The sequence below is a fragment of the Eurytemora carolleeae genome, unplaced genomic scaffold, assembly GCF_000591075.1.
Source record: "Eurytemora carolleeae unplaced genomic scaffold, Eaff_2.0 scaffold250, whole genome shotgun sequence".
NCBI lineage: Eukaryota > Metazoa > Arthropoda > Copepoda > Calanoida > Temoridae > Eurytemora > Eurytemora carolleeae.
In genome coordinates, this window is record NW_019396156.1 from 239,052 (window position 1) to 311,140 (window position 72,089).

The 72,089-nt window shown below is 32.4% G+C and overlaps 3 protein-coding genes across 12 annotated transcripts in view; all 3 read left to right on the forward strand.

Moving 5' to 3' along the window:
* LOC111696680 (zinc finger and BTB domain-containing protein 24) overlaps window positions 1-1,638 on the forward strand; it is an 18,258-nt gene extending 16,620 nt beyond the window's left edge. For all 3 annotated transcript variants that reach the window (XM_023466370.1, XM_023466369.1, XM_023466371.1), the window contains exons 15-17: window positions 410-804; window positions 932-1,129; window positions 1,496-1,638. In XM_023466370.1, coding sequence (XP_023322138.1) covers window positions 410-804; window positions 932-1,129; window positions 1,496-1,600 — 698 coding nt within the window. In that variant the 3' untranslated portion in view covers window positions 1,601-1,638. The remainder of the gene's footprint in view (window positions 1-409; window positions 805-931; window positions 1,130-1,495) is intronic.
* Window positions 1,639-3,622: 1,984 nt separating this feature from the next.
* LOC111696683 (charged multivesicular body protein 3) lies at window positions 3,623-18,854 on the forward strand. 6 transcript variants are annotated; one of them, XR_002764138.1, is made up of 8 exons: window positions 3,623-3,728; window positions 5,071-5,160; window positions 5,405-5,518; window positions 5,806-5,859; window positions 6,554-6,651; window positions 9,718-9,875; window positions 17,146-17,350; window positions 17,663-18,854. XR_002764138.1 is itself a non-coding variant. In XM_023466373.1 (7 exons), exons 1-7 carry the CDS (start codon window positions 3,687-3,689, stop codon window positions 17,247-17,249), a joined length of 660 nt encoding a protein of 219 aa, XP_023322141.1. In that variant the 5' UTR covers window positions 3,623-3,686; the 3' UTR covers window positions 17,250-17,408. The 6 variants fall into 6 exon arrangements, 2 of the variants coding, with proteins under 2 accessions (XP_023322141.1, XP_023322143.1); XR_002764139.1 differs by having other exon boundaries at window positions 17,670-18,854; XR_002764140.1 differs by having other exon boundaries at window positions 17,689-18,854.
* Window positions 18,855-25,919: 7,065 nt separating this feature from the next.
* LOC111696684 (protein eva-1) lies at window positions 25,920-56,467 on the forward strand. 3 transcript variants are annotated; one of them, XM_023466377.1, is made up of 9 exons: window positions 25,920-26,208; window positions 39,900-40,094; window positions 43,751-43,864; window positions 48,913-48,958; window positions 49,020-49,080; window positions 50,898-51,043; window positions 51,785-52,083; window positions 53,082-53,832; window positions 56,401-56,467. In XM_023466377.1, the coding sequence occupies exons 2-9, from the start codon at window positions 39,915-39,917 to the stop codon at window positions 56,457-56,459; spliced, it is 1,656 nt and encodes a 551-aa protein (XP_023322145.1). In that variant the 5' UTR covers window positions 25,920-26,208; window positions 39,900-39,914; the 3' UTR covers window positions 56,460-56,467. The 3 variants fall into 3 exon arrangements, with proteins under 3 accessions (XP_023322145.1, XP_023322144.1, XP_023322146.1); XM_023466376.1 differs by lacking the exon at window positions 49,020-49,080 and having other exon boundaries at window positions 48,913-49,019; XM_023466378.1 differs by lacking the exons at window positions 49,020-49,080; window positions 56,401-56,467 and adding an exon at window positions 55,452-55,706 and having other exon boundaries at window positions 48,913-49,019.
* The last annotated feature ends 15,622 nt before the right edge of the window (window positions 56,468-72,089 follow it).

Sequence of the window (72,089 nt, forward strand, 5' to 3'; positions counted from 1 at the left end):
TTAAGTTTTGGAATTAATCACTTAACTTTTGAATTCCCTGAAATCAATTCTGGTTTTCTCCCTTGAAGGGACTACAGCCTTAATTTAAAACGAACCTTTATTGATGGAGAGTTATTTTCGTTCAAGAATGTGTATCTTTAAACCTTGTGATCATTGATCACAATTTTCTAACTACGTGAACAGGGCTGGGATACTGACCTCACATGGTTCTATGCACTTTTTTTACTTCTTTCAGCTGGAACAACAAGAATATTTCCGTCATCCTTATAAATGTAAAGGTTTAGATGGTACCATAGTTATTCGGACATGCCACTTTTTCAATGGATGGTCACTTGATATTTCGTATACACTCCCTTTAAAGTCGACAGTATTTTTAAAACCGTTATGATTATATTAGGTTTGCTTCCAGGTTGTTCGAAAGAGTTCTCTGATCCATCTGTGCTCCGCAGACATCATAGAAACGTTCACGCTGAGATCAAACATGTTTGCAACAAGTGCGGAGCCGTCTTTGGTGATCGGAACAATTGGAAACGACATCAATCAGAACACTCACCTTCCATCTTGTTTTCCTGTGCTTCTTGCGGGAAGAAGTTTAAGCGTAAAAGTCAATTAAAAAGACACAAGATGAATGTACACAAGAAGTCTGCAGAGGCGAGACTTGATGATATAAAGGCTGAAGAAAGTGTTGATGACCCTAAACCAAAGTCCTCAGCATCAACTTGTAATCAATGCAACGCAGTATTTAGAAAACCATACGATCTAAAGATACACATGAGGGTTCATACGGGAGAGAAACCTTTTCAGGTATTTCACTTTAAGCAAATATATCGTTTTTATTTGACTGCTCTCAATAACAGTAAATAAATCAAATATAACACCTTTTATTTTTATATAAGCTCCTGTTTGATTTATAGTTATACCAATATTTCAGTGTACTATGTGCAGTAAAGCCTTCTCAAGATCATACAATCTACAACTACACATACGTACTCACACGGGTGAAAAACCACACGCCTGTGCCCGCTGCGGACGCTGTTTCTCCGACGTTGCGGCATTCAGGCGACATTGTCGCACTCACAGTGGGGAGCGACCCTATCCCTGCACCCTCTGTGGGGCTTGGTTTACTCAGGGAGGATTTTTTCATTTAAATATAATTCTTGCCATATTTAAATTCAAGGGAATTTATTTCCGTTTAAATCTGTGAGAACCCTACTCGGTTCCCAGCCGTATTTCTTGGAAATAAACATTTCCAGATTTAAAAGACTTTAATACTTGAGAATATACTTGAGAATATATTTTTGCATTTGTAATCTTAAAGGCCCCTCTCTATCTATTTCAAGTTAGAGCAATAAAACTGCCAATTACTGAGAAATGTTTTCATTCTTTAAGATATATTTATACCTCAACTTCCTTACTTTAGAACCAAAATTTTCCCTGGTTCAATCTTTTAAACTTGTTTTGTAAAGTTTAAAACTTAAAGATCTGTTGAACCTAGGCAAGTACAGCATCAAACCACATGGGAACCTGTCGGAAGAAAAGATTAAGTTTGGAAACATTAAAATCTGATCCTGATTCTACACTACAAATTGTACTCGTCTAATACTACATTAATTGATTGATTAATAGATTGATTGATTGGTTGATTGATTTGTTTGTTTTAAGGGGGGGGGGGGAATTAAAAAAAATTTAGAATTTAAATTAATATTTTAGTGAAAATTAACTCCCAGAGGTGAATATTTTTAAGAATTACTTTTGAAAATCCGGGTAAAAATTCAAAAACTGGACATGTATAAACCACATTTTTATCAAATAAATAAACTCTGCGGAGGTGTGTACCGTAATCTTTAAGTGCTTTTGAACCGCCCTCTTTATTTATCCCCTAGTATCCTTGCTTTTCTGGCATACACTCTGAATCCTAAAAAAATTCAGGCCAGATCTGAACCACTAGATCCCATACAGACCAGGGCAAGTGGAGGAACTCAGCCCTGTTTTCATTTTGTCTATAGGTTGATTGGTAATAATAATAATAATAATAATAATAATCCTTGTAAAGACATGTTTTTTCATCCATTTTCATACTTTTTACCACTGTCCGAAAATGTATTTTTTTTTACCAATTCAGCGCATAAAACCCTTAAAAAACTTAAACAAACCTTTCTTCTGGGGGAAAAATTATTTTCAAAAAGGGTAGTGAATGATTTTTAAAAAGGGTTGTGAATGATTTTTCAAGAAAATATACACCCCTGAAGTGCTGATTCCCCCTGTAGTTCAAAAGGAAGATTAGGTCACATGATCTAGTATGTTCTTATCTTTACCTTTACTATGATTAATTTGGGCACAAACAAGGAACTCAACTATAAATATCTTCACAATATTTCACAGATAAAAAAGATTTTTAGGAAAAATTACTTAAAAGTTTTTTTTTACATTCGTACTTTATTTTTAATATATAGATTTGTCAGTCGATGAATTTAATAGTGTTCAGAATTCAGTCATGAATATGTTCAAGAACGTTTATGTGAATTATGAAAGATTAAAACAATAGATTTTAAATTTCTATACAAAATAATGATTCGAAAAAATACTAAAATTTTGAAGAAAAAAAAAATCTTTTTAGTCATGTAATGTAAAATTATCTTGCTCTTCTGTGATATCCAATAGTAATTTAACCTACGTAAATAATGAGTCAATTTTAGAAAATATCAAAGTAGAGTATTTAAATTTGGATCAAGGGTTTGAAAAAATGAAACAAATTCATGATCAATTCTTAATCAAGACTCGAATATCACGCCGTCAATGCTTGCATTTATTAAAGTCTATTGAGGGATAGGTTAAAAAAAAATGTCGACAAAATACTGGTGCATTGTTTTGATATATTTATTATTAGTAAAATATGAAATAAGTAATGGAAATACTCAAAAACCTCGGAATTTTAGAATGGGATATCCTTAATCCCGATCGGTTAATTAATCTGGAGATTAATAAAAAGAGGAAAACAAGCAGTATGAAATCTGGAGATTAAGACAAAGAGTGGATCAAGCATTAATACCATAGAGAATAGAATATATAGAGAGGAATTTACTGGAAAAAAGTGTAAAACGGCCATTTTGTTGTACTGTTTCCATACTGCAGGTGTACTTCACATATTTATGCTATATAACCTGTTGGGCCCTGGAATATCATTTTATAGAAAATCTAAAATTATTGTTAAAAGAAACCCAAATTATGAAATAGGCTGGCTTCATAATTGACCAATGATCATTTCACATAGACTCTATGCCTTTTACTTTACAAACGATGATTTTCCGTTCTAACTATAAATCAAATGATGATTTTTATTCACCTAATTCATTTTATAAAGTTTATTTAACAGTTCAAAGAATTCGAAATTGAAATGGATAGTCTCGGGAAGATACTGTATTAATGTACTCTACTGCATATAATTTGTGAACATTTACATGATTTGTACACTTTGAACTCCCTTTCAGGCTGAAAGGGACTGAAAAAATTCATACCGAGAGATTCTTTTAATTCCTCTCTATATATTCTATTCTCTATGATTAATACCGATATCCACCATTTAAAAGTTCGCAGCCTTGATTTATTAGGATTAAATTATTGAAGCTTGAAATTTCCTAAATATTTATTTCAGATTAAGGTTAGAAATATGTTTGTCTAGTAGTGTTATGATGGGTATATTCGGGAAATCTAAACCTGTAGATCCTAAGGTAAGTGGTTTAGCTTCAATTTCACTGATTATTTAATAATTTTGTTTATACCAAGGACCAGATTTATTAAATAGTGAGGTTTAGCTTCAATTTTACTGGTTATTTAATACTTTATGTTTATACCAAGGACCAGATTTATTAAATAGTGAGACCTAATTGAACTACATACGACTGGTTCATCCAGTTCTCTTGTGCTCAGGAACAATCTGAAGAGAAGGGGTTCAATTAAGCTTACGCAGCTTAGCTGCTTCTGCTATTCATCAAATATAGACCAAGACATTTTTTGACCTACAAAATACTGAATTGATTTTATGTTTTTAGAACATTTAAAACTTCTATTTGATCTTTAGAATACTTCAAGAAAAAAAAATTTTTTTTATAGCTTTTTTATAATAATTCCTGAACAGTCCCTTTAATAAATGTTATCCTAAACTCCTTCTTTCTTTCTGTCTTGCTGAGCTGTTAGCTGTCCCCCAGAAATTGTAAGAAATATTATATTTAATGGAAACTGCAATGTTTTCTATTTCCAATATAAAACTGGAATTTGCTATTAATAACAGCTTTCAGAATCTCAGAGGGTACAATTTCCAGAATCGGAAAATTATTAATATTGGTAAAAAATAGATTTAACATGAGACGTAAATCTTTAAAAACCATTAGATAAATTCTACAAGCGTTTTTAGATTTTTCAAAGATTTTATAGAATTGGTGTCCCATATGTCAAAGTTCACCAAAAATCAGTTTCAAGTCACTGCAAGGAGATTCTAGATCTAAAAAGTAGAAACCTAATATCTTCTAGAATGATTTATCCACAGTTTGTAAACTTGCAACTATTATTCCTAATTTTTACGAGAGATTAACATATTTTTTGATAAAATGTAAATTAAAAAATTTAAATTTATTAAGTGTATTTTTAAACAAGAGTTTTTTTCATTTCTTGCAGGTTCTTCAGTGAAAATATTTAAATTTAATAAGCATTATATTAAATATTTATTTGATAAATGTTTTGAAGAAAAAAGAAATTTTTAAATCTCTTCACTGACGTTGTTTTGAAAAGTATAGAACATAATAACGGTTTTCAACAAGAAAAGTTCTTAATTTACAAGATTTTTCCAAAATGTATTTCTTTGAAATAAACATGTCATTAGCTCTTATGTTTAAGTGGGGCCACGTTGATACAATTTTTCTGCACATTATTTAGGTTTTCACACATTTTAGAGAATGGATTTTTAATCACTCATTTTACTTTTTGGAGAGAAAAAGAAAAAGTTACTTAAGAAAAAAAGCAATTAAAACTTGCAAGTATTTTTCTCCGAATCTTTGAAAATACTGGTTTCTCTAGGAGCAGGTGAATGAATGGACCAAGAAAATACGAAAGGAAGGATACAATATAGATCGACAGATTAATGGGATCAAACGTGAGGAATTAAAGGTAAGGTTTCCAATTAAAAAAAAATCTGTTTTCACCCCTTTTACATTCTTTATCAACCGTCGAAGTGATTTCAAGTAATCCTCCATTTAAAAAGTTACATGTCTGATTCTATTCTTAACGGTACCCTTTAAACCTTTTTTCTGAGTAAATTTGTTTGTTTAAAGGGTACAGTTGTGTACCAGGGACATCCCTTTTTAATAGAAGGTCATTTGAATAAGAATTAACTTACCCTTTATATACTAAGGTAACCAGATCCCTGAAAGAGGCAGCTAAGAAGGGAGATAAAGATGTTTGTCTCATCTTAGCTAAGGAGGTTGTTCATGCGAGGAAATCTGTTAATAAACTCTATACTGCTAAGGAACAAACTTCTAATATTATTCTATTGTAGGATTGGTTATAAACGTGACAAATTGGACATCAATGGGCAACTTTCTTCATACATTTCATACTTTTTACCCAAACATTCATTAATTTCCCCCAAAAATCATTTATATTCCCCATTCAGCGAATAAAACACTTTAACATTGTGTTGCTCTTTACGCTAGCATAAATAATTTCTTGGGCAAAAAAAAGGGAGAAGGGGAGAAAAATCATTTTACTAGAAAAAAACTCTTGATCCTATTCTTATTAGATGTGTTGAACTAGGCGAACCTTAATTCAATACAGCTACAGATGAAGGGTCAGCTTGCTACACTCAAGGTATACTTAAACACAATACAGCTACAGATAAAGGGTTAGCATGCTACACTCAAGTTATACTTTAACCCAATATAGCTACAGATGAAGGGTCAGCTTGCTACACTCAAGGTATACTTAAACACAATACAGCTACAGATAAAGAGTTAGCATGCTACACTCAAGTTATACTTTAACATAATATAGCTACAGATGAAGGGTCAGCTTGCTAAACTCAAGGTATACTTTAACCCAATATAGCTACAGATGAAGGGTCAGCTTGCTACAATCAAGGTATACTTAAACACAATACAGCTACAGATGAAGGGTCAGCTTGCTACACTCAAGGTATACTTAATCACAATACAGCTACAGATGAAGGGTGAGCTTGCTACACTCAAGGTATACTTTAACCCAATACAGCTACAGATGAAGGGTCAGCTTGCTACACTCAAGGTATGCTTAATCACGATACAGCTACAGATGAAGGGTCAGCTTGCTACACTGAAGGTATACTTAAACACAATACAGCTACAGATGAAGGGTCAGCTTGCTACACTCAAGGTATACTTAAAATCAATACAGCTACAGATGAAGGGTCAGCTCCACTAAAAGTAAACCTTAGATAAAAAGAACTGTAAACCAAATTTAATCAAAAAAGGTGATTTTATATTGTAAAATGAGATTGAAATTGTAATAAAATAAAAAAATTGCCAAGGTGACTGGAGCCCTTCAAACCTCTACGGAAGTGATGAAATCTATGCAGTCCTTAGTTAGGCTACCAGAGATACAGAAAACTATGCAGGAACTATCTAGGTAAGGATGAAGGAACTAGCTAGGTAAGGATAAAGGATTTATCTAGGTAAGGATGAAGGAACTATTTTAGGTAAGGATGAAGGAACTATCTAGGTAAGGATGAAGGAACTATCTAGGTAAGGATAATGGAACTATCTAGGTAAGGATAATGGAACTATCTAGGTAAGGATGAAGGAACTATCTAGGTAAGGATAAAGGAACTATCTAGGTAAGGATGAAGAAACTAGCTAGGTAAGGATAAAGGAACTATCTAGGTAATGATAATGGAACTATCTAGGTAAGGATAAAGGAACTATCTAGGTAAGGATGAAGGAACTATCTAGGTAAGGATAAAGGAACTATCTAGGTAAGGATAAAGGAAGTGAGGATAGAATAACATCAGGACAAAATTAAGTTTATTATTTTTTAAACTTTTCTGAAAAGTTTGTTCTTCAGTTGTGGTCTTGGAAGAAAGTTTTCTTGTTATTTTATCAAAACCAAAGTCTGAAAACACATTTGTACAAAAACTTTTGTTTTCCCAGAATATGCTTTTCTCTCTGCCATGTTTGACGAAAGATATTATTTATTTAACATGTTTGTTTGTTATCAATTTTGCTGCCATTGTATTTGGTTTGTTTATTTTTTTCCAACAAGAGTTAAAACGGCTAAACCAAAATATTTTATTTGTGGTGTGGGNATAATCTTTAATGGAAAATAGAAAAGTATATATTGGGAAATCTTTAATAATAATCTTTAATGGAAAATAGAAAAGTATATATTGGGAAATCTTTAATAATAATCTTTAATGGAAAATAGAAAAGTATATATTGGGAAATCTTTAATAATAATCTTTAATGGAAAATAGAAAAGTATATATTGGGAAATCTTTAATAATAATCTTTAATGGAAAATAGAAAAGTATATATTGGGAAATTTAATATTATGATAAATGTTTAATAGACATATTTATTGCTGTCGTTTGTTAACGTTATCAAAGGACGTATACAGAAATAAATCTAGGGGTGGGCAAAATTTGAACTGTAAATTCAAAACTTTTGGCTTCTTGGTTATCAAGCTTTAGTATAAGGTACTTAAAAGGTTCACATAGTCCAATACCTTTCATGTACAATACTTCATCTCTCCTTCAAACAAAACTAGCAGAAAAAAGCATTGTTTCTGAAAAATCGAGATAGTAAAAGACATTTTTAAAAATGAAAAACTCAACTTAAACTTAAATTCTATGAGATGAAAAAAGGACAAAGTACTTGTAAAAGTTTCTGTTTTGAAAAAAAGTAAGAGTACAATTGTAGTCTTCGTTTATTTGTATGTTTGCTATGGCTGGCTAAACGGCTGAATCAAATGGACTGAATGAGGAAACTCATGGATACCCTTGGGGATGACATAAGCTAAATAAATTACAAGTTTTTGTTTAAATTGGATTTTTAAAATCCCGCGGGAAACGCCTGGCACTTCAGCTAGTTTGTAATAAAAAGAAAGATCACAAAACGGCGTTGCAATGAATAAAGTAAATTAAATCCAAATTTAAAAAAAAACGGTCTTTTACTACCTCCAAACTCAAGCCTTCGTGGCTTGGCATTTAAAAATTGTTTTACTCCCTATCCCTGATAGCGCCCATCCGATTAGAATGAATGTGCATTCTAAATAGATTTTTTATTCAGAGTTCTGTCATGGTGTCTCTGGTCCACGTATACAATCTGAGCGCACTGAATGAACAGCAAACTATTTTTTTTTATGTTCTTCACTCTTGAGTTTAAGATTTAAAAAGTGTGAAAGCTCTCAGTTCTGGGGGGGGGGATACGCCTCCCCTTTCACAGGTCTAGGGGGGCACTGCCCCCTTGCCTACCCTGTATCCATTTTTGAAATTAAATTTAAATTTAAAAAAATTTTAAATCCTCTCCGCCCATAACAATCTATATAATAAAACAGACATTTGTATATATGTTCCCTAAAGTCGGCCAAATGGCTGGACTGAATGGACTGAAATTTTTTGTGGACACTCATAGGTAGCCGGGGGGTGACAAATGATAAAAAATAGATTTTTATCCACGGGCAACGCCGGGCACTTCAGCTAGTTTATCATAAAAAAGATAGGAAAGATAAAGATTGACCTTAAATAGTTATTTGTCTGTTTTTCCTCTAAATTCAACACGGGTTTAACAAGGGTACATTCACATTCATTGTTTTAAGTTTTCTTAGCATTTAAACAATCTAAAATACCTTTTACTCCAAGTCTATAACCTCAAAAATAGGGGTCCGGTAAAGCTATCTTTAAAGGGACTGTACGAGTAATTTCAATTTTCATGGAGGGTCACTTGAAATCACCTTTTTTTATTAGTAAATGATGGTTAAAGGAAATTCTATCTATAGGTTGAATTTATTGGTTTAAACCGATTTAACTTTGAGTTTAATCCTCTTCTAAACTATAAACCAATAATCCTTGAAATGTTTAAACTTCAGCTGTCCCCCGTACACTTGTTTAATGCCGCAGTGTCTTGTATTACTTATTTAATGAATTTTTACTGCAGTGACTATACAGTACTCAATCTAGATTAAATTGGATTAAATTTGTTTTCAATTAAACGTGACAACTGCTGAAAGGTTGGTCAACAAAAAAGTTGACAAAAGTGATAAAATCGAAGTGGTTGATTATAACCAGAACTCTAAAGGATGTTTTAGAACAAAAATATCAGCTACAATTTAATGCCAAAAATTTCCAGAGTATTTTAAAGTTACAATTTTTGGGGGGATTTCATCCCAAATACTCAATTTAAAATATTAAAATGAAATAATTAATAGTACAGATTAAATCATAGTCTTGACAATTCATGCCAGTAAAATTAATGATAATGAAAATAATGCCAGTAAAATTGATGATAATGATGATAATGATGACGATGATGACAATAATGACAATGATGACAATGATGACAATGATGACAATGATGATAATGATGATAATGATGATAATGTTGATAATGATGATAATGATGATAATGATGATAATGATGATAATGATGATAATGATGATAATGATAATAATGATGATAATGATGATAATGTATCTAGAGAGATGATGAAGGCAGGTATATTGGAGGAGATGGTTGAGGATACTATGGAAGGTTTAGAGGGGGAGGAAGAGGAGGATGCTGCCCAGGAGGAGATAGATAAGATCCTCCTAGAGTTGACTGCTGGAGCTCTTGGTACTGCTCCAGATGCTTTGAAAGGTAAACCAGGAGAAGATCAGATCACAAGTCTCCGTGGTAATATTGATCCCGGAAAAATAAACAACGTTATAACAGTCAAACTCCATCCCTCCGCCCCCCCTCTTTATTTTACTAGGTTTAAAAATCTTCCGTGAGTACATAATTTCATTCTTTTTCAGTTGTTTTAGTGATAGTAAAAGTAATTCTACAGAAAATGCATGGGTTTTTGTCATGCTATAAGAAGGCAGAATAACCTACAAAACAGCCCCAAGTTTTTAGTTTAACAAATCTAGGTGTTTTGTTTATTTGTGTAATTCGAAATTTAGTTGATAACGGAGGTGTGACATTCTACTGTTAAGGATAAAAAAAATATTTGTCCAATAAATTTTAAAAATTCAACAAGATAAACAAGAAAATCTGCGTAAATATTTATTGTTTACTTCAAAGATTCATGATAAAAATTCAAGACAATTTTACATATTTATTTATAAATTATACATTTATCCCACCACACCACTGGTAAAAGATTCGAGAAAATGTTTTTCTTTTACAAGAAAATGTCGTCTAAATTGTTTTTCTATTTATAATAAAATATTGTGAGATATTAGTTGGCAAGACCCTGCGGCCTGGTTTTCCATAAAAGATATATATTTGAGATATTCCGTGGGTTTTACTAAACCTAAATCGAGTGTGCACCATGTGGAGCAAATGTCCTTGTATTGTCAGAACAATATACAAACATGTTGCAGCTCTACATTATCTTCTATAGTTTTAGATGGTGAAAAGTTTTTTTTGGAAGTTATATTATGCTCGATTTTCTAAGACATGATATGGGGGGGGACTCTTTCATATATTTCCTTTCGTCTTTCTCCGTTTTTAGGAAATGAATACTTTTTTCTAATACGTACTTTGCTAAGTAGTTAAAAAAAATTTCATATGAATGTAAGGATTTGGTACTTAAATTTGTCCTTGTAAGTTTTGCAAAAATATTTGTTCTTTTTATGAAAATTGCACAGATTTTATTTTGAATATAATAGCAAAATAGTAGAGTCGCATAATGTATAATTTTAAAACTTTAAAATAAAATGTCTTCATATTTGGTCTTCATATGACTGATAAGTGCGTTTAAACAAGAGGTATGAGTTCTTTACGAAAGGGGGGGGGGGCATGAAACGTATTACTCTCCGGAAAATTTAAACAGTGTTTAAACGTAACTTAGAATTGTCGTAGGAGGCTGATTTTTTGCATGCAAACTCAGAATTATGTATATTACATGCATTTTTTGGTTTTGAAGGAATCTGAGCAAAAGTGCGCGCGCGCTTTTTTGTGAAAAAATGCGACTTTTTTGACAGTAAATCAATGTTAACTTCATTAATTGCAATTGAACATTTTTCCTGACACTCTTGAAACAAATATGCGCTAAAAAAAATTTACCTCCAAAGGCTTAAATGTCTTTGAATACTTGTGTGCTAAGTTTGGCCTAAGTTAGAAGAACAGTTGCATGAGATACATCAAAATATAGCAAAATTGGGACAAGGAATTTATTGCTGAGGTCAAATTTATTATTGGACCATTCTGACCGGCGCGCTAGTAGCCAACCATTACATTATGGGTAACCTTTGTACATTTTTACATGTTGTATGTTGATTTTATAGGTAATTTGGCATGAGAAATTCATTTCTGATGTCAAAATAAATATTCGAGCATTCTGACCGGCGCGCTAGTAGCCGGCAGTTACATAATAGGTCATTTTCCCTCATATTTACATGTTGTATGTCGATTTATAGGTTATTGGGCACAAGGAATTGATTTCTGAGGTCAAATTAAATATTGGAGCATTCTGACTGGCGCGCTAGTAGCCAACCATTACATTATGGGTCATCTTAGTACATTTTTTACATGTTGTATGTCGATTTATAGGAAATTTGGCATGAGGAATTCATTTCCGAGGTCAAAATAGACATTGGAGCATTCCGACCGGCGTGCTAGTAGCCAACCATTACATTATGGATGCTAGCTTCCCGCAGTCACCTTCTGGGTCATCCTTTCATATGTTTTGCATGTAGTATGTCGGTTCTTGGGTACTAGCAACAACGATTCTCTTTCTTAAGTAAAAAAACTAAGTTTCAGGACTCTGATCGGCGCGTTGCTGACCATAGGGTAATTATGGGTTCAACCTATCATAAAAAAAAATGATTCATTTCTAATATCATTCTTCTTCTTACAATTGTTCTTAAAAATTAGTTTTGTGCACAGGAATGGATTGCTCTGATCTAAATACCTATAAAATTACACACAACATGAAAAACTATGATAGGTTGAACCCAAAATTACCCTATGGCCAGCAGCGCGCCGATCAGAGTCCTGAAACTTAATTTTTTTTACCTAAGAAAGAGAATCGTTGTTGCTAGTTCCCAAGAATCGACATACTACATGCAAAACATATGAAAGGATGACCCAGAAGGTGACTGCAGGAAGCTGGCACGTCGATGCTCCAATATTAAATTTGACCTCGGAAATGAATTTCTTGTTCCCAATAACCTATAAATCGACATACAACATGTAAATATGTGGGAAGATGATGCATAATGTAACTGCCGGATACTAGCGCGCCGGTCAGAATGCTCAAATATTTATTTTGACATCAGAAATGAATTCCTCGTGCCAAATTACCTATAAATCGACATATAACATGTAAAAAATGTACTAAGATGACCCATAATGTAATGGTTGGCTAATAGCGCGCCGGTCAGAATGCTCCAATGTCTATTTTGACCTCGGAAATGAATTCCTTGTCCCAATTTTTTTTTGATGTATCGCATGCAACTGTTATTCTAACATAGGCCAAACTTAGCACATAAGTATTCGAAGATATTTTCTTTTATTGCGCGCGCGCGCGGACATTTAAGCCTTTGGAGGTGAATTTTTTTAGCGCATATTTGTTTCAAGAGTGTCAGAAAAATGTTCAATTGCAATTATTGAAGTTAACATTGATTTACTGTCAAAAAAGTCGCATTTTTTCACAAAAAGCGTGCACGCGCACTTTTGCTGAGATTCCTTCAAAACCAAAAAATGCATGTAATATACATAATTCTGAGTTTTCATGCAAAAAATCAGCCTCCTACGACAATTCTAAGTTATGTTTAAACACTGTTTAAATTTTCCGGAGAGTAATAAGTTTCATGCCCCCCCGGGGGGTTATGGCCAGTAAGAATTAGAAAATATCCTGGAAACGAAATGGATTTCTTATAATGTCGTTTTAATGATTGGCAATAAAAACAAACTTATGTTTTTTTTGTTATTGTTAAATAATAAACCAAAATGAGTTGTAATTACAAATATGAAAAGGACGGGTCAAGCGCACAGAAATCCTAGTTCTTGATTAAGATTACGAACATTTCTGCAGAATCAATTAAAACATCGATAATTTAAATTCAAGTATTTATTCTCTTGACTGACTTCTCTTTTAGTATTATCAATTATTATTATTTTAAAAATTGAATAACACAATATTTTCAAATAAAAACAACATCTATATATAAATTTGGCTTGTCTGTCTGGGTGTCTGTCTGTTTGTTTGTATCCAATAAAGGTTTATGGTATTAAGGTTTATGAATGATAAAAAAATTTTAAAAATGAGTTTTAAAGGTTTTAATTTTGTAAAAAAAAATTAAATTCTTGAAAATAAGCGAATTTTTTTTAAATCCGCAAAATTTCTTTCTTCTTTGTTTTAAATTGTAAAACAAAAAGAACATGTTCACAATTTAAATAGAAGATGGGCGCGAAGCACCCTAAAAGCCTAGTTACATTTAAAATGAAGAAAATAATCAATAACTCAGAAAGTAAGCAATGCATATTGTATAATTTTCTTTTTACCGGGAGAAAGAAAAAAAAGCTTATTAAAAATTAACAGGGTTTTAAAAAAATTGAAGCCATGACACAGTAATGTTAAAGTTCAAAGTTATTATTATCTCTTTGCAAGTTTACTCTATAACTTTTGGCTTAATTGTTGGCTTTAAAAAAAACATAATTTGGCAAGTGAAGCTTAAAAATGGTTTTGTCAAATGACAGAGAATGTTCTTTCTTGATACTTTAAATATTTCCTATTTACTGTTTATAGATATTGGAAAATCTTTAATAAATCGACATACAACATGTAAATATGTGGGAAGATGATGCATAATGTAACTGCCGGATACTAGCGCGCCGGTCAGAATGCTCAAATATTTATTTTGACATCAGAAATGAATTCCTCGTGCCAAATTACCTATAAATCGACATATAACATGTAAAAAATGTACTAAGATGACCCATAATGTAATGGTTGGCTAATAGCGCGCCGGTCAGAATGCTCCAATGTCTATTTTGACCTCGGAAATGAATTCCTTGTCCCAATTTTTTTTTGATGTATCGCATGCAACTGTTATTCTAACATAGGCCAAACTTAGCACATAAGTATTCGAAGATATTTTCTTTTATTGCGCGCGCGCGCGGACATTTAAGCCTTTGGAGGTGAATTTTTTTAGCGCATATTTGTTTCAAGAGTGTCAGAAAAATGTTCAATTGCAATTATTGAAGTTAACATTGATTTACTGTCAAAAAAGTCGCATTTTTTCACAAAAAGCGTGCACGCGCACTTTTGCTGAGATTCCTTCAAAACCAAAAAATGCATGTAATATACATAATTCTGAGTTTTCATGCAAAAAATCAGCCTCCTACGACAATTCTAAGTTATGTTTAAACACTGTTTAAATTTTCCGGAGAGTAATAAGTTTCATGCCCCCCCCCCCTTTTCTGAGCTCAAAAGCTAAGAATTGCATTTCATGAGCTAAGGTCTCAAGGCTTAGAGAAACAAGCAAAAATCCTTTTGTCTTCTGAAAATCTAAGTTTACATCTAGATAATCCGGATTAGCTAAAAAAAATTGTGGTTAAAACAGTTATGTGTTTCTAAATAGACAAACAAAATGAAGTATGAAAATTGATGTTTATGCGGATATAAAAATAACTATGGGCGCTTACATATTAATATTTAAAAAGGGCACATTTTATGCGATAACATCTGTTAGCAGTTCTGGAAGCAGTCTTGAGGTTTCTGGTAGCAGTCTTGAGGTTTCTGGTAGCAGCCTTGTGGTTTCTGGTAGCGGTTTCTGGTTGCAGTCTTGAGCTTGAGGGTTCTGGTGAAAATCCTGGTGGCAGTCCTGGTGGTAGTCCTGGTGGGTGTCCTGGTGGGCGTCCTGGTGGCAGTCCTGGTGGCAGTCCTGGTGGCAGTCCAGGTGGTAGTCCAGATGGCAGTCCAGGTGCTTCTGATGTTAGATTGAATATTCAAAGAAACCTGGCATTATTCGAACTACAATATTTGGATCTCCATCAAATTGAAAAATTTCACGAGGCATTCATCAAAGGAAAAACTGTGGGTAACTACTTATTTCATGCTTGGTTAGCAATGAAATTGGTTAGTAGTAAACCAAACGAAAAAGAAAGTTTTGAGCTTGTCCTTCACCAGTATCGACAGAAGAAAAGGGAAAACAACCTTCCTGAAGGTTCCAATGGAAAATGTGTAGTCAAAAGTGGGAAGTCATCCTAATTTGGATATTATTGTCTTTTAGTTTGCATTGGACAAATGTTGATAAGTGCATAGTTTTTCTTTATTCGGTGTTAAAAAGATATATTGTTATGTACGTGCACAGATTATTACAGTCGCTTGCACTACTGACATAATTGTGCACATAGCACCCCTTGTTGAAAACTTGGATAAATCCTTTACCTCAAATTGAAAAATACACTTGTTCTTGATTACTATCTGTCATTAAATTAGTTAACTAAATTCAACCAAGTTGTTTTATTAAGTTCATCTAGAATAAAAAATTATTAAGCCGAAAATTATTATAAAAATGCACTTCACTCTGTATTGAATATATAAAATACACACATTTTTGCTGAAAATATAAATGAGATTTTAAAAAGGCTGTTGTTGTAGAAGGCCCAACATCTAGTGAAAACTAAACCGTTCATAAAGGAAACAAATGCGGCTAGGATAGTCCCCTTGACAGATTTTTATTATAAAAACAAGGGGGCCAAAGACAGATTTTTATTAAAAAATAAGGGGGCCAAGGACAGATTTTTATTAAAAAACAAGGGCGCCAAGGACAGATTTTTATTTAAAAAAACAAGGGGGCCAAGGACAGATTTTTATTAAAAAACAAGGGCGCCAAGGACAGATTTTTATTAAAAAACAAGGGCGCCAAGGACATTTTTTTATTAAAAAAAACAAGGGGGCCAAGGACAGATTTTTATTAAAAAACAAGGGCATCAAGGACAGATTTTTTATTAAAAAAAAAAACAAGGGGGCCAAGGACAGATTTTTATTATGAAAACAAGGGCGCCAAGAACAGATTTTTATTAAAAAAACAAGGGGGCCAAGGACAGATTTTTATTAAAAAACAAGGGCGCCAAGGACAGATTTTTATTAAAAAACAAGGGCGCCAAGGACAGATTTTTATTAAAAAAAACAAGGGGGCCAAGGACAGATTTTTATTAAAAAACAAGGGCGTCAAGGACAGATTTTTATTAAAAAAACAAGGGGGCCAAGGACAGATTTTTATTAAAAAAACATCTCGCTAGGTTGCATACAAGTTTTAGTGAAGATGGAATATCTAACTCTCAAAAAATATTAACTTTTTTATTTTATCTAATAGTTAATTCAAGATACCGGAAACTCTACAGTTAGTTTAACAAGTTTCGTATTGAACATCCCTGTTTTGAAAACTACTAAATCCAATTTTCCAAATAAAAGAAAACATGGAAGCTATAAATCAGAAACTTCTCTATAAACAAATATATAGACTTCGTATTCAGCCAAATCCTCTGTTAACAAGTTATCCAAACACAAATTGTATATTTTACACAGAATTTGTTGCGCATCACGCCTCCGCATCAAAGCTATTGCAAATTCCAAAAAATAATTTACAGGGTCAAGTTTTCTTAATTATTTTAGTTTCGAGTTTCTTAAGTTATCTTTCATAATTGAGTTTCTTAAGTTCTATTTAGTCATTTAATTTGTAATTAATGAAAGTCTAAACTATTGAATCGATCGAGCCCTAGCCTCTAAGGGGTGTCATAGAAGGTTTGAGGCAGTCGAAATTTTGTTAAGCCCCTCCACAATATTTCGACAATTATTTCTGAAATTAGGTAAAATCATTATTAAAACGGGAAAATCTGCGAAAAATTTAACTCTTTGTTTATTTATTTTCTTTAAATGATTAATTACGTATAAACTAAAAGTTTTGTTTAGATACCCTACCTGCGAGCCGGGACGAGGTTCCTGAACCCGAGGAGGATGATGTTGAAGACGACCTAGAGGAGATGAAGAGTAGACTAGAGGCTCTCAGAAGTTAATTTATCTTTCCAAAGTTGATGAGCTAGATATTTACTGGAACCCATACCAAGGATTCACACAAATCCTCAATAATTTGTCCCGAGCTGGGAACTTTAGAATGGTGGATATCGAGATTAATGCTTGATCCTCTCTTTTTCTTAATCTCGAGACTGACCAAATCTTGTACTTGTATCCTGAAAAGTGTATAAAATTCAACCAATCAGAGTCGCGTACCAAAAGCCGGGAAATTTGAAATTTTGTGAGCCATTTAGGATTAATGTACAGAAATGGAAGGAACTTTCTAATTTTGAAATATCGGTTCTTAATTTTTTTGTACATTATCCAAAAGAGGGTGGATTAAGTAAGAAATTAAAAGTGTCCACATTGGATATTCGGATTAAGCATTTGGGATTTAAGGTATTCCTTTCTAAAGTTCCCAGCTCTGCTTTGTTCAAATAGGACATCTTAAAATAAGGTGGTTGCCTAGTAAAAGAAAATTATCTTGATTCTATTTTGAATATTCAATATTTGTTAAATAATATTGTTCTGCTGTATGTTGCAAACAGGTGAACTCTACTAAACCAATACCATAATCTGTATGCATATATGACCTGCTTTATATAACATTATTATACTAACATCACATAATTGATAGTTTAAAGTTTTATGTATCACGCGCTATATTATTAACGTGACGATTTAAATCTGAAAAGAAAGAAAATTATCAGCTTATAGAGAATATTTAGAAAGGAAGAAGTTCAAACAGAATTGTTCAAGGCAATGCTTTTGGAATCTTATTAGTTAAAAAGTCACTTATTCTATGTAAATTCTACTTTTTTGGATATTAGTTCCATTGAATACGTTGAGGGATATTTTTACAGTTTTTTTATTGCAAATTACCAAATCCCAAGCGATGTTTGTAATAAAGAGAATTTTTCCTTTGTCAATATTTTCCTAAATTTTTCTCTGGACATTTTCCTTTTATCTTGAGTATTCTCTTAGGTTTATATAAACATCTTTTTTTCAATTTTTGGAATATTTTTAATTGTAAAATTTGCCTTGCACCTGTTTCTTTCAGAAATTAATCGTTAAACATTTTCTCAAATGAAAATGAAAGATTTTATTTTAGTCTCTGACAGTAGTAGTAAAGTATAAGTTAATGCGCCCTAAATAAATGTGTTAAACAAAAATGTTAAGGTCCGTATGTATTGAATCGAGAATTTAGGAAAGAATTTATATATTTAACTAGTTCTGGTATAATACGATACTTTTAAACTTTGAGTAATAATAACACCAATTTTAAATTCATGTCAAATTGTATTAATTGAAAATTAAAATTTCCATTTTGCTGTATTTATTGTAGTATTCTTCAAACGTTATTGTGATATTATATTTGGCAAATTGAATTAAACTCTACAATTCCAAATTTGTATTGTTCATGGAGGGAGGGAACCCCCGGACGCTATGAGCCTCCACTATGCAGACATGAGTCTCTCAGATTTGCCAGGCAGACCGAACCTCCGCTATGCAGAAATGAGCATGCGCAATACATCAAAGTATGCCTTTGTAATACAGAAAGTTTTTTAAAACTTGTGTTGCAAGTTTAAATAAAAGATTTTTTTCAACTTTTTCGAAATAGTTGCATGAGAGGTTTCTCAAAGATGAGAAGTACTTATCAATTATCATTAATAGTGCCTAATCATGACCAATAAAGTGGTATTTAAAACTTTAAACATTTTTTACACGAGAAGAAAAATATTTAGAGAAAAAATTTGAATTGAATTGAATTTCATCTTTTATAATCTTTGATTCAAGCGATACCTTTTTTCATAGTTCAAATTAAATCTAGAAAATTTGTATTTATTTAAATCTTAACAGTTTTCTTAAAAACAGATTACAACAAAACAAAATAAAGGGGGGGGGGCATAAAACGTATTACTCTCCGGAAAACTTAAACCGTGTTTAAACATAACTTAGAATTGTCGTAGGAGGCTAATTTTTTGCATGCAAACTCAGAATTATGTATATTACATGCATTTTTTGGTTTTAAAGGAATCTGAGCAAAAGTGCGCGCGCGCTTTTTATGAAAAATGCGGCTTTTTTGACAGTACATCAATGTTAACTACATTAATTGCACTGGAACATTTTTCCTGGCACTCTTGAAACAAATATGCGCTAAAAAAATTCACCTCAAGGCTTAAATGTCCGCGCGCGCGCGCAATGAAAGAAAATATCTTTGAATACATCTTGAGGAGCATTTTAAAAGTATAAAAACTTAAATGTTTAAAAACACACCTCAAATCTACACGGCTCCAGTATAGCGTTACCATAGGTGTGAATTTGGTTGTACCTATGGTAACAGGAGAAATAAACTTGGCTCATAAAAGCAGTGAAATTAAAGACATTTTTACTTTTGAGTAAATCATGTTTTCTAGTTCGTGTGAAACTTATTGAACGAGGAATGAGGAAAGATTATTGTCCACCTTGATTATTCTGTAAATTTTGATAATTAAACAATTTTTAAACACAATCTTTTGTTTAAATTGAATGACTAGAATATGCACTTTATAGGGATGATGCATCTTTTACCCCACGAATATCCACTAATATTATAATCATCACAATCTTGTTGCATCGTGCTCCGGCTGAAATCGTACGAAATATACTTTTTTGAATATAGGATTTTTTATTGGAATTTATTTTATTCAAAATTTCCTATTCTAAATTTTTAGTTATATTTACATTGGTATTTTGTACTAGTATTTTAATCCGATATTTAATGACCTCATCAAGAAATCCCACGATTGTCCTTTCTTCAAGGAAGGTTTGGAATACATTTATAACATTTCTGGGAATTCGTACTATGTGATGCAATTAGATAAATACATGAAATTTATATTATTAATAAATATTAATAACTAGAAAATAGGAAAAATAAAATTGGATAAACTAAAGCATAATAATGATATGGACGCTTATACATGTGACATGTATACATCATGCAGTGCATTTATTTTTAATAAAAAGGTGTGAATGATTTGTGCAATGAATGCTGGATCTACTCAAGGATGTTCACCTGTTTGTAGAGCAAAGGTTCCATGTAATTAATAATTTGCTTTGAACATTGAATATAAACATTAGTGATAAATCTTGAAAAGGTTTTTTTTCTGATATCTCATGCTCTGAATACAGTTTAAGATTGGAATATGGAATAATATTTGTTCATCATTTTCATCACGGTTCTTAACAAAAAAATATTAAATAACTACTTGAAATCTGTTAAGTATATTTGTTGCACGAGTTGGACATGCTGTTGTAAACCCAATTATCAAGAAAAGAAATAAACGACAACTGATATAAAGTTTCCCTTTTAAAGAGACTGTACGCCTAATTTCAAGTGAACCTCTATACAAAGGTGGTAATTCCCGAATCACAAGGGAACTCTTCAAGAAAAGAAATAAACGACAAGTGATATAAAGTCTGCCTTTTAAAGAGACTGTCGCCTAATTTCAAGTGAACCTCTATTCAAAGATGGTAATGCCCGAATCACAAGGGAACTCTTCAAAGCTTTGTATGATCAAATACGAATTAGATATCAATGTTTATAATTTTAAAAACTTATTATTTTCTATTGAGGTTTCTTAAAAGGACTTGCGCATTTCTACTGTAGGAAAACATATAGAAAATATCCAAATTAAACCATTTTAACCTATAAAAATGTCTTCCACATTATCGACATTATTGATCAGATAAAGGTATCAAGGGTGAATCGGGCATTGCGATCCTTGCTGGGAGTATAACTTGAAATTCCTTAACTCATATTGCAATGTTGCAATATAATCCAGGAGGGAGACAGAATTACCAAGTTTTACGTCAAAGACTACGTGGAAGAACACAATGCATTATAGAGGTACAGGGTGTCCTAATTAACATGGGTATTCAGTGACGATTTAAATATCGTCTTTGTGAATGATTTTTTGATTTAGTATGGTGATGCCTATTAGGAAAACTTTATCTTAACCATTGAAAATAGCGAAAACAACGCTAACTCTTTACAAAGATGATTCAAATTCAAAATAATAGAGAATGTGGTTTTGTTTAAAAATTTAAAAGGTCGGAAACACTAGGTATTATATAATCAGAAATTAATGCGAGTGTTTAATTACTTTGTGCACAATTTACAAATAAACTGACTAAAATAACGATTTGATGACTACAGAGGGAAATCATGGAACGCCCAAAGGGAGAGTGAAGAGGACGATCAATGGTTACAGATTACAGAGGACTTTACATGGAATGGACATTGGACAAGGACTTTATATTGTAAGCTTGGTAACCCAGATTTTACTTTTAAACCAAGTTTTCTTTATAAGATTCGACCTATTCAACTGAAAACTTTTGAACCTATGTAGCTACAAAGTTCCCCAATCAAAATTTGAGGAAAATCGGTTGAGTGGTTCCTGAGTTCTGACCGGATATACAAAAAAAACAGAAACTACTACAATTTTTTTTTAATTTAGATATATTATATACGGGCTTGGGAACCCAGCGTTGCCCAAGTTACTCATGGTTACTTCTGTCGTTTACATGCCTTTGGTCGATTTTACAGGGAAACTAAATTTTCAAAATAAAGGTTGACAAACTCAACTTAGAATCTCAAAACTAAGAACATTACCGTAGCTCTCCTTTAACTATTATATTAAATATAAACAACCCTTGGTTTTATCCCCCCATAACTATTCTATTGTCATTGGATACATGTTCGCTCTTTAAGAATGTTCAGTATTTAACATTGTTAAATACTGAAGCTTCTTAAAGAGCGAACCTGTTAAATTAACAATGGTTAAATTTTATTATTTTGATATCCTTACTGAGAAATTGAAAGCTTTGTTGGACTGAAATAAAGAAAGTCTCGACAATTTGAAGTAAATCTTTTTAGCTTTCTATAGTTTTTTTTTTAAATTACTAAAAATAAGAACGTTTTAGACACCCTTCATGACTAAGTGATCTTTGTTAGATTTGATGGAATTTTTTAACAATAGCACAGCTTTGAATAAACCATAATTTCACTTAACTTGAGACATCACTTTCCCGGACATTAATCAATTATTTTATTCTAAAAAACACAAAAAGGGGAAAAAAAGACCAAAGGAATCGAGTCTTTGCCACAAACTTACATTTTCTATTTTCTAAATCTTTGCAGCCTGATGGTGTAAACCTGTGACATTCCAAACTTAGAGTATTTGATCTAATAGAATTCATAGTTTGAAATATCTAAGGTTTACAACATTGGGTTGCAAAGATATAGGGATTCAAAATCTGAGTTTACATCATTCTTACAAACATATTTATTTAACTTTTATTTTTTTATGATGAGATAAGAATAAAGACTGATAAAATTTCTTCACGGTGCCCTCCTTGAATATATACCAAGCGTTGAGGTCACTCTGGGTCTGCGCCCCCTTTTCTAGTATAGCTTCAACGTTTAACTGTTGCGTCGAACTTTCCGAAGTCGCCATTTAATTCATAGTTCTCCAAAACATTTTTTTATCGTAGAGTTGTCTATTCAAACGTTTCAAAAATCATTTTTTTCATTTTAAACTATCAATAAACCTACCCTCGGACTGGGTCATGAGAGTTTAGCCGGTTCAGCTATTTTGACGTTTATTAAATACAGCTTTAAACAGACAAGACAAACTTATATAAAGATGGTTCATGTGCCCATTCAAAATGATTAGATTTCATTACAACTTTGTTACTATTAAAACTGTTAAAACTAGCTATTACTTATCAATTCCACAGTTTGCCATTAAAAAATTCTGCTCTCTAACCCCAACCCCCCCCCCAGCTAAAATTCATTTCAAATAAAAGCAACATTTTTTAAAAGTTGGGCTCCCGGTTGGTATATTTGTGTATTTATAAATGAAAGTATTGACTGTATTATTCTGTAGGGTGTATGTAATGTATATCATATCAATATTATCATGAATATATAAAATATAAATATATATTTACCTTTTTCTTTTCTATTAATGATTGGAATATAAAATCACCAATAAAGAACTAATTGTTAATGAACCGCAGACATTATTAATGTCAATATCAATATATGAGTTAAATTGTTTTAGCTTGTCTTGTTTAAAATATCAGGCTGTTAGGCTGAAAGTGGTAATTTCTTGATCATTCTTATTTTTTGGGGGATTTTCTGTTTAAATTGGCGCATTTTTAACAATAAAACAATGTAGAAATTTTTGTTTCTGGCAATCTATATATATAAAATAAATTTGGCTTCTCCGTCTGTTTGTCTGTCTGTTTGTTTGTATCCAATAAACGTCAATGTGAGGTAGTTGAACTGAGTATGCAGTGTTTTGGAAATCTAATATAAAACTTTTTAAAGATTTGTAAATCCTGAGTATGATGCACAAATTCGACGTTTAAAACTTCTACTTTTAAACTCCTATAAAATGACGACAAAAATGTAAACAAAACTCTACTTTAAACTAATTAATCTTATCATTAAAAAAAAGAAATCTTGTTTAATTATTAGTTTCTGTTTTCTCATTATTCACAAAGATTTGCTGCAGATTTTCTGGAATTGTTATTGAAATAACGACATTTGAAGAATTTGAAGAAATCTGCGAATAAACTCAAAGAAAATAAGAAATTCAACATAATGAAGAAAACGAAATAATTGATTCTAGCATTGATTTATTGACAAATTTCTTTTGAGAAATATGTTCCTAACCATCTAAATGGTTTACATTATAATTTTTACTTTTTTTCGTCGTCGTTATTTAGTAATTTTAAAAAAATCGATTCTGAAAACGTATCCAAAGTAGGAGTTTTAAACGTCAAATTTGCGCTCAAACTCAGAATTTATAGACCTTTAAAAAGTTTTATATGTCTCAAATGAACCCTAAAGAAGCTTTCCAAAACACTGCATACTCAGTTCAACTACCTTACATAGCCGGTCTGTCCCTTTCAAGAGACGTACGTACGTGAATGACAGTTCAGAAAAAAGTTCTAGTTTGTATTTGCTTACTATATTTTTTTCGGAAAAAGGAAGAAAAATCTAAAATCAAAACAAATACTGTCCGGGATATATATCATCGAAGATAAAAATAAAAATGAGAACTATATAGTTTCTGATCTAGTGGGTCTAGTACGGTCTGCTCCCTGAGAACTATATAGTTTCTGATCTAGTGGGTCTAGTACAGTCTGCCCCCTGAGAACTATATGTTTCTGATCTAGTGGGTCTAGTACGGTCCTCCCCCTGAGAACTGTATTGTCCGGGATATATATCATCGAGTACGATCTTACCCCTGAGAACTATATAGTTTCTGATCTAGTGGGTCTAGTGCGGTCTGCCCCCTGAGAACTTTATAGTTTCTGATCTAGTGGGTCTAGTACGATCTGCCCCCTGAGAGTGAGAACTATATAGTTTCTGATCTAGTGGGTCTAGTGCGGTCTGCCCCCTGAGAACTTTATAGTTTCTGATCTAGTGGGTCTAGTACGGTCTGCCCCCTGCGAAACCAATATGGTAATATACTGCATACAGTTCAAAACTTCTCCAGTCTAACCAATTATAATATATTAACTACTACCACTCACAGAACAGTGCAGTCTCACAACTTTTTCCTATACAGGGTGTCCTTGGATTACGTTCTGTTCTACAGGGTGTCCTTGCATTACTTTCTGTTCTACAGGGTGTTCTTGCATTACTTTCTGTTCTACAGGGTGTCCTTGCATTAGTTTCTGTTCTACAGGGTGTCCTTGCATTACTTTCTGTTCTACAGGGTGTCCTTGCATTACTTTCTGTTCTACAGGGTGTCCTTGCATTAGTTTCTGTTCTACAGGGTGTCCTTGCATTACTTTCTGTTCTACAGTATGTCCTTGCATTACTTTCTGTTCTACAGGGTGTCCCAATACGTTGGTCCGTAAACATTGTATTGTGTCTCAAAAGACTAGATAATTCCTCTAATACAAGATGTCCAAAAATATTGACTTTGATTTAAGAATACAAATATTACTCTGATTTTCTTTCAATATTCGTTTATAGTGTTTTTGTTACTTTTTAGGTACAATAAAAACTGAAATTTTTAAATGCACTTTCCAAATCTGACCACATTGAAATCTGTTCCCATTTCTAGATAAATTTTAACTTATTTAATTCGACCTCATTTAAAAATTGACTGCGTGAAAGCGCATCTTAGACAAAAAGTCATAGAAAACAATTACGTTTTACATTCAAGCAAAAAGTTATCTTTCAATATTCCATTCCATTTAAACTTCGTGGTCTTTTTCTTGTGACTATTAAATGTTTTGTGATATTTCTATCTGCTAAATTTAATTGTTTTGTGATATTTCTATCAGCTGAATTTAATTGTTTTGTGATATTTCTATCAGCTGAATTTACTTGTGTTGTGACATTTCAGCTGAATTTCGTTTTAGGTTTGCCCTGCAGGGCAGGATGAATGGAAAGGTATAAAAAATATATAGAAAGAGAATGGATTCCACTAATATTGAAGCATGGGGGGTTAAAGTGCCGGAAGTATATATATCTGAACATGGGGAAATTTTTCCCGAGAAATCCCTCTCCCTCCTCCCTGTTTAGATATTAGGCGGGATATGACGGAGTATCGGAGGTTACCGGACTCTCGTGTCTCCTTCAGTAATTCTTAAACCTCGGAGCTAGTCTCTCTTTCGTACCTGGAGATTCGATTCGATCTTCTCCGATAGTAATTTAAGAAAACTGAAACTTAATTTTATCCTTTGATTATTCTAAGAATAGTGATAAACACCGATCTATCTCTAATACATTTTCAGTTTTTTATTCTGTATCTGAGCTAGATCTATCTCAGAAATGACGGGAAAATCGTCCGGACCATTTAGCTGAAAAGTGACGGTGCTGGCATTCAGGCATAAAGCCTAGAAATGTGTTTAATTTCGTCCTGAGTAATTTAGTCCTGAAATGACGAGGTGAGCTTTATACAAGTTGGTCCCGAGCCAAATATTAGTGGCTTAGTTGCGGAAAAAAAATATTAACTGATGATTTCTCAGTTTTTTCAAGTTTTCTGTTTGTTTTAAGAATTTTAAGCAAACGAAAATTTTGAAAAAGTAACCTCATGTATCAATTATGCATTTTTTTGGTTTAATATTAAAATTTGGTTTTTTTGGTTAAGAAAAAAAATAAATTATAAAAATTTTACAAACTCGAATCTTTTGACTAAAAAGAGAACATGAGATAATTCAGGCACTTTTCATTGAATTATCAAGAAGCTTAAGCATTTTTAATTTCCCCATATATTATACATTATACCATATGTTGAATAATTCTAAAACTTTACTTCAGAAAAGTTTAATTGTGTGTACACGTTCACTTAAAAATTTAAACATGTTTTAAATTTGAAAAAGACTAAAATAATCTAAAACTTTCTAAAATAATCTACAAATGTTTGAAATTTATCAGATATATATTCAGTGTCCAACAATCTTGTTTAATATCCAAGGTGTAAAATGATATTGATATCCAAGGTGTAAAATGATATTGATATGATATCCAACGTGTAAAATGATATTGATATGATATCCAAGGTGTAAAATTATATTGATATCCAGTAAAGTTTGTTGGATATCTGGGAACGGAGAACAAGACGGAAATCAAATATCTAAAAGTTAATCCAACCTTTGTTGTCAGTATCCGTAAATCTAGACAACCTCCATATTAATATTACTATAATATTCCGTAATATTACTATAATATTCGGTATTTCTTAAAAAGTATGTTTTTTAATCCAAAGGAATCAAGTCTTCGCTGCAAACTCTGATTTTCTAATTCCTATATCTTTGCAGCTCAATGTCGTAGAAATATCAAACTATGAATTCTTATAGATCATTTATACTGTTGTTATTTTGTATTAACGTCAGAAGAATCCGTCATAAATTCTCGTGGTTACCCACAGTGCAGTTTTATTGCAGTTTTTTCATCCTTGTCTTTTTAATATCTGCCAACAGTATTGCGTCTAAATTGTTTACTAAATTAAACCACCTTTTTATAGAGTAACTGATATCTTTCATCTTTCATTTAAAGCGTTTTCCTACAAATTAAACTCCAATAGATGTCTGAAATTAAGATATTCTTGAATTTACCCCCATTGAATATCAGACTATGAATATGAAATTTTATGAATATGTTAAATTTTGAAGATGTTATAAATGGTTCTGTCATATGGTGAATATCTCAGATTTTAGATATGTCCGATAATCCGTATTCATAAAACTTGCATAATGCATAAAATAGATAAATTTTTTAACATGTTGTAAAAGAAAATAGACGAATATTTTGAATTTATTCTATATGTATCTTCAGAAAAGGTTTGAAATTTTGCACTGTGAACTAAACTATGCAATTTCTGTCACAAAAATGCATTGTGCCAAAAACTTTAAAAGTTAAGCACTTTGAAGCCTTCATATATTATTTTGCATGGCCAAACGATGGTATAATTCAGGGTGGTAAGGTCAACCCCACGGCGACATTTCAAAATCTTCCCGAGCTGAAATGTTGATTCGTAATTTCTTAGCTGTGTTACACCGGTTTCAATTAATGGTAGTTCATAAAAAGCAATTGGTTCTTATTTAAAAGTGCCAGAGAGTTCTGTCTGATGCAGCGTTAAAAGGAATGTCGACTTATTTCAATAAGATGCCCCAGTTAAAGGGGCTGTCGACTTATTTCAATAAGATGCCCCAGTTAAAGGGACTGTCGACTTATTTCAATAAGATGCCCCAGTTAAAGGGACTGTCGACTTATTTTAATAAGATGCCCCAGTTAAAGGGACTGTCGACTTATTTCAATAAGATGCCCCAGTTAAAGGGACTGTCGACTTATTTCAATAAGATGCCCCAGTTAAAGATGTAAATGCCCATACCTTTCAAAACTTGTTTTTCTATCTGATTTTTCTTTATAAATCTGAATTGCGAATTTGTGCAGCTTAAGTCAAGAATTTAATGCAAGGAAAGTTATTTCGCATCTTTTGTACGGCAGTGTACTGTCACTGGGTGGTAATGTAAACACAAGATTGATATCGAAGCCTGACATGGGATCCATCTTTCACATAAATAATCAATGAAATATTCTGGTCATAGGAAACTATTATGTGAATTATCAAAATTATCAAAATTCAATGCTTTTAACCTCCTCGGATAAACGAACACTGATGCATCTATTCATATTTACAAATTCCGCCCAGAGAGAACTGGTTTCAATATGTACGCATAGTATACGCAACTGCAATTAACTTTCCTTGCATTACATTCTTGGCTTAAATAAGGAGAGTAATAGACAGACTTTAAGTAAAGGTTTAATCTCGAAATGGAGGATAACTTGATATTACGTCGAATGTTCCTTAAATAAAACTTCTTAATCAGAAACAGTTTTCGTTGATTAACCTATTAACCCGTTTTCAGAGATTGAAAGAAACCCTGAAGAATTTATTAGTTCCGTCTATTCTACTCTCCAGTCTCCAGACATAAGACAGAGAACACATTTTAGTATCAAGTTTTTCAAGCAGAAAACTTCACATTTTTAAAAGAAAACATTTATCCTAACCTTCACACCTAGAGAAAATGTTTTCATATTTCTGTTTAGTTTCTGACATCAGGCCTGGACAGGGGTTGGGAATTTTCTAAAACTTGGTGAAAAAGGTTCTTTTGTCACGTTACACTAAAGTAAATTGCGCGTAAGATTGCCACGGGCAGCCGTAGTACATTTGAATTTCCGAGCCGGGACAACCTTTCCGGTCCTAGTTTGTACTGTATCGCTCGGACATAGGGTAAATAAATCAGACACTCAATAGGACTAGCCGGTGCAACAAGGTTGACGCGGTTAGACTTTAGGTTGAATTTACTTTTACTAAAGGATAAGAGGTGCGTGTTGAAATCTTATATGTTTTCATTAATACCTCCTCTTATTAAAGATCTATTAAGAAAAACTAAAATGTTTTAAATTTCTAATATGCAACCGGATAAATTTGTTTTTCTCATACTTGTCCGAAAAATCAAAACCAAAGGAGCTACAAGGGTACAAAGTCGTACCAATAATATTGTATAAATTTGATCGTCTCCTTCTGTCCAGTTACAGCGTAGTTAACGATATATCCAATTGCATATTGCACAATTAAGGTGTTGGACATTTTTTATAAAAACCTTCAATAGATAAAAAAATCATTGATAGTAAATTTTATCGACGAGAAAATTTAAGGTTTTCATTGTAATTAAGAAATGTGTCATAATTATAGAAAATCTGATCTGTTTGAATATCTACATATATATATTCTTTATATTTTTACTGCTTTTCAAGTGCATTTTGTTCAATAAAATCAAGAAATAGAAAAGCCTAACTTATATTAAATATATATATATATATATATTTAATAAAAGTATTGTTTAGCACTGTTGTCTGAATGATAACAAACTATTAACAGATATATGTATATTATCAATTTTAAGCGAAATAATACTAAAATGTGAAGTAAAAATGAGATAGATCTGATATATATGATTTTCAAACAAGATAACTACGAAATAATACTAAAATGTAAAAATGAGATAGATCATGATATATATGATTTATCAAACAAGATAACTACAAAAAAATTTCTCTGTCCTGTCTCTATGTCCTGTCTATTAAATGTACTCTTTAGTCTCTATTAATTTATTAAATAAAAAATCATACCTGTGAAATGTCCTGTCTATGAAATTTCATATCTGTTAAATGTCCTGTTTATAAAATTTCATATCTGTAAAATGTCCTGTCTTTGAAATTTCATATCTGTAAAATGTCCTGTCTATGAAATTTCATATCTGTGAAATGTCCTGTCTATGAAATTTCATATCTGTAAAATGTCCTATCAATGAAATTTCAAATCTGTGAAATGTTCTATCAATGAAATTTCAAATCCGTGAAATGTTCTATCAATGAAATTTCATATCTGTAAAATGTCCTATCAATGAAATTTCATATCTGTGAAATGTCCTATTAATGAAATTTCATATCTGTGAAATGTCCTATTAATAAAATTTCATGTCTGTGAAATGTTCTATTACTGAAATTTCATATCTGTGAAATGTCCTATTAATGAAATTTCATATCTGTGAAATGTTCTATTAATGAAATTTCATATCTGTGAAATGTCCTATTAATGAAATTTTATATCTGTGAAATGTCCTATTAATGAAATGCAACCAAATGGTAAAAACCTTTGATATTTCAAAGGCTATAATTTGATCATAGGAATGATAATTCTTTTCAGTCGTTTAGTAAAAATTTGGAATCGTTCGTTTTCAGAATAATTGTTCATTTTCCATTTTCGTTTGTAACTGTAGATCGTTCAGTAAAATCGTTCGTGAAATAAAATCGTTTGTTCAGGGTTTACCGACATAGGATCAAACAACACAAGGTAAAGCGACCTAGGTCAAACGACAAACGGTAAAAAACGCAACAAAGGGTTAAACGACAATGGGTCAAAATGGCAAAAATATTTGAACAAGAAATTGTATTATTTCAGGGTTAGGTTAGGTTTGACAATTTCTGGGCCGAGTGCTAGGTAATGCTAGGGGACCTAGCGCTGCGGCTAGGACAGGTTAGGGGCCGAACGCTGTTGCTAGTAGTTCAAATGATCATAAAATTAAACAAAAATTACTGTACATTTTTGTTTGCCTGTTTGTCGCACTTTTTGACCCTTTTACCTTGGTCGCGTTTTTGACCCTATGTCGTTTGACCCTCGGTCGTTTGACCCTATGCTATTTGACCCTAGGTCGTTTGACCCAATGCCATTTGACCCTAGGTCGTTTGACCCTATGCCTTTTGACCCTAGGTCGTTTGACCCTATGCCATTTGACCTTAGGTCGTTTTCCCTATGTTGGTGAATCGAAAGTAAAACCAATTTTAGAGTTTTTAAATTTAATTTTCTTGATATAAATATATAGTTTGTTATTTTCAAAGATTAAAACCTTTTCAAAACGATTAATTTCAATTTTTTTTCCAAAGTCAGAAATTAAAAGAAATATTAATTTTTCCCAGATTTTTTTATTGAGGAAAATCATAAGTAAGCTTAATGTGATCCTTTCATGATTTTAACATTTTAATTTAAACATTTTGATTTTGGTATTTACTCCTCTAACTTTTTTTTTCGATAACCATTTGTTTTACATATGACAAAATGATTTTATGCCAGAGATAAATCTCAAGAACTGAAGCAACATCTGCTTCATTTGCTTTTTTAAAGGTTGTACCAACATCAACAACAAACTTTAAATGTTTTGGACAGTTGTATAATCAATCAAATTTGTTGAAAATGTTTCGTTAACGGTTATATTTAACTTTTACATTTTTTGCATTATGTTTTGCATAAATAATATTGTTCCAATAGGAAACCCGTAGAAAGGCTTGAAATTCTAATTTTCTAATTTTCATATCATTGCAACCTAAATTAATATTAGAAATTAAATCCTTTCTTTTGCTTGATTCTAACCATATTTTAGGTATTCTTAGAAGAATTAAATATTGTTTCAAAAATTACTCGGTTAGTTTAGTATACCAAGTTAACAGATTTGATCATATAAACAAATTTAAGTTTTCAAAATACCCTCCACATATAATAAGAAAGTAAGTTGGAGGAGAAAGTTTGAAAAGTGCTAAAATTAATATTTGAAAATCCCTCAAGTTTTCAAGGTTCATGTTATATTTAGAGCTTAAGATAAACTAAACACTTGGAACATGATTGATGCTTTCTGGCCCAAGAGGGGGTGGAGGGGCTAAATGGAGCAGGGGGGGGGGTGGTATAAGGGGCTTTGAGGGCCCGAGGGGAAATAAATTGGGCTTGAAAGCTGATGGAAGGGGGGGGGGTAGGCCTCTACTTTAAAATTTGTAAGTTGTGACCAGCCCACGCCCAGGTGTACATTCCTGCACTACAATCTATGATTTTTAGTAAGTTTAGACGAATACACATTAACTCCAAGGTTTACAAGAAAATTAGTTTAGAGCGAAGTGCAAAGGAGCACATTCCATAGCAAAATATTTTTTGGAGAAAGGAAATCAATTAACGCGTTTGAATATTATATTTTTACCAATATTCATGAACTGTTTATATTTTTGAGTATCAACCAGTTTTTGCCGTATTTTGGTTCGTGTTATGCACATTGTAAACTCAGGTTAATTTCAAGTACCGGATCGACTTTAACCAGCTTGGGCAAGCTGTACAGTACAACTACAGACTATGTACGTTAAACCGGGACGGTACCAGGGAGTAAGGAATAGAAGGGAGATATAACTGACGCGGTTCGCCCTACCATATGATTATACATGCTTTGCAGACGGGTACTCCATTTGTATATGAAATATTCAGAAAGGGTTATTGTATACGCGGTAGTTGTACATCGGACAAATAGTTCTTATTCAAATGAAGTACCGTCTGCAAAGCATGTATAATCATATGGTAGGGCGAACCGCGTAAGTTATATCTCCCTTCTATTCCTTACTCCCTGGACGGTACACTAAATGAATGATATCCGTCTATTGAAATTTATGTGTATTGTTGGCCCTTTTACAGAAATTACATTCTGCCATGCATAGTTAATCGGCTCTTAATAAACTCAGATGGGATTTAAAACTTCCACGTTAATACCAAGAACTTTTTGACATTTTACAATTATTCAATTGATCTTTGTAACTTCAAAGTCAGACGCCGCCTGTTTAAACTGATCAATCAATATGTTTCGCAGATTTGATAGAAATATTAAATATTCATTTTTCAAACTGATTGATTTAAATTTTAAATTTAAAAATGCAATAACTGGCAATGACAAGTTGTCAATTGAACCTTTGTTGTTGTTCATTGTTTTTCTTTGAGGTTTAATTGAACCTTGAGTAAAAGATGTTAAGGGACTAATCTCAATTTTTACCAAGGTGAATCAAAAATCCATCTAAAAAGGACGGACTTCTGAAATTACCACTTAAAGGGACCGTTCACTTTTTTGGGTAATTTCAGGGTAAACTAAGCAGCCTATTCGCTGTTGATTGGTATTAGTCTTAGTTTTCAAAAACAATTGTGGCCGGAGAAAAAGACGATTTTTCTCGAATTCTGAACGAAAAATTGGCCTTTTCTCCGGCCACGGTTGTGTCTTTGAAAAGTAACACAAATACCAATCAACAACGAATAGGCTGTTTAGTTTACCCTGAAATTACCCAAATAAGTGAACGGTCCCTTTAAACAAATCAGAAAGGAATTGAGGGTTCACCACAACTCTGATTTACACAATCTGATTGCAAATATACAGGGATAAGAAGATTTAAGTTTTTGACAATGACACAAATTCTTAATCGATTTAAAGTATCTGTTTATTCAAATGTAATTTATAAAGTATTAAGCTTTGAGCACAGTGCATCAGTGCAGTTGATGTTTAAAAATTCTATACGCAGAGAGTATGATACATCCTTGCATTTATCTTAAATCTAATATATAGAAAGGCTGGATTTTAACTTTACTTCAATGCACCTTGCTCTAGGAAACAGTCAAAGTTAATACATTCATAAAGTTTGGTTTAAACTCAAATCTAATCAAATCAAAATCAACTTGTTCGGCAATAAATGTAATTGGTTAAGTTTGATATTAACAATTAAATAAACCTTTAAAGTCAAACTAAAATAACTTGAATAAGATTTCAAATCATTTAAATCTTATAATTTTTCAATTATAACTTGAAGAGGTATTGAGAAGAACAAAACGTTTTGAATTTTAAAATGCAACCGGATTATTTTTTTTTACAAAAAAATGATCTACTGAGTTACAACCTTGTACAAGTAATGTCACATATTTTGGACTTTTTCCTTCCGCCTAGTTCACAGTGCTATAAACTTTGTTTGTTAAAGGGACCGTTCACTTATTTAAGTAATTTCAGAGTAAACTAAATAGCCTATTAGCTAATTTTTAAAAATTTAAAATTATTACAATAAAAAAAATAAAGGTTTACACCATTAGATGTAGGGATTAGAAAATTTGAGTTTGTGGTAAAGACTCCATTTGATCCTCTCTAGTCAACATCAAGTAAACCCCTTGTTACCCCCTCCACTAATACTTTACTCCAAAAATACTCTTTTTCCTAGTTTGATTATCAATACTACAGACTATTAACTGGATCAATGGTATTATTATACACACTGTCTAGAAATATTCATTTATACTTTATGCTTCCACCAGCATCAAGTATTATTATGATAATATTTACATACCTTCCTTTCCTTGCCAATTCTTCAATTTCATTTGAGAAAATATTTCGATAAAAATAATTTCGGATTTTGTAGCCAATATTACCCCCCAGGTTCCCTAAAAAAAACTAGCCTTTTTTCATGTTTTCTTACAGTTAGAGTTAAAGTACTTGGATAAAAAATATTCGAAAGAATAGATTGGAATACTCAAAAAAAATACTAAAAATTGAGACAAAAACTGCATGTTGTTAATTTACACTCCACTGGATCGACGTGAAGTTTAAATCTAAACTACATTAGTGGTACAACATTGTAACTCTGTAACTCCTCCATCAATATATTTCCAACAAGACCAATTGTGATTTTAGTCTAACTTCAAATTTACTTTAACTTGACGTGAGATAAAATCATCTGGATAATCAAATAAAACCTACTTGAAACTAGGGTTTCCAGCGAACGAAAACTTTCGCGAAAAAATGTGAACAAATGCGAAAATATTTGTTTGTATGTAGCAGACTTTTTTGAAAAATTTCGCATAAGTTTTTTAACTTCAACAATTAGTTGGGCAAAAAACTTCTGGAATTCTCTGCTCTGAGAGCTCAACATAAGAAGTTTTACTATATCATAATTAATAAGTTCTCTGCCGTATTTTCGCATTAGGTTTTCCTAAAAAAAATTCTCATTTGATTTTGCGAAATGTTCGCATTTCTATGTCAAGCAAATGTTGGAGTTTTTCGTAAAACAGATTACAGCGAAATTTTGGGCTTTTCGCAAACGAACGAAATGCGACAAATTCGAAATTTTCTGCGAAAATATTTTTTCGGGAAAAATGCGAAATTTTTGCGAAATAGATTAAACCGAAATTTTGCGCTTTTCGCAAACGAACGAAATGCGATAAAATTCGAAATTTTCTGCGAAAATTCTTTTTCGAAAAAATGCGAAATTTTTGCGAAACATTTTCCCTTCCTGGCTGAAAACCCTACTTGAAACACTTGACCAAGATGGGCACTTGACCTGTTATCTTCATAGATCTTTTAATTGAATTTTGTAAAACTTTTCAAATTGAACACTTTTTTTCATTCTCAGGTCAGGACAGAGCAAACAAAGATTTAACATAAAGTTTAAAATTTACTTTCAAATTTCATATTTGCTTAAATGTTCTTAAATATATAAGGCTTGTGTGCAAAGTGCTGGCTAAGCGCAATTTTCAAATTCAAATATTCAAACAGTCTTCTTATCAATCAGGAGAATATAAAATGCAAAAGGTTACGTTGACATTTTTGGATTAGCTGATTTAAAAATAAAGTATAAAAGGTAAAAAGGCAAGGTTATAAAAAAGATAATCAAAATCAAATATTTACAACTACTAGAAGTAATTTTTCTTTTGCTGAGTAATAACGAGTCTATATGAGCTTATAAATATTCACTGTACAGTACTGTATTGTAAAGCATGGTGGATTTCGTATTGCAAATACGACTTTTGAAGATAGTTTGTTGGTTCCATGAACCAAACTGCAAGAAGGATCCTTTATTGATAATATAAAACTATAATACTAAACTTGTAAATATAAAAGTCAGATGAAGAATAATTAGACTACTTAAAGTGAGTTAGATTAGTTCTATACATTAAAAGTTCTCATCTCTCAATGTAATCAATTAAAAGATACTGAGTTTTTGTCATAAAAGAAAATTTTATATGAATAATTATTTTTTAAACCTAAAGGTCCAGTTCTTTAATAGTTCAAACTTAGACTTTTTGATCTAACATAATCCATGGTTTGAAATATTAAATAGCTACGATAGCAAAGATATGGGAATAAAAAAATCAGATTTTGCGGAAAAAAGTGTTGTCAAGAACATGGAACAATAAAAACATTCTCTTCTTTACTTTCCTTTTTCTAAGATGAGTATTGAGGAAAATTCTCTCCTCAGCATTCTCCTTAGCAGCGGGTTCTGTTCTCTCCTCAGCATTCTCCTTCCCTCCTAGTTTGTCGGAACCCTGGAAGAGTAGTTCGAGATAAACATCGAGTTCCTCATTAAAAGTGCATCACCTCGATGCTGGGGGGACCGATGTGGAGTACCGATAATGTTGCCTTTCAGTCTGGAAGCTCATCTATTTCATAAACCTAATCAAGGGTTCTGTTGTGACATTTTAAGATTTTATTTTATTTTTCAAAACTAATCTTGCGGAAATAAACATATGAGATATGTATTCAATTCGAGTTTGATCATGGTTAATAAGATAAGAATGCTGATTAGGAATTTTTTCTTTACTTATGTTTATTTGTGGATGCATTAAATTAATGACTGTACATATCTTGATATTAATATTGAACATCATAACTTCTATATTCAGCCAAGGATAAGAGCTAATTAACTAGAACTTGCCAAATCATTCAATAATAACAACTACAAAACATCCAGTCAAGAAAAATGAAGCAGAATATTACAGAAGCGTTACATGGGGGCTATGGAGGCTATGGGGGTTATGGGGGCTATGGAAGTTGACCCCCTATCGAAAATTGTATAGTTTACAGGGGAAACTCAGAAGCTAACCCCCACTGCGCCGCTGGAAAGCTATATTTTAAGCACCCTCCCCCCCCCACCCATGGAAAAATTCCTGCATATGCGGCCCCCTAGCTTTAGGCCTTCAACCCTGCAAACATATCCCTTGTTTGAATTTATGGTTTTAAATGAGAGGAACTCATTACTCGCCACAAACATCTTAATCTGTATGTCTTTATAGTCTTCATATTTCAAACTATACATTCTGCCAGATCAAATAGTCAAAGTTAGAAATATCAAAGTTTACAATGTCAGGTTGCAAAGATAAAAAATCACTAAATTAATAATTTCAAAGCTAAAAATCCTCTGAATTTCAGCTCCCCCAAGAAAACAAACAAATAACGTGATAAAATCAAAACTTGAAATTCTAAATAGTAAACCATGCCAGAACCTGAACTATAATTAATTGCCTAGCACCCTAATTAATAGGATTAAGCGGGGGATTAGGGGAAACATAACATGCATTATCTTGGAGAATATTCGTGACTGGTCTGAATTAATATGTTATTGGCTGGTAATCAATTTACTTAAATACGCACCTAGAGAGGGCGGGGGGAGGGGGAATTCGGCTTTATAAAATGCCTTTTTAAGGTTTAATTTTTTTCTTTGAAATATTTCATGCACGTATTTTCAGATGCACGTGCAATAGATAAATTGAAACAAGATCTTATTGCATCCAGAATGTGCTTTACAATGGTTTNTTTATGAATCCAATTCTAAGTGAACCTTGATTAAAAGAGTTGCATTTAAAAAGAGCCTCAATATAAAATTATCAATTTTCGGAGAGAAATACAAGGATAACTTCAAATAAAGAGACACTAGAACTTAGATTGACAGTCCCTTGAAACCTCTTGTATTTTCGTGATTATTTCCCTTTATTGCGGTGCCCCTGATTCCCCTGATACCAGTAGAAAAGATGAGAGGGGAAATTTATCACAAAATGCACTTTTCCCCCAACCAGAAATCAAGGAAAATATTCTGATTACAAAATGAGAAAATTGGAAATATCTTTGATCATAAAATTTGATTCCTAGTTTTTATCAAACTTATATAAAAAAGTAGGATTATAACTATTTGAGGAGGGGAGGGGGTTTTTAACTCTCTTTTTTTCCGCTTATATACACAACGTTAAAACACTGGTCTTTGTAAAACGCTACTTTTAAAGCGTAAAAACTTATCTTACGCGATTTCTGCAATGTCACTTTGAACACTCTGTATAAAAGTTCTTGAAATTATATCGATAATTCAAAAATTCAGAGAGGGAGGGTGCAGGGGATCAACGAGCCAATGAAGCCCCTGAAAACAATTTTATTTTTAAATTTCCAATCAGTTCTATTGTAGTTAAAAGTATAAGTTCTCCTACTGTCTCTAGTAGCGCCGGACAGACTGGCATGCAACTTCACTTTTTCCTCTTAATTATCAAACTTTAATATAGACCTAGAGAAAACTATATTTATCAATTTTACTGTATTTTAACAATTTACCATCTTTTTACAAGTTAAAAAATGGCAGCCCGTGATTTAAAATCTTGACGAATGTTGCAGGATATCCAGTGCAGTGTTACCAACAAAGGGTGAAACTGTAAAGAGGACCTTAGAATTATGTGATATGGCGATCCCTAGGTTACAATAAGTCTTCTGCCTTGAATACTGCAGTCTTTAAATGGCCTATTCAATGATTTGGCAATAGGGTTTCCAGTCGTAATTTCGTTACGCGTAATTACGCGTAACGAAACGTAACACTTTCTTTCACTTACGCAGGAGCATTACGCGTAAAGCGAAATTACGTTGTAGAAATTACGCGAAATTACGCCGTAATTTCGCGAAATGGATATTTCCCCAATTACGCGTAATCCTGTGAAATTACACGAAATGAAAATTTTTACGCGTAACTGCACGTAATTACGCGTAAGAGAATAATCTATTACGTTGGAAACCCTATTTGGCAAATACAGTAACGAGTTTTCAATTGCAGAGAATCGTGACTATGATAAGTCGACAGTATAAAGTATAAAGTATAAAGTATAAAGTATAAAGTATAAAGTATAAAGTATAAAGTATAAAGTATGAAGTATAAAGTGTAAAGTATAAAGTATAAAGTATAAATTACCTAAGTTGTCTTTTAAGTCTTATTCTTTTTGTGGTAATCTTGTATGCTAAAATATGTAGGAACATTTTCCGATTAAATTAAAAACTTGAAGGGACAGTAAAGGAAAAATGAAAGGGGGTATAGACTGAAAGCTAATCACTTTAGCTCTTGATCTCGACCCATAAAAGTTATATCTGATGTTCCTATCTCGAGAAATTGATATAAAACTGTGTCAAATCTATACGAAAATTAATATATATACAATTTTGTATAAAAGTAGTAGGTTTAAACAGATCATATTCAGCAAATAAGCAACCAATCTGAAAACGATGATATCCCAGAGAAAGCTAATTGTAATTTAGGTTTGCTTTTATATTTGTTGTTTCTATTTTCAATAGATTTCATTCATAATATTATTTTTACGTCCGTATTACTTGACCAGAAATTCCACCAATGGCAGTGCAGTAAAGTGGTTACGTGATACAGGCGGAGACACGTGACCAGTATACTGCTCTGCCATTGGTGATAGTACTGGTCACGTGATTTAAGTTTCAGATTTCAAAATTTTACATATATGAATTAATTGTTATAATTTTAACACAGTTTTATATCAATTTCTTGAGACATGAACATCAGATATGACTTTCATGGGTCGCGATCAAGAGCTAAAGTGATTAGCTTTCAGCCTATACCCCCTTTCATTTTTCCTTTACTGTCCCTTTAATTGAATTGAATTTGTATTTGTTTCCACTTCCAGGATGGTTTGACCGGTATGCCCCGCCTCGTGGTGAGTGTGCTGGTGCTGCTAGCTGGGTTGACAGGGACCGGGCACAGTCAGTACCAGCTGGTCAGAGAGGATCCATTTGCTCAGCTGTCGGGCAGTCTGCAGACTAGACAGGCAGCAGCTTGTGATGGAGAAATTCTGGGATTGGATTGTCCCCATGGAAGCAAGGTAAACTTTGTTGTAAAGGGAGAGACCGCCTATTTAACAAATATGAGCTGAAAGTGCAGAATATTTTAGAGAAAACTTTAGGATTCATTTAATTATTAAACAATTGTAAAAAACGTTTCTTTTGCTGACTGAAACAAGTGGTGAAATATTACAAACGTTTTTACGCTCTTATTTAAAAATTATACACCGTAAAAATGTTTCATTGGTATTAAATGAATCCTAAAGATTTTCTCTACAATACTGCTCTTTCAGCTCAAATATGTTACATAGTCGGTCTCTCCCTTTAAAATAAAATTTTAAATTAAAGGTGAATTCAAATTCAAAATTGTACTCCTTAAACCTTTATGAAAGTTTTATTTATGAAATTATTTGATTTTTTTTATGAAATCTGATCACTTACAAGCTGTAGGGTGTAGTTTACAGATACAACCAATAATTAGGGTGAAAAAAAAATAAAATTGCTTAAAAGTGACACTTTGTAAAAAAAGTTTAATATTGGACAATGTTTTAATTGAAAACTACAAAGATAGTTTGACACAACTCCATGAATAATTTAACATACAAACCATCAAGTACCAGTATTCAACATACCCAAAACATGATTAAACTTGAATTTTTTGTACTTCTCTTGATAAAGTTTAAAGGAGAAGTGGAAGGAGGGGGTAAAATTAAGATATAACTCTAAGAGTAAAGTTTGAAAAAGACAACACAAGGAAGTCATCTTTGAATTGAAGTACAAAATGTGTATCAAATTTCAGAAGGTACACCAATCACACCGGACTAACCAGAGTGAGCAGCATTCGGTTTCTTCTTTTTGAAATCAATCGTGTTTTGGTCTTTAATTCAATAATCATTTACTTTACGGATTTGTTTATTTTATACATTTTTATTCAAAATGCATAGGCCAACAAAACAGTATTTAAGAAAAAAGGCTAACAAATTATGTTTAATGGATCAAATTGTGATCGAAAGTCACAGCTTTCTGGAATATTGACAGAACCATTAAATTCACGTGCAATCCTATATAGCAGCTATCAAAGATCATTAAGCCACATTTTTATCACCTTTTTTGTGTAAAAATAAATTTTAACCAAAATGACGTCAATTTAACCGCGATTTAAATTAAGTGATCAGGCGAAGTTGTATTGAGAAAAATAAAAGAACAATTTAAAAGAATTTCTTTGCGCAATAATTTTATTTTTTTTGTCGCCAGCAGGACCAGAAAAATATTAATTAGTAGATATAGATCAATGAATCAAGAAGTGTCTCAACTTTAGTCTTTAGAACAATAAAGGTGATTTCTGGGTTTGTAAGCAGAACCGCAAAAGAATTTTCTTCTTCTCTTTTTATTTTGTAGACAAAATAATCATAAGCAGCCCACACTATAACTAGTTTGTAAATTGTGAGAGTCTTAAAAATTATTATAATTATATATCTAATATTTATCTATATTATGCTTTGCACTCAAAACATCTTTTTCTTTCCTTATATTGCCGTTTCTCAATATTCTTGATCACCCCTCCCCTCATTGAAAATTGTGGAAGTACGTGGAAGGATGTAAGGGTGGGAGGGGGTCTGGGGGGGGTAATGAGATTATGATAATTTTCTCAAAGGATAGAAGAAAAGTAAAAGAATTATATCTAGGGAGGAGGGGAGAGGTATTAGAGACTGAAGGGGGAGAAATAACTTTGATGTTGGAAAAAGGAAGATAGTAACATAGACAGGAACATATTAACTTTTAGAAATTCAAGTTACTAGGCGTCAGCGTTTAGGGCGCTTTCAACAGTTGCCTACCGCCCTCAGAAGAGAATGAACTCTCTCACAAACATACAAGCAAAGTTTATACAGGGTGTCCATTAAACTACCTTTAAGACATTTGAGCACTCACTGTGGTTAAATTTTAAAAAAGTGTACAATTTTGAAATCTTTATATCATTCCGATCGATTGATACCTTAACTAGAGGTATGTAGCACTAAAATTATGGAAGTTTTGACCGTTTGAAGTTTGCCATTTTGGCATTGTTGAAAATCCAAGTAGAAAACTGTATCCTTCCAGGTAAATCTTCAGGTTTAAGTTCCTCCCTTCTGATTGGCCAATATGGGTTATATTTCAAATCAGTTGCTATCCTTAACCAGCCATGAGAGGTATGTGGCACTAAAATTGAGGAAGTTTTGACCATTTAAAAATTGTCATTTTGGCTTGGTTGAGTTCATGAATTATTTTTTTAGAATTTTAAACATATTTTAAATTTTATTAGTGCCTGAAAAACATGTAAATCTTTTAAACAAATTTTAAAAATGCAGTTATTGTTGAATAATAGAAAGACCTCAGTTTACAACGGAGGTAAGTAAATTCCTTGCTTTTGAGTACCACTAAAGAAAGGGTCACATAATATCCCAATGCAAGACAGCCTGCTTTATGTCATGAAAGAAGAATTTATAAAAAGGTAATGGAGTATGGGACAGTACTCAATTTGAATAGTTAGACGAGTCCTATGCATAGAAATTCATCAAGAGGAAGATCTTGACATGACATAACTCCTAGAAATGTTGCCAGGGTTGCTGCAGTAATGATGAACAGAGATGCTGTCAAGCACATTGGAGCTAGAAATACTTCTCCTGTGAGTTCTGCAAGGGGAATCTCTTTGATGTTAATCAAGTCCAACTGGTAAAGGATATCAACTGATTTGAAATATAACCCATATTGGCCAGTCAGAAGGGAGGAACTTAAAGGGAGTGAACAGCTATGTAAGGTAGTTGAACTGAGTGTGCAGTTTTGTGGAAAACTTCTTTCGGATTCATTTGAGACATATTAAACATTTTAAAGATCTGTAATCCTGAGTTTGAGCGCAAATTCGACGTTCAAAACTCCTACTTTGGGGGTGGATATGTTTTCAGAATTAGTTTTTTTTTAAATTATTAAATAAAGATCGTTTTTTTGACACCCTGTATATAACATGGGGCTGTTCGATTAAGGAAGTTTAAAGAGAGGAAAAAATAAGACAAAATACCTTAAGAATGAAAAAGTCGATTTAGTGAAGGTTTTAGTTTAATACTAAAGAAAAGTTGGTTTTCCATTCAGCTGATTGCTGAGTTCTAAAAATGTTTGAATGCTTAGAAATAATCTAAATAGAAATTTTGTTTTCATCATCGCTATTAGAACTTTAATAAATGTTATGAAAGTGAACATTGAATGAAATGTCAACGTGATTGAAAACCTTCTCATTTAAGAGACTAAAGTCGTGATTTTAAGTAACCCTCCATTTTTAACGCGGCATGTCCAATTCACGACGGTTTAACGCGGCATGTCCAATTCACGACGGTAGCCTTCATTAAAAGCATTTTCTGATCAAGTATAAGTTAGATATCAATGTTTATTATTTTGAAAACTAATTATTTTCGATTGAGGTTTCTCTACAAAAGTTATCTTTGCATTCTGCTGCATGCAAACAATGTAGGAAGTATTAGAATTATACACTTAATTAATTTATCTCTCACATTATTGATCAGGATTACCTTGAAATAGAGCGTCACTTGAAATTACGATGAATTATAGATAGATGTTAAAAAATTGTTTGGATGATACTTAAAACCATTCTTTAGATCAAGTGGCATAAAAAATTATATCTATCCCATCTATAAAAAGTTTTGTTTAGATCGGTATACAGATATTCCAGTATGGGCGAAGTGCTCCGACTAGCTTGGTGTGCCCCCCTACTCCTCAGCTCCCTCAACACTTCGCAGAGAGTAAACCATGCTCAGTTAATCAGGTACCAACGACATCCTTAGAAGTTTCACTGTTTTTGTCCTAAGATTTTCCGTTTTCTGTTCCGTGTTCTGCCGGACCAGTGTAGCACCTCTAAATGTACATTGTACGTATTTGTTAGATTATGCACAAGCACAGTATACCGAAATATATTTTTAATATATGTGGAACTAACATCTACTTTTTTTTACTCTATAGAGGTTTGGTCCATCACCATCACCGAATTTAAAATAAGAAAAAAAATATTTTTAAAGTGTGGTCTGCCAGATTTCTCAAAGGATTTGTTTGTTCATTCATTCAGTGTCCTCCGCATATATCTTAGAACTTATAATTTGATTTACGAATTATTTGATAAAACTCTTTACAAGGTGTTTAGACAACCCTGAAACCCTGAACCCCTGAAACCGTCAGATCAAAAGAGTTTGAGGTCGTCGTTAATGTCTCATCCTTTCTGAATAAGCAAGAGTATTTCATAACAAATAACATCGCATTCCTTTTCTTCTGCTCAGCGAATATTATTTTATGATAAAAATGTAAAATATTTTCTTTTTTCTTTTTCTTTTGTTTCCCCGATTCTTGGGGAACAAATGATATCAAATTACTGATTAAATTATATTCTTTACATCTATATATTTTATCAATACTTCCAACAAATTTAATCAGGTATATCTACAATATACATACGACAGAAAATATAATTTTGGTAAATGGATGAAATAATAGTGCTCATTCCCTTAATTTGAATAATATTTAGTGCTCAGTCCCTTGATTTCAATAATATTTAGTGCTCATTCCCTTGATTTCAATAATATTTAGTGCTCGGTCCCTTGATTTCAATAATATTTAGTGCTCATTCCCTTGATTTCAATAATATTTAGTGCTCATTCCCTTAATTTCAATAATATTTAGTGCTCATTCCCTTAATTTCAATAATATTTAGTGCTCATTCCCTTGATTTCAATAATATTTAGTGCTCGGTCCCTTGATTTCAATAATATTTAGTGCTCATTCCCTTAATTTCAATAATATTTAGTGCTCATTCCCTTGATTTCAATAATATTTAGTGCTCATTCCCTTAATTTCAATAATATTTAGGGCTCATTCCCTTAATTTCAATAATATTTAGTGCTCATTCCCTTAATTTCAATAATATTTAGTGCTCATTCCCTTGATTTCAATAATATTTAGTGCTCGGTCCCTTAATTTCAATAATATTTATTGTAACAAAGTTTTGGAACTACAGAGTAGAGTGGGGAGGTAATTTTATAGAAACAATAAATCTTTGACAATTTGTTTTGTTGCCGTGGGATTCATTTCATAATTCAATTCAAACCAAACCAAATATATCAAACTAAACCAACACAACTCAAACCAAACCAACCAAAGTCAAACCAAACCAACCCTATCCAAACCAAACCACACTATTCCCGAACCAACCAAACCAATGCAAACCAAACTAAACTCGACCAATCCAAACCAATCCAAACCTAACTAATTAAACCCAAATCAAACCAAACAAATGAAAACAAATTAAACCAATCCAAACCAATTCAAAGTAATCCAAACCTAACTAATTAAACCCTAATCAAACCAAACAAATAAAAACAAATTAAACCAATCTAATTCAGTGCAAACCAAACTAACCCCTACTTAACACAACCAAGCCAAACCAAACACTCTAAACGATTCAGAATCAAACTAATCCAGACCAAAACCAAACCAACTAAACTAATCCAGACCAAAACCAAACCAACTAAACTAATCCAGACCAAAACCAAACCAACTAAACTAATCCAGTCCCAAACCAAACCAACTAAACTAATCCAGACCCAAACCAAACCAACTAAACTAATCCAGACCAAAACCAAACCAACTAAACTAATCCAGACCAAAACCAAACCAACTAAAACGATCCAATCCAAAAAATACCAAACCAACTTTAACCAACCCACACCTATTCAAACCAAAATAAACCATATCATACCAATATTTTAATGAATTTGAAGAAACGAGAAGAAATGCAATTATAAAGTTTTTAATTTACATGATTGATTTCATATCTTTTAGTTTGCCAGATAATTTATTAATTAAAAAATCATTCTGATGATCTATCAATTTGTAAAACTTCTTTTATTAAGAATTTTCTCAAAATGCATTCTTTCTTTAGAATACAATTTTGAAATTTAATTTTTGAATAGGATATATGGTGAGTAGCAGAATTTCTTTCTTTAAATCAGAGAAAAAACATTTCCCATTTTTCTTGAGCCCAGAACAAGTAATTTTAATGAAACCCTAATTCTCTTTTCAGTTGAAAGAATTGTAAATATTATTTTAATTTCCGATTTCCAAGGATACTCTAAACACTTTTATCTGAAAATTAACAAGGAAGATTATCGTCCCTAATTAACAGTGTTGAATTCTGTAAATTCACTTCCTTGTCTATGCAACTTAATAGAGAAACATCAACTCTGAATGATCAATTTTGAAAAAGAAACTAGGATATCTGCATTCTCATTGCTCAGATAAAATAGATTTAAGAGTAATATTGTGAATCGTTCATGGAACTTTTTAACAAAGGGTTATTTAAAATAACGTCGCCAGTCCCTTTAAAGTGGTTTCTGATAATCATTAATAAAAGGTTTAATTGACCTTTTAATTTCAAAATACCAGATCGAATATTGACAAATAAAACCAAAGTGAATTGCAATTTCTTTTCTATTTTATTAAACGGCACTTGTAAATTTGCGAGTATTTAGTTTGCAAATATTCAATATCAATGCAAACAATTCATTTTAAATTCAGCTTGCATTCAATGCCAACAATGAAAAACTAGTGCATGCAGAAAATGGAAATTGAAAACTGAACTCCAGTCTCAATATAGAACAGTGAACATCAAACTCCGGTTCCAATTTAGATCGGTGAACATTTAACTCCGGTCACAATATAGAACTATGAACATTAAACTCCAGTCCCAATATAGAACAGTAAACATTAAACTCCGGTTCCAATATAGAACAGTGAACATTAAACTCCGGTCCCAATATAGAACAGTGAACATTAAACTCCGGTACCCAATCTAAAAACAGTGAACATTAAACTCTGGTCCCAATATAGAACAGTGATCATTAAACTCCTGTTCCAATATAGAACAGTGAACATTAAACTCCGGTCCTAAAATAGGACAGTGAACATTAAACTCCGGTTCCAATATAGAACAGTGAACATTAAACTCCGGTACCCAATCTAAAAACAGTGAACATTAAACTCTGGTCCCAATATAGAACAGTGAACATTAAACTCCAGTCCCAATATAGAACAGTGAACATTAAACTTCGGTCACAAAATAGGACAGTGAACATCAAACTCCGCTCCCAATATAGAACAGTGAACATTAAACTCCGGTCCAAATATAGAACAGTGAACATTAAACTCTGGTCCCAAAATAGGACAGTGAACATTAAACTCCGGTCCCAATCTAGAACAGTGAGCATTAAACTCCGGTTCCAATATAGAACAGTGAACATTAAACTCCGGTCGCAATATTTCAGTGAACATTAAACCCTGGTCCCAAAATAGGACAGTGAACATTAATTTCCGGTCCAAATATTACAGTGAACATTAAACTCCGGTACCAATAAAGAACAGTGAACATTAAACTCCGGTCCCAATATAGAACAGTGAACATTAAACTTCGGTCCCAATATTTCAGTGAACAATAAACTCCGGTTCCAATAAAGAACAGTGAACATTAAACTCCGGTCCCAATATAGAACAGTGAACATTAAACTCCGGTCCCAATATAGAACAGTGAACATCAAACTCCGGTTAGGACAGTGAACATCAAACTCCGGTCCCAATAAAGAACAGTGAACATTAAACTCAGGTCCCAATATAGAACAGTGAACATTAAACTCGTCCCAATATAGAACAGTGAACATTAAACTTCGGTCACAAAATAGGACAGTGAACATCAAACTCCGGTCCTAATATAGAACAGTGAACATTAAACTCCGGTCCCAATATAGAACAGTGAACATTAAACTCCGGTCCCAAAATAGGACAGTGAACAATAAGCTCAAACATGTTACTAATAAAATATAATCAACAATTCTATTTTAAACAAAACTTGTATTTAACAAAAATAAATTATTTTTGAATTGTATTATGGAGGGGTCACGAATTTTGAACTACTTAACTTGGTGAATAAGATGATGAATCAGCTTAACTTCTCTGTAATTGTAATTAATAAACGTTAAAAACAATTAATCCGATTGCAGTAACGTACTTGTATGACCCCAGGGAAGGTTTTGCATAGAAGAACATTTTGATTTGTCTAAAGTTTTAAACAGAACAGTTCTCAAAATGGTAATTTTTTAAAATAAGATAAAGCGACGCGAAGCAGGCCTGGTTTCATTAGAAAAATAAGGAATTACATAAATATTTAATAAAGATACTTTTTGTCCTGCTAAATAAATTGGTAGTGTTGATTTAAAAAAAGTTAAAGGAAAAGTTTTTGTCACAAATTTTGATTTTCTAATCTTTATAATCTTTGCAAACTGCAAAATCTGATGTTTGCAAACTATTCTTTACACCATCAGGTTATTACAAACTGTCAATATTTGATCTAAACAAATTACTAGTTTAAAATATGAAAGGTCTCCGACATTGAATTGCAAAGATATAGGGATTAGAAAATCAGAGTTTGTGGCAAAAACTCCTTTCGCAGATTTGGTTAGAAGACTCACGACTCTCAAATAATTGCGTGAGAGTTCTTTTTCTATCAATATAGTTAAAAAACTCTTCCTTCAGTCATCCAGACCTTATATTCAATGTGTCACTTGTTATCATTAGAATTGAAATAACAGGAAATTAAAACCGACACCCGACGTGGGGGAAATTGCGAATGCAAGGACTCTTCTGAATAGTCTGAAAAATAATAAAATGAAACTTCATTAATTAAGATGTTTGTCAGGGGTTGAGGAAATAGGATGGAAGTTGAAAAGAGTATTAACCATTCATTAGGTTTTACAAAATTCAATTTGTGCTTTTTAGGCAATCATGATGGCCGAGGAGATGTGTCAGGGTAAACAGTCCTGCAGTATAGATACAGGGTTCAATATTCTCTCTCCAGGTTCTCTAGACCCTTGTCCTGGAGTCAGGTATAGATACAGGGTTCAATATTCTCTCTCCAGGTTCTCTAGACCCTTGTCCTGGAGTCAGGTACAGATACAGGGTTCAATATTCTCTCTACAGGTTCTCTAGACCCTAGACTGAGAGTAAAACTAAACAGACCACGCGGAACCAAATTGTTTTAAGTATGTCTTAGAGTAAGGTAAATAGACCACGCGGATTCGACTAGATCTAAGAATGCCCTAGAGTAAGATAAACAGACATATGCGGAAACAACTAGATCCAGGTATGTCCTAGATTAATGTTAGCAAACCACGCGGATTTGAATAGATCTAAGTATGTGCAGAATTGTAGAACTGTGGAACTGTAAAACTGTAGAACTGTAGAACTGTAGAACTGTAGAACTGTAGAAATGCAACTGTAGAACTGTAGAACTGTAGAACTGTAGAACTGTAGAACTGTAGAACTGTAGAACTGTAGAACTGTAGAACTGTAGAACTGTAGAACTGTTGAACTGTTGAACTGTTGAACTGTAGAACTGTTGAATTGTTGAACTGTTGAACTGTAGAACTGCAGAACTGTAGAACTGTAGAACAGTAGAACTGTAGAACTGTAGAACTGTAGAACTATTAAGATGAGAAAACTATTTCTAAGAATATTCTATTTATCGAATACCGTTAGCATACTAATATTCCTAATACTCTTTACACAAACACTTACTCATCTAATTACATTGTTAGCTCAACTATTCATGCATTTATATCTCAGGGCAGGATTTTATATGTATGTACATTGTACATACATATTGGGTTTGTAGGATAGATACAATTAATGTGTTGATTTAAAACAAAATCAGTCTGACGATGCAACACTCATTCAAATTGTCAGAAAAAAATTATAACTATAATTTTTTTGAAAATGATACGAACCGATTTTCAGCTTGTTCTGACATGGGCATTCCGGTCATAGATATAAACATTGCATAAACATATAAACAGTATGTTCGTTCACATTAGGGAAATAGTACGAAAGGATTATAGAAAAAGTCCTAAATTACCTTTAACAAATATGATAAAGTCAAGAAAATTGTTCAAAATCTGACAGGCTATAATTTCTCTGCAGGCTGCAGTTTAGATGATCAATGTCCTATCTATGAAAATGTCCCATCACGAAATGACTCCTATGAAATGTCCTTTAAAAAATATATCAAAAGCTTTTCTATATAAAGTCCGAACCATAGATAAAGATAGATTATAAGTCGACATTTTTCATCCTAAAAGATATAAATGTACAGAGATGTTTTAAAGATATTCCTATTATATACAGAGCGTCCCATATCTTATTAGATTATCTCCAATCTTTAACACCAAAATAAACCCTTAATACTTGAAAAACTTATCATTTTCCGCAAGAAAATTCTTATGGAAGCCTTATGTTATTTTTCAAAATGATTCATTCTAATGAAATTTTCTAATTAGTCCCGAAAATCGTAATTTAGACCCGTTCTCGGTCTAATATGATGTGGGACACCCTGTAGATTAACTAGGTCGATTTTGAACATTGGCTGTTATAATGTCATTGAGTACTTGTGGTGTACATGAGTTCTGTAGAGAGAAATTTAAGTTAGTTTAGTCCTTCTCATGTCCTTCTTCAGTTCTCGTCAATATGATATATTGCTCAGTAAAATATTGTTGTTCAAAACGTTCCATTCCCGGAGTTATTTTACACTCTATTATGAAATCCATTAAAACACCAAACCACCCCGCTTTTCATTGAAGTACACTTTGACCCCTAGAAGTATGAGTTCGAGGACTGTACAATTCTTGTTGATTTTGCGTACATAAGCTATCTATGTTTATTTATTTATCTATGGTCCTAACCCATGGACTAAAAGATTATCTATTCAGGAAGTACGCTGAAGTTGCATACAAGTGTAAACCTTCTTCCTTCCGGTCCCGGTCCGTCTGCGGAGGGGATAACATGACTCTCTCCTGTACCCAAACTGATCATAGGATTGCTATCCTCTCCGCTCTTTTCTCTTCCATTTCTTCAGGTTAAACCTTTAGTTAAACCTTTAATTACAGAATACATAGTTGGATACTTACAGTTAGTTTAAACAAGAACTTCGGAGATACCAAAAGAATTTATAAAATGTCGTTTTCTAAACCTACTGATAATGGAATGTTGCAGATATTTAGTTTTTTTAATGAATAATTATAATGAGATAAGGCTCTTAAAAACTGTTCCCACACATTTCATAGCTTTTTATTTATTTTAAAAAATATATTTAGTATTATAGTATACAACTCATTGACAAATTATCAAGACGACATTTCATAAATAAAGGATGAGACTCTAATGACGACATTTCATAAATAAAGGATGAGACTCTAATGACGACATTTCATAAATAAAGGATGAGACTCTAATGACGACGAGAAGCTTTTTAATTCTAGCGTTCTGTAAGTTAAACTTGGTCTTCAGCCTTTAATTATATTAAGTGATACGAAATCATTTTGGCAAAGAAAGCAAATGGTTTAAAGCTATTTGTAAGCATCAACGTGAGAAAAATAACTAAACTAATACTATACTCTGTCTCTGAAGCCTCATCCTTTGTGAGTAGTCAGTAGCCCTGTATAATGCAAAATAATACAGATACATGGCCCAAACAATGTTTAAAAATTGTTCTTTTTTCTATTCCATCTTTCCTTCATATAAATTTTGTTGAGTTTAATATTATCATTATTTGAAATGGTTTCAAGAATAAATCTAATATAAACCCTATTCTATCCAGGTCATATTTACTGTCCTTTGCTCCGTATACCTGGATACCAACAGGACTCCTTACCCCCATCATACTACAGCACAGCTGAACTAGATCTTTGCCAAACCAGTTCAGCCACTGAAACAGTTCTCAAACATTGTCATGGACAACCCAGCTGTACTCTACAAGCCGACCCTGTAGGGCTAGGGGTGCCTGCTTGTAATGATCTTCATGTTTATCTAAAGACGACATATGCTTGTGTCGACAGTATCGTCTTCCAACCTCAATATCTTGTGGCCAAAACTACAACAACGACAACTACTGAGAAAGTAAGAAATTAAAACCTGATAATTTCAAGTGATCTTCCATTTAAAGAAAGCAATGCCAGATTCCCTTGAGTACACTTGAAACCTAATCTGTTCAATCTGGAAAATATTGTTGTTTTTCTAACTTTCAAGTTTTTAAATTCTGATAGTGCCCATGTACTTTCCTGAGGAAGAACTTTAAGGGTGCCATTGTGAATCGGGAATTGCCATATTTGCGAGTTGGTCACTTGAAATTAAGCTTACAGTCTCTTTAATTATTTGCTTGTACTGCGCGTTTAATTTCTGAATATCGAAGAAAATACTTTTTAAAAACGGAGCCGTGCATTTCAATTTAAACTTAAAGTGAAAATATCCACTCTCACTTTTTTTACAACAAAGTGTGAATCAAAGTTTGAAATACGTTTTTTTTAAGACAAACAAGTGCTTTGTTTAGTTTTCATGGACTGAAGAATATTGTTTCAGCTCTAAATTATTATTCCAAATTCGGTTTTTTTAAAATATAAACAAATGTATTCCTTAAAAATCATCAATTTTGTTTCATATGACTACCGTTGAAACAAGAAACAGTAGAATCATTCTCCTCTTTTTTGTAAAAAAATCTAGCTGAAAAGCCCGGCGTTGCCGGTGGAAAAAAGAAATATAAATCTTTTTTTAATTCTTTAAAGAAAATAAAAAAATTTGAAAAAAATTGTTTTTTTAAGACTATGCCTCCCCCAGACTACCCATGAGTGTCCACAAAAAATGTCAGCCCATTTGGTCCAGCCGTTTGGCCGGCTATAGGGAACATCATTACAAATGTCTTGTTTTATTATAAAGATTTTGTTTTCAGTAACATTTTTTCAAAGAATGTACTCAAACAATTTCAGAAATATGAAGTGACAGCAAATCTTTATCTTAAAATCTTGGAAATTTTTTAATTTAAAAATGAACAATCATTCAATAGTTTTATGGTTACCACTGTCTCCTAGGATGAAATCATATTTACTGTTTCTTATTTTCAGACGACTTCGACTACCGGGGTAAAATTTGATCCTGAGATGATCAAACATGCCGAGTATGAGGAGAAGAAGGAGAAACTAACTCCTGATCCCCAGGAGATTGTCAAGGACGAACCCAGCTCCTTCGTAAAGAACAATCAGGAGAAAATTGTTATATCTCTAATCCTTGCTGTATCCCTGGGTCTGGTTGGAGTTATTCTTATCGTACTAGGACGGATATATAGATCATACAGGATACAGGTTTCTCTCTCCTCTAGTGTTCTCTCTACTCAGCACACAGACCTAGATACCCTGGAGTATGATATGATAGAATATGTTGATCCTCCGGACCCGGATCCCAAGATAGTTATTCCTCCGGAGACCTTTATGTATGGAACTCTCCGAGAGGTGAAACCCAAAGGAATTCTGAAAAACTCTCGAACCACGGACTGCATCCCAGGATCTCCAATGAGTGATATAGTTGTAACATACAGTGAAAAACATTTCCCAAGTTCCGGGTTGGGAGGGAGAGAAACCGGATCAATGAATACTCAAACCTTGAGCAGGAACCAAACCTTTAAGCATCAAGGTCCAAAGCTAAGTTCCTTCTCTGGTTCCAACCAGACAGTGGTTAAAGAAAGTCCAGGGTTTAAAACTTTAGAAAGTAAAGGGGAATGGTTCCCTGTGTCCCCGGATCACGGATCAACTCCAACTTTGGATTCTCCAGACCTAATTCTTAATAGCTCAGGGAACAAGTTGACGACAAGTTCTGAAAGTAGGGAACAACTCTTCATTCTATAGAATAATTTACAGTTCTTTTGTTTAATATTTAACTTGTGGTAAATGTCTTTTCCTCCGGTGTCAAGCCTTTCCTGCTCCTACGCACATATTTCTTTTAGTCCTTTTCCACAGCAGAATTCAGAGTTCAGAGGAACTTGGTAATTTCTATATCTTTGCAACCCGATTTCGTATACCTTTAATATTTCAAACTACAAGTTCTGTTAGTTTATATATTCTTATTTTGATATAACAAAGGTTTACATCGTCAGGTTGCAAAGATATATGGATTAGAAATATGAGTTTGTAAAAAGAACTCAGTTATTTTGTTTTACTATTCCTAATCCATTATACTCTACTCCTTGTTTCTATTCCTACTCCATTATACTCTACTTCTGGTTTCTATTCCTACTCCATTATACTCTACTCCTGGTTTCTATTCCTACCATTATACTCTACTTCTGGTTTCTATTCCTACTCCATTATACTCTACTCCTGGTTTCTATTCCTACTCCATTATACTCTACTTCTGGTTTCTATTTCTAATCCATTATACTCTACTCCTGGTTTCTATTCCTAATCCATTATACTCTACTTATGGTTTCTATTCCTACTCCATTATACTCCACTCCTGGTTTCTATTCCTAATCAATCATACCTTACTCCTGGTTCCTATTCCTACTCCATTATTCTCTACTTCTGGTTCCTATTCCCTACTTCATTATACTCTACTCCTGGTTCCTATTCCTTCACTGTTATTCTCTTCTTCTGGCTCCTATTCCAAATCAATTCTACTCGACTCTTGGTTCCTATTTCTAATCCATTATAATTTACTCCTGGTTCCTATGCCTACTTTATTCTCTACCCTGTTACTGGATCCTATTCCTTACATGTATCATGACCTTGCTCTTTTTTTGTTTTAATTCTACTTATCCTTACAACCTTAAAAATATTTTAAGAAATGTTTGTTCTCACCTTACCTTTGAAAACCATTGTAAACTGAATTTACTTTGTTCTATAGTCCATTATTCCTAAGTTGAATCCTCAAGTGTGGAGTATAGAGTTGAGAGGTCCTTTAACTTCTAGTGATTTTACACTCTCAGACAAATATTCAAAATATGCTCAGAACTAGGTTCGTCTGGTTGGGTTTACTCACAGATTACACAGTTAGGACACTAGTTGTCGTCTGGTTGGTTTTACTCACAGATTACACAGTTATGACACTAGTTGTCGTGGCGGCATTTGTTTTAATATTTTTTTTAAACCTTGTTTTTTTGTACTTATTACAGGGACTGTCGACGTAATTACAAAAGTGCCCAGGGCCGAGTCACATCAGTACACTTTAAATATATCTTTTATCTTAACTTTTAACACTGATTTTAGTCTTCAATAGCCTCTACGTGCAATTGAATTGTGAATAAATGCAGCGGAGACAATGAAAGAAATAGAGAAAACAAAAAATGAAGATTTGTTGCTCATTGTTAGCCCAATAATAACTTTGTGAATCGGTCATTTAGCGCTTTAGATTGAAGGTCAAGCGTGAACTTAGGACCACAGTCCCTTTAAATCCGAATAATTTGACACAGCTTTTCATTGCCCTGCTGAAGAGTCTGTAAGCTACAAGGTTATCAAACACAAACAATACACGAGGAGCAAAACATCTTGGTTGATCACTTGGTGAAATCTCTAGTTCAATTAACCAGCTGGGATTTTGTTTTCTTCGTAAAACAAGTTTAAAAATTCTATTAATCAAAACAGATTTATGTTAAATATATTTATATATAGATATTTTATAAAAATTCGAGTTATGAATTATATATGATATGTTAATAAACGTTCCTATCTGTTTAAAGTTAATGTTAAACAAATTTGTTTTTTAAAAAAGTTTTCTAAATTATTACTGGTAAGAAATGCAATCCAATGAATTAATAATTTCCCACTCTAACATATCTGTTAAAAAAGTCGATTGAAATCGAATTAACTTTTAGTTTTGCTTCTACTCCTCTATTTTCCCCGAACACATTCTTTAAAAAACTGAATCTTTACATCTAGAGGAGACATAATGTAGAAAAAGGAGTTGTAAGGGAGAGAGATAGAGAGTTTATAGATCAGATGGGAACTTTTGAATGGGATATCCTTAATCCTGATCAGATAATTAATCTGGAGATTAAAAATGAGTGGAGAACAAGCAATATTTAATCTGCAGATTAAGAAAAAGAGTGGATTAAGCCTTAATCCTCTCTTTTTGATAATCTCAAGATTAACATAATCTTGCAAGATTATCTTAAAAGTGTATGAAAAACGATAAAATTCAAATTTATATTTAATCATCTGAGTAACTGTAGCAGCCAATCAGAGAAAAGCAGGCAACCAATGAGAGAACAGAAATATTCTCATTGGAGAAAACAATTTACGGATATCCAAGGAGAGAGAAAAAGAGTGGATTAGGACTAAAATGAAAAGTTTCCACAGTGGATATTCGGATCAAGAAGTCAGGATAAAAGTTTATCCATTCTAAAGTTCCCAGCTCAGATTGGACATTTAACGAAAGTTTTTTTGTCACTAGGTGTCATTGGAGTCTCTTCCACGTGCAACTCCAGAAGCATCGAGAGCAGAGACACTTAGCGGCCAAAGAATCGTCCTTTAAAGTATATTGTATATGAAATAAATAAAAAAATATTATGAAATATCAACTATATACGAATGCGTTGAATAAAGTTCGATGATTTTAGGTTGTAATATCTGAATGGTTTGTTTGGAATAAAATTGATTTTTTACAATCCGAGTTGAATATTGCAACTTTCTGAATTCGTATATGGACACTACGTTCTTTGGCATGAGTCGTTTTAAACAATTTTCTCCTTATAGACGCAACAGATAGAAGTAAGATTAGTAGCAATCAATTCACCAATAAACATCGAATATTTTTCGACGTAAGCCTATACCCCCTTTAATTTTTCGCGAACACTCCCTTTAATGGTTTTGTTTCCCACAATACCATGCAAGTATGTGTTTATTCTAGAATTCAACTATGAACAGCAGTAATGAACTCATTTCAACTAATTATGATTCTGTTAATGAAATCTGCAGAGGACTTGTTAACATTTAATTTTCTAAGTGATGCTTTCCAAAAATTAGCAATGTAATTCAATGAACTAAGTTTCCTGGCACAAAAACACTAATTTCTGCACTAAAGTGTTCTTCATGTGTAAACACGATTGGTACAAAGCAGTTTGGAATAGATAAAGAATAGACAGGGTTAGATTCAGACCGGGGGGGGGGGGAGGGGGTACTCCCCACTGTGCAAAAATACGATTCTATAGCTAGGTTTTCTAGAGTAAGTTTCTGTACCAGGTTTCTAGAAGAAGCTTCTTGAATATATTTATAAATAGGTTTCTAGAATAGGTATCTAGAAAAGTTTTCTAGAACAATTTTCTAGAACAAATTTAAAGCGTAGGTTTGTAGGAAAGGTTTATAAAATAAACTTCTAGAAGAAATTTCTAGATTAGGTTTCCTGAATAGAATTCTATCGTATGTTAAAGAAGGTTCTAAAATAGGTTTCAAGAATAGTTTTCTAGAAAAAGTTTCTAAAATAGGTTTTTAGAGTAGGTTTCTTAAAAAGGTTTCAAAATTAGGGTTAGAATAAGTATCTAGAAGAAATTTCTGGAATAAGTTTCTAGAAAAAGTTTCTAGAATAGGCTTCTAGAAGAGGTTTTTAGAAGAAGTTTCTAGAAGAAGTTTCTAAAATAGGTTTCTAGAATAGGTTTATAAAATAGGTTTTTAGAAAATGTTTCTAGAAGAAATTTCTAGAACAAGTTTCTAGAATTAGTTTCTAGAAGAAGTTTCCAGAAGAAGTTTCTAGAAGAAGTTTCTAGAATAGGTTTCTAGAATAAGTTTCTAGAATAGGTTTCTAGAATAAGTTTTTAGAAGAAAATTCAGAATAAGTTTCTAGTATAGGTTTCTAGAATAAGTTTCTAGTATAGGTTTCTAGAATAAGTTTCTAGTATAGGTTTCTAGAATAGGTTTCTAGAATAAGTTTTTAGAAAAAAAATCAGAATAAGTTTCTAGTATAGGTTTCTAGAAAGAGAAAAATACTGGTTAAATGTTCGTAATATAATATTTGTGATTGGGCAGCACTATTCCTAGGCTTTTATCTTATATATGTATGCAAACATACTTGTCAAAAAGGAAAATCAAACAAAAATTATTTAAATAATATTTTTTAACATTTATTGCTTTTTAAATTTTAATTCTTAAAACTATTCTTGTCATCATGTTTTCATCCTTTATTCTTTATTTTATTCTTTTGTCGACTGTCCCTTCTGCCAATTTGAAAAAAAAATTTCTTACAAAACCCTGTTGAACAGCCTGGATTTACTGTACAGGTCATAACTGCTCGGGGAATTCAACTTTTGCTTATTTTGAAACAAGAAAAAAGCGATGGAACTTAAGAGACAATTATTTTTTTTGCAAAAAATAAATTAGTTTCGTTCTTTGGTGAGGTGTTTCTGAAGTTAAAAAATACAAAAGTATAATAAACCAATTCCAATGCGTTCTTTGTCCAATTTTAGAGGGGTCTCTGTGAGTAATAAATACAAACTCGTTAAACAATAAACAATCTTTCATTTTTATATTCCTCTTTAGTTTCTATAAGAGTTAGGAATAGAAGTTTTCTATATAAGCAGTGAAAGCAAAAAGCACGTTAAAGGAGGGAACCCCGCCCCTCCCCACCCCCCACCCATTCATGCAGTAACTGGTCACAAGAGTCAGCGCTACGGACGGGCTTCGTTATCAGGTGTCCGTCTTTAAACATTCAAAGGAACTGAGTTTTTGCCGCAAAGTCAAATGTTCTAATCCCTTTATCTCTGCGACCGGAAGGTGTACCCCTTTGATATTTCAAACTTTTATTATTTGATTTAACATATTCCATAGTTTGAAATATCTAAGGTCTATGACATTGTATCTTTTTGATATAGGGATTAGAAAATCAGAGTTTGTGGAAAAGTCTCAAATCCTTTGACATTGATTGACAAATCTGAGATGTTTATTATATTGCAAACCCCGATTTTCATCAACTTTGCTATTTATTCTAAACGTTTTTGTCATCAATTCGGGCAGCATAAATGTTGTTTACATAAAACAAATCAAATTATAATTTGAGATTTTGGTTTAAAGAAGACAGACAAATTTTGAATTTTAACTGTTACTGCCATTTTTCCAATAAACAAAAATTTTCAAGAAACAAAAATTTTCGAGAATTATTTGTTTAACTTGAATGATTTTCAAAAATCGTAAAAAATCGTTTAACTGACTCTTATTTAGATATAAACAAATAAGCCAAATAAATTTAAAGTATTCGAATTTTTGTATGTACTTGGCATTTTCATGTACAATATAGTGTTTTGCATCGCTATATAACCCAGTATATGAAAATATGTGTTATGAACCATATTTTTTGTACATGTCGATGTTTTTGTAAAGATACAATGGTTGCTTTGATATTCTAATTTCATTTTCTGTTTTAAAGAAATTAAGTTTTTTGTCACAAACTCTGGTTTTCTTATCTCTATATCCCTTAATCCAATCATAACAAACTTTAGGTATTTCAAACTGTTAGTCAAAGAGTCTAAGTTAGAGATATGAAAGGTTTACACTATTATTCTGTAAAGATAGGGACTCAAACATTTGAGTTTGTGACAAAGACTCAGTTCATTTACACAAAAATATAGACCTCAAAATGGAAAACCTTGAGGCAACGTTTTTACACGAACATCCATATTGTACATTCAGTGCTATATTATTGTACGCTAGAAATAGAATATTCATATATAGAACTAGATTCTGTATAATAATACCATTGATGCAGCTAATAGTCAGTAGTATCATACAGGGTCGGATACTATAGATAAGAGATAAATACCTAGGCTGGAAAATATAAAAATATTTTTGAAAAATATAATACCTAGTGTANGAAAGTAAAAAGAAAGAAAAAAACTTATTATAATAAATGATTTTACGTAAAATACGCAGAAGATACGTTTTAAAATAAACCTATCCCCTCAATTATTTGGCGTAATTTAATTTTATTTTTATATTTAAAATGTATGTAAACAATTTAGAATTAAACAAGAAATAAGTGTTTGAGTGTTGAAAAAACAGCACCAGGAAAACTAAGAGAAAAACAGGATTGTATGAGCTTAAATGCTTCTTAGAACTAGTAAAGACAAAAATGAATGTTTAAAAGTAACGGCTGGCATGCTTTTAATCTACAAATGAAAAATCATCATGATTCGTAGCATCTAAAAGATTATTTGCAGCAAGGATTTAATGCAAGGAAAGTTATTTCAGAGGTGTACGCATCTTTTGTACTGCAGTGTACTGTCACTGGGCATGGGATCCATCTATCACATAAATAATCAATGAAATATTCTGGTCATAGGAAACTATTATGTGAATTATCAAAATTATCAAAATTCAACCTCCTCGGATATTAAACGAACACTGATGCATCTATTCTTGTTTACAAATTCTGCCCAGAGAGAACTGGTTCCAATATGTAAGCAGAGTATATGCAACTACAATTAACTTTCCTTGCATTAAATTCTCGATTTGCAGTACCAATCAACAAAATGATGTTCTTAATGGGACATGTAGACATTTTTTAATTTGTCCATTTAAAGAGTGATAAGTCGGGTAAAGTTCAATTCCTTTATCTAAATGAGAATAAGAAATCTATATTCATTTATATCTATCCGAAATCGGTTTCTCTGTTGCATGTCAGTTTTACATCAGAAAAACATGGATTTCTCATTCACCTTTGATGAATTCAGCAAAGGTTTAAAAGGTACAAAAGAATTGTGCATTTAGGCTTATTTCAAGAAATTAAATGAAACTCAATTTAAGTTTAAAATCCCGATGAGAAGTCAGTTTAAGCGCTGCTGCAAGACTGATAAGGCAAATTTCCAACTTTTTAGCGTTCGTGACTTTAAATAAAGTTTAAAATATTTAACGAAAAAAAATTAAAAAATAAAACCCAATCACAATTTTCTTAAGAATAGAACTGAACACTTGCCGCAAACTACAATTTGCTCATCCTCATATATTTGCACCTGATAGTGTAACCCTTTGATACGAATGTAAAGTAAGTACAAGGAAATTTAATCATTTTCGCCTTTCAGAAGTAGAAAATAGATTTTGACCATTCGGTAACAAGTGAATAAACTTTAGCGATGGTTTATCAAAAATGCTGACCGATCGATAACGATAGTGATCTTCAACCGTGAGCATGGTGATCGTTTAAAATGGTTGATTTTTTAAATGAAGTTGTGGGTTTGTAATTAGGGGGTTATGTGTCTGTCAAAGTTGACGGTTATATTGTTTTATTTAGGAAAAATTACAATAAAAAGTTATTCTTAATTCTTCATTTTCTATTTTGCGTTCAAGATTCAAAACTTTAGATTCAACTTTATGCAATCTACTAATTTAGCTAGGCAATATACAATGCAATATACTAATTTAGCTAGGCAATATACAATGCAATATACTAATTTAGCTAGGCAATACAATGCAATATATTAATTTAGCTAGGCAACACAATGCAATATACTAATTTAGCTAGGCAATACAATGCAATATACTAATTTAGCTAGGCAATATACAATGCAATATACTAATTTAGCTAGGCAATACAATGCAATATACTAATTTAGCTAGGCAATGCAATGCAATATACTAATTTAGCTAGGCAATACATTGTAATCTAAGTTAATCTACATTCTGCACCTTTTCACTCTAAAACCTACATTTTATAATCCCAAACTAAAATTTCCAATCTACATTATTAATTCTTCATTCTGCAATCTACAAAATAAAATTCATGTACGCTCAGCTGGTCTTATTGATATTCAGATGACAAGGTTTTCATTTTTAATGCTTTTCTACCTGATCAAACTTTAAATGAAAATGATAAATGGAACTTGAAACTTTGATGAGGATTAAGAATAGATCAAGCAATGAGTCCTCGAGAGACCTTAAACCTTAGCAAAATACGAACCTGGTCTAGGTTTCTCTTACACTGGTGGGCCCTGCTTTCCAGAAAATTGTACTGTACAGTCTACAAGCTTTGACCGGCATGGTAATCAAGTTCTCCTTGTACGGTACCGACCAGCTTGTTATAAAAGAAACCCCAGCCTGGTTCGTGCGCTCAAGTTCTTTTTGTACTGGCCTGCCCTGTTGTATAGAAAATTGTACTGTAAAAACTTTGACCCGGCATGGTCACCAAGTTCTCCTTTTACCGACCCGCCTATTATAAAAGAAACCCCAGCCTGGTTACCACGCTCTAGTTCTTCTTGAACTGGCCCGCTTTGTAAAGAATTGTACTGACCAAACAAAAATTTCAGACTTTTTCTGTTTGGTCTTGTGTGGCCTATTTCAATGATAGATTTCAAATTCTAAACTTAAAAATTTAAGAAAATAAACTTTTCTTACTTTACTTAAAATTAAGATTTCAAAAAGCTTTGTTCATTGTGTACCTTTAAGTGGTTGTACCATATGTATCGTACACAGTACAGAACTAATCTTTCTTTAAAGAAAAATAAAAATGGAAATTATAAAAAAGGTTTTTCTTTCTTAAGGTAAAAAATTAAATTTTAACGCTAAAATATCCCACATCTGCCAATACAAATCCTTCTAAATCAAACACTGAGGAAAACAGAATACTGCTGCCGAAGAAATTTATTTTAGAATTTAGATTTTAGAATTGGTTGGGCGAGCAGGGAAGGCAGGCGGCCATGAGCCACCACTATTTCCCCTTCCGTACCACATATTAGCTTCTTTCTCTTCCGGCAGCCATGAGCCACCACTATTTCCCCTTCCGTACCACCACATTTGACTCTTATTTAGATCTTAATATTTCAGTGTTAATATGTAATAAGGATGATTTCTCTTAATGTAAACTATAAAACTTTTTTTGCAAATATAAATTCTATTTTCACAAAAAATGGCTTATTTTTAAGAGCAATATCAATTTTAAAAATGTCGCACCATAAAATAAACTTCAGTTTTGAAGGGAACCCTTGTGTGAAAATGTGTAATGTGTTAAGAAAAAATTGCAAAAAAACCGTTTTTTTTACAAAATCTGTAACGCCTAAGTAATGACAGTGATTTTTATAATATTTTCTTATTCTTCAGACTAACCTGAACAATTTGTCTCAGCTCCCACAATACGAAAATTGACTTAGTTTACCTGCTAAAATCTAAATTAAACTACCTCTTTTTTTTACAATTTCAAACAACTTCTTTTAAATGTGATGGCTATTTAAGATAAAGAGACTGGTTGATGAGGTTGAGAGATGAGATGAGTTGCTTAATGAGTGATTTTTCATTGTTTCTATTATGTTTCTCACATACAGGGTTACCCACAAAGGATGAGACTGTCAAGACGACATGAAACTCTAAATCCCAATTCCAAGGTTAAATTAAATCTTCTACCTTGAATACAATCTTTTAATAGCTCATATATCTATTAGGCAAAGAAAGAAAGATGTTTACAATTGCAGAGAATAATAAATATAACATAACTTATCTGCAGTAGTCTCTGAAGTCTCATTCTTTGTGGGTAACCCTGAATGTCTGAACCTAACAATATATTTAAACCTATCAAATTTTGTTTTCTATAAAAAAGTTATAATAAACGAAATTTCAATTGAATTGCATAAATGTGAGTGAGTGAGTTAGGTAGTGAGTGATTGAGTGAGTGAGTGTGTTTGATGAGGTGAGGGAGAGATGAAAAGACTGAATGAGTGATGAGGTGAGTGAATGAGTTATGAGGTGATTGGATGATGGGGGGAGATGGTTGATGAGTGATTTTAAGATGGATTTAGTATAATGAGACAGTAATTGAATAATATTGTGATATTTGTGATATTTTAAGATGCAATACTCAGTCAAATTTGTCAAAAAAATATATTAGGTCTTTAGGGAAATCGCTAAGTAGCGAAACACTGTTATTCGATACATTCTCTGTTTTTCTATATTTGTCATCCAATAATAGTAAATATAGGATATATCTTGAACCCATTTATCGGACAGCAACTTATCCTCTCTATATAGAGTATAAAATAAAACATCAGACAGTCGTAAAATCGGAGAAATTAATGGAATTGTACAAAATTTCTCAAATGTTTAAAAGGATATAAAATAAAAATTTTAATTAAATTTGTATCCTATTGTGGTCATACCGTGCAAGGATCATTTTAATAGAGTAATCAAACATTTATTTTAAATTAAAAGTGCCCATAATGGATATCCAGATCAACCGTTCTAGATATATACTCACAAAAGTTTCAACCTCAGGTTGATTTATTCAGTCATAGTTTTCCACAGACATAGCTAACCTTGAAGAAAGAAACGAAATGAACTCAATCAAACTCGAACAAAGTTCGTAGAACTTAAAATATAAAATGTACTCGAAATTTTTTTCAATCAATATACGCAATAAATTCATATCCATTTAAAGGGACACCGGGCGTAATTTGAAGTGACCTTCCATATCACAACAATACATTTAAAATGTTCACTGATCAAGGATCACGGGCAGCCGTAGTACATTTGAATTTCCGAGCCGGGTCAACCTTTCCGGTCCCAGTTTGTACTGTATCGCTCGGACATTGGGTAAATAAAGCAGACAATCAATAGGACTAGGCAGTGTAACAAGGTTGACGCGGGCAGACTTTAGGTTAAATTTACTTTTACTAAAGGGTCAGAGGTGCGTGGGATGTCGGTATTACTCTTATGAATCTACAAAAACGCAGGTATCTGTTAAACACTTTGTCAGTTGTTTTTTATTGTAGAAATATCTGTATTTACTCTTAATAAGTTGCAGATTATTTGCAGATTATTTTACTTTTAAAATTTTGTAAACCAAAGCGTAGAATATTCTGCAATTCAAAGTACAGAGCGTCCCATATCATATTAGATTATCAACAATCTTTAACGCCAAAAACGCACATAATACGCGAAAAATCTAGCATTTTCTTCCAACAAAATTTTATATTAGCCTTATTAGATTTTTAAAAATGATTCACTCTTCTTAAATTTTCTAATTTGTCCCCCAAATCGTAATTTAGACCCATTGACGCGGTCTAATTTGATGTGGGACACCCTGTATCTTCAGCTGAGTTGAGTTCACACTGTACGCTAGTGTACACTCCGGATTTACGGGAATTCGAAACCAACGAGGTTATAGTATATAGAGTGATGTTGTACGCTAATCCTTTACTAATTGTACAGGCCATGTTCTTCACTTCCAAAGATCAATCTGTATATTACAGTACTCGGGGATGATTTCTTAAAATATTTAAATGGAGAATTTGTTTTCCACGTAACTATTAAAATCCACTACTCCTGTATCGTGTGCAGGATTCCATTTTCACAGGAAGATGTACATTGTCTTTTACAGAGCAAAATTTCAACGTTACTAAACTGTTCTGAAAAAACTGAGTAAAATTCAAGATACTAAACCTCCCCATATCGTACTGCATATTTGATGTTTGTGCTGTATGAATAGGCTATAATCTCTTAATATCCATTATCAGTAAACCATCCCAAGTGTACACGCAGGCCAATACACACGGAGAGGTAGCTAGGATCCAGCCCCCTGTTCGAAACACATTTGGTAGTTATAAACAGGAATTAATTTCTTAGTTCTCCATGAACATTAAAAGGTTTTAAGGCAAAAGGGCACCGTTGTAAACCAAACTTTGCCATTTTGCATGGAAAGTACGATAAACCTTTCGCATCACTATTTCTATTATAAAATCTATCTGAAATTTATCTAAAATACGAATTTAAGTATATTTGATATATATCATTGTCGTTTAGTAACTGCAGACTAAAACTCCATATTGTCTGTAACAGATGTTTTTTACATCTTTCAGCTCAATATTTATTATTATAGAGATAGAGTTTATTAAAACTATAATACTGGAAGAAAGTATAAAAAGAAAATAGAATTGATAGAATTTATATCATTTACAACCCTTGGACAAAGTTACACGAACCCAGAATACCTTTTTTAGTAAATACCCTCTAAGAAGGAAGAAATTATATTTTTGAAAGAAACAAACTACAGTTGAAAAATATTATTAAACATACCAGCAAACTGCAAGAGAAATATGTACATGTATGTACATTACATAAGTACTTTGCACAAGTTTAGAGATTTTTTTCTAGGATTTTCTAAGATATTACATTATCGACGGTTTCTGATGTCGTAGACCTTGAATTCTGTTCGTGAAAATAGCCAACGCGCTTAAAAAGTAAATTCTCTTCTGAAACCCAAAATACTTGTTTTCCCCTTCAGTTTGCAAGGATATCAAAATAAGACAATTAGAGTGTATTGCAAGTAATGATTTATCTGATATTTTGATATACTACTTTGATAAAGTAACATAAAAGAATTTGTTCTGTGAAATATAAGAAAATTCTCAAACTAATTTTAATGACATTTAGTTTTCATTATGAACATAGAAGGATTAATTTCTAATTAAAATGTATTTACAGTCTTTAAACATTAATGTTTATAGTTGTTCTAACTATTTATTAAGTTTAAATTAAATAAACTAATTGGTTAGAATTAGATATATTTCTAGGAATAGTTGGGGCTTTCCACAAACCACTGAAACATTGTCAAACTAAAACGTATACTGGGTCAGGTAGGTGAACAGATTTGAAAAACACTGCAAACTTAATAGACGGAGAGGGTAGAATTCAAGACTTTGAGACCTCGTAGCTAGTTTAGTCTTTTTTGATTGAAAAATTTAGAAATGTAGATACTTACTAAAATGCAAAAATATGTTATCAATTGGAAAATGCGTGTTATGTTTTATTCATCAATAGATTTTTTTATCGATTTGTTAAAAAAAGAAAACAATGTTATAAAATCTTATTTCGCGTTGTTTGTGTTAAAAAATATTTAACATTTGTCTTACTTTTTTTGGTATTTTTAACCCCAAACATTTTCATTGTGGTTTGTAATCTAAAGCTAATGCCGCTTTTTTACTCACTTTGTAAGTAACATTTAATTTGAACATAAAAACACAAAAAAAACTAAAAATTAGTAACAGATTTGACGTACAAATATGAGAAAGAAAAAAATGTATTGGGTTAAATATTATAAATTCAAAACATTTACTCAGCAGCTTTTTAATATCTTTTCAATAAGAAAAGTCAAAACAAAGATTTCAATATTACGTACAATTTACTTTGGTTTAACGTGAAAATAAATTGAAAGGGAAAGTTCACTTTTTAAAACCAACCCATTAAAAGCCAACCCACTCCACTAAGTATTTTGAAACCCACATAATTCCCGTGGTTCTGCCCAGTTCCTAAGTCAAAGTTTTAGGCCAATCAGTCAAGGGATTCCTGTTTTTAGATCGGATTTACAAACAAACAAACTGACAGAGATCACTACTTTATATATATTGATTTGTTTATCTTTGAACATATTTATATTTTCTCGGACACTATCCCTTTAAATTTATTTTTTTGAATATAAACCACTTAAAAGTTTAAAATACAAAACGTATTTTAATTTTATGTTCTCTATTTTGCACAAAATATTTGGAGTTTTTAAACCTAAAGAGCATGGTCTGGGTTGTAACTAAATCATAAATGTTTTGACAGATAAATCCTTTGTCTCTAAAATCAATAAAACATGAAATCCATTGAATTCAAAATTTTATGAAACGAGCTAAAATGTATCTCAAAAACAGTGTTTTTTAAAGTTTATTTTCGCTCCTAATTATATCGGCTTAAAAATGATTTTAATTTAATAAAATTGTATCTTTTTATTGATTTTGAAAAGGCAATGATTATGGTAGAACTGATGAACACTTGTTGTCTTGTATAAACGCCTACTCCATGATGATTTCTCGAACACGTATCTATCCAGGTACAACTCAGATTCCTTGACTATCAATGTCAACACAAGGCTACAATCCTGTGAACTATCAACGCCACTACCACTGAGTGTGATCTCATTAGCTATCGGTGTAAATACGGACACTAGCAATCAATTGATCAATGTCTCAAACAGGACACAATCCACACGGCTACAATTCCGTAAACTAACAACGCCACTACCAATGGGTGCGATCTTGCTAGCTATGTCAACCAGACAATAGCAATCCATAGATCAATGCCTCAAACAGGACACGATCCACTAAGCTACAATCCCGCGAATTTTCAACGACACTACCAATGGGCGGGATCTTGTTAGCTATGTCAACCGGACAATAGCAATCTATTGATCAATGTCTCAAACAGGACATGATCCACATGACTACAATCCCGTGAACTATACATGTCCCTACCACTGGGCGCAATCTTGTTAGCTATGTCAACCAGACAATAGCAATCCATAGATCACGCTAAAACTCAAGGCAACTATCTCAATTCTTTTATTTAAATGAAACCAAATTACTCTCAACACTATAATCAAAGAGAGTTTCTGAATCAACTAAGGTATATATCTTCAGTTTAGATTAGAATTGGGTCCTTAACAGCTTAATTACAAGTTATGTGCTGTTATATATAACATAGTTAAGCAAGCACAATGCATGGGTATGATGGAGTTATATATATCTACATACATGGAATGGTTTAATTGCAATACATGATTTACATATTTAATAATCAAATCTAAACTGAAGAAATATACCTTAGTTACGATAGATACTCCGTACTGCTTACTGCGAGAGAGTAATCATTCACATTGATAGTTGTGCGCTTGTATCCGTGGAGGATATTAATAATAGATTGCGCCCATTGGTAGTGGCATTTGATATTATGAGATCGTGTCCTAGTTAAGGACATTGATAGTTGTGCGCTTGTCTCCGTGGAGAATATTAATAATAGATTGCGCCCATTGGTAGTGGCGTTGATATTACGAGATTGTGTCCTAGTTAAGGACATTGATAGTTGTGCGCTTGTATCCGTGGAGGATATTAATAATAGATTGCGCCCATTGGTAGTGGCATTTGATATTACAAGATCATGTCCTAGTTAATGGCATTGATAGTTGTGCGCTTGTATCCGTGGAGGATATTAATAATAGATTGCGCCCATTGGTAGTGGCATTTGATATTACGAGATCATGTCCTAGTTGAGGGATTGATAGTTTACGAGATTGCGCCCAGTGGTAGTGGCGTTGATAGTTCCTGGAATAGTAGCCGGGTGGATCGTGTCCTGGTTGAGACTTTGATAGTCAAGAGAACATAAATGCGAGAGAGAAAACATTTTAAAGATAACAGTTATTTACGATCTTATATTTGCTTTATTTTCAATTTAATATTACAATAATATCAAATATTATGATGCTGGATTTATTATTATAATTGTATTGTATTTGTCAAACTCTTGAAGAGTGTTATATATATAAAGTTGTAATTTCTCTGTTTGTCTGTTGGTTTGTTTGTCTGATCATAACTCAGGAACCCCTTGACTGATTTGCCTCAAATTTTGATTGGAGAACTTGGGAGACCCACGGGAATGGCCTTATCTTGGTTTGAGATCCTAACTTGATTGGGTACACTTTAAACAGGAAAAATGACTAAAAACGTAATTTACGACCAAGTGCGGGTAAACGGCGGGAGTAACTATGAGTAACCTGGGCAACGCTGGGTTCCCAAGCTAGTTGTTTATAAATATCTAATCAAAATGTTTTTATTTTGCAAAATTAGAGATCTTCACATCATTGATGTCTTCGACGTATTGAAAACAAGATTCTAATTTTCTAGAAATTCTTGGCATTGTCGCGCTCTCTTTTTATCATGTTTTAATAACTATATCCACCCTCCAGTCCAATTCTTGGCATTGTCGCGCTCTCTTTTTATCATGTTTTAATAACTATATCCACCCTCCAGTCCCCATCCCCCATGACAGCAGTTCCCCGCAGTTCCCCTCTACGCTTTTTATTTAAAATAAGCTTTAATATATTATTGAGTTGCAATGAAGCCTAGTGCCTAAGCGAGTATATATTAAATCTCTGTGTATTTGAATTAGGTTTGCATTCAGTGTAATTTATACAAACTCGGAAAACTTGTTTTATAATTTTTAAAAATCCAAAGTTTTAACAGCCCCAACATTTTTTGGAATTTGCTAATTTAAATCTTAATTAAAATTTAGTATTTAGTATTTGCATTCTAAAAGGTTACTCTGGAATTTAATCAAAATATTTGCTTCCAACTGGTTTTTAATCAGAACTGATAATGATGATCAGAAACCCCGGGGATTTCTTGTCACATCCATGATTTTAATAATATTTTCCGCAAATATATTCAATCGTTTGAAAAAATAATGATTGCCATTTTTGAGACTTTTACGCAGCTTTTGTCATGTTTGACAGGTAAAAAATGTGAATTAAAGGAATTGAGTCTTTGTCACAAACTCAAATTTTCGAATTCCTTTATCTTTGTAACCTGATGGTGTAAATCTTTGATATTCAAACTTAGACTATTTAATCTATCAGAATTCATAGTTTGAAATATCTAAGGACACGACATTGGGTTCCAAAGATATAGGGATTGTAAAATCAGAGTTTGTGGCAAAGACTCAGTTCCTTTCTTCTTCCTATAACATTGCATCCATATCGTGTGAACCTTAATTTAATTGCGAAATATCAGGATATCTAGCAAAGTGTAAATAATTTTGGACAGTACAAGCTAGAAAAACGACTATATCTTCCACAGTATTGATCAGATAAATGGTTAAAGGGTATCGTTGTGAATGCTCCTCGTTTTAAATTTTTTTTAAAAAAGAGGTTCACTTTAAATTACAACCACAGTCCTTTTTATCTAATTGTTAAAGCTCTTTTTCTAGAAAGTATTGTCTGTCTGAAAGTTTATAAAAGAAAAAAGCCAAATCTGTTTGAATAATTCACTAAGCATCTTGAATTTTAAAACTAAACAAAACAAAGTTAATGGGAACTAAGTTTTCTCAAACTTTGACTGTCATAAACTTTTTTCATTCTTTTTCCTTTTATTCAAAGTTTTTCTTTCATAATTTCTTTCAATGTTTAATGTTTAGAACAATCATATCTACAATCTGAAGTCTATTTAGTTTTCCTACCCCTGCCCCAATATACACCCCCCCCTTCACTCTTTATACTTATTTTTTTACATACCTCTACCCCTTACACCCTTCCTGTACACAGTAGTATACATAGGTCCATTCGTTGCATGATCCAAACCGGTACAAAGATTTACAGCTGTATTGCTGGGTCTCCGCTACCCGGTTTGTAGTCGACCTTACAAGTTTAAGTTGGCAGGATCGATGAATAAAACGTTTATTGTTTTTTCTAAATGTAAAACAAGTTTGAAGGTTTCAGCAATCTCACTTTTAAAGATAGTGACTGTGTACGCAATAGAATACAGTGCGTTCCCTGCATCATGAATTATGCAAATGCTTAATTTTACTTTGAAATACAAAAAGGGAGTGTTTTCCAATATGAAAGTAAAGAAAACAAAAAGGGTGTAGATTACTTTGTTATTATTTTTTTTGCAGAAATTATTTACTAATGATCAAATTTTATATGTCTACATGAATGTGAATTTAGTGTACCACTGAACTATGCAACTGGCCTGTATCTTGCTCCTGGTTTGCAAATATTGACATAAAACTTTGTCATTTGCAAATAGCAATTTTATAATGCATTAAAATGAAATTTGGATTTTGAATAAATGTGTAAAACCCTGTTATTTTTTTTAAATCGTAAATACACCAAATATCATTTTTGACATGCCACTATTTTTTCTGTACAAGCTCAATCAAAATAGAATCCATAGAGGCTGTTTGCTTGAGGCTTGAGGAGGTTGGGATATCCTTTGGAACCTCTTGGATGACCTTTCAAAGGATTTTCTTGGACCCAACATGTCTTTCATTCTTGTAAATTTAGTGATTCAAGATTGTCTAAAGGATTTCCATGGGGTTGAGGTCAGTCAGATTTTGAGGCCAGGTCATCACCTAGCCTCCCTTTAACTTTACTCTGCACTTTAATGCATGCCTTGGGGCTGTTTTGCTGGATTTGATGATGAAACCATGGGGAGCAAGAGCAACTAGCCTCCAGGAGGTCAAAACAGGCCTCCAAGTTTTAAATCCGACCAGGTTGTCTCTGATGAGCAATGCTCAAATTGAACTCCTCCCCTTCCCTACTGGCGCATTTTTCTTGTCTTGGCATCTTGTTCATGTTTTACTTAT

Bases quoted from the DNA above. Each gene is read 5' to 3' on its own strand.
- LOC111696684 (XM_023466376.1), top strand. From the start codon at position 39,915: ATGCCCCGCCTCGTGGTGAGTGTGCTGGTGCTGCTAGCTGGGTTGACA. The intron at 40,095-43,750 runs GTAAACTTTGTT...AGTTTTGTTTAG, and splicing joins ATTGTCCCCATGGAAGCAAG to ATCGGTATACAGATATTCCA. The intron at 49,020-50,897 runs GTATAGATACAG...TTATCTATTCAG, and splicing joins GACCCTTGTCCTGGAGTCAG to GAAGTACGCTGAAGTTGCAT.
- LOC111696683 (XM_023466373.1), top strand. From the start codon at position 3,687: ATGATGGGTATATTCGGGAAATCTAAACCTGTAGATCCTAAG. The intron at 5,519-5,805 runs GAACAAACTTCT...GTGTTGAACTAG, and splicing joins ATAAACTCTATACTGCTAAG to GCGAACCTTAATTCAATACA. The intron at 5,860-6,553 runs GTATACTTAAAC...AAAATTGCCAAG, and splicing joins GTCAGCTTGCTACACTCAAG to GTGACTGGAGCCCTTCAAAC.